This window comes from Melozone crissalis, unplaced genomic scaffold (genome assembly GCF_028551555.1).
Source record: "Melozone crissalis strain CALT ecotype California unplaced genomic scaffold, PUWL_Pcris_2 ptg000354l_1, whole genome shotgun sequence".
Taxonomy (NCBI): Eukaryota; Metazoa; Chordata; class Aves; order Passeriformes; family Passerellidae; genus Melozone; species Melozone crissalis.
This window is the reverse complement of record NW_026536100.1, coordinates 25,591-97,679: the sequence shown is the minus strand read 5'-3', so window position 1 is coordinate 97,679 and position 72,089 is coordinate 25,591. Positions and strand designations below refer to the sequence as shown.

The following is a 72,089-nucleotide window of genomic DNA, read 5'->3' as shown; positions in this document are numbered from 1 at the left end:
ATTGGACACTGGTGATGGTATTTGGATTCATTGACCAATTGGATCCACATGTGTATTGGACTGTCTGGCAAGGGCGATGGGTTTTTCGTAGTAGTAGTATAGTATAGTGTAGTAGTAATAAAGCATTTGATCAACCTTCTGCAATCGTGGAGTCAATGTTCATTATTCCCACATTGGGGACACTGCTACTATACTCTGTTATCTAGTTCTTGTGATCCTGGTATGCTATTTCTCAGCTTCCTCATTCTTATTTTAGTACAGTTTATGTCTTAGTAACCTTGATGAATTCCACAGTGCCCTGAGAAAATTCTGATAAGAACAGTTACAAGCAGTATGGCTGGTACACACTGAGGCCTAGGTTGTTTAGATACATTGCTGCATACTGACATGGCCGAACAGGCTCCAGAAGGATTATTGTGCTAATTTTAAAATATTTATGTGGGAATAATTTTCCTACTTGATTTTAAGAGTCTGCAAGACATACATTTTTAGGGGTGACTCACATTTTCCCCTCACCCCTTCAAATTAAAATCTCTGGCCGAATTAACAATAACCAGGTTTTCAGTTTTTTAATCACAAGCATTTTAAGAAATATGTTCTCCAGCAATATTTATACTCCCCTTATTTGATTAATTTAAACACAAGCATATTTTTCCATCTCCCACCCAAGGGTGGATCAAGACTTCAGATGGGCCATTGGGCAGGAGCCACAAAACCCTGAATTAGATAAGGCTTTAAGAAAATTCTGATATGATTCAAATCTCACAGAGAGAATGTAACTCTTCAGGGAGACTGCAAAAGGCTCTTCACAAAGATTCTTCCAGGATTCAAGATACTCTTTTGATGACCATTAATGGAGAATGCTATGCTGGCAGACCCAGAGAAATTTAGCAGCAACTGCACTATAAGGTGTGTCATTCCCACTGATGTTGATGAGAAAAGAAGACAGCTGATCATCTCCCTGTCAACTGTGAGTAGTTGAAAACACAGAGGTCTTACATGGACATTGAAAGGAGCACAATTGTAATAGCTGGTTGGATCTGGAACAGCACGTTATCTTCCAACTTTTTAAGTACTTGTATAACTCCTCCCTTTCTCCTCTTGGTACCCAGCATAGTTCAGTGCCAGTTCCCAACATTCTGGTTTAGAAATTAAGAGATTTTATATTTTGTATTTCTTTCCCAAATGACTTCCTGCATATGAGGAAGTTTTTTCCTTTTAATTTCTTTTAGTTTTGTTTGCTGGTAGTCTCCAAAGAAAGTAACATTGGTTTGAAAATTGTGGCCTAGGACTGTTCATCACTACTTCTGGCTTCTGAACAGAATCTTCTGGACTATCCCTCAAGAGAAGCTTCAAGTCTTTCTGTATCTATTGGGTTACCCCACCCTGCCCATAATGAGGTATCAGGGGTGCAATGGCCATGGCAACCAGCAATCTCCCTTTGAGCCAGTGAACTCTCAAGTTTGCTATATTTGGAGGACCACTGCTGAACGATGACAACAGATCCTGAGCTGATACCCCCCCCATTCCTTGTGGCTCAACCCTTTGCCCATTGAGAAGAATGCAAAGGCATCTGACTTAAGTACTTACTTCATTGAATTTGAGGAGAATTTTTCACAGGCACCTTGTACACACTTGTTTATGTCTGTGTGCAAGTGTGAATATGCTATAGTAAATGGACTATGAATGCTGCTCTCCTAGATTCTTAAGTACTTTACATTTATAAGTAATCTAGGCTGGTAAGCGATTTGTTGTTGAGGTATAGTAAACCCCATAGGAATCCTTTGTTAAATTGTTTAACTTAAGCTATTGATTAAGTGCCTGGTCATTGAAGGAGATAAGGATGTTCAGGCAGGATCTGCATTTCCTAAACCCATGGAATGGGCATGATCCCCTGGCTCTCCTATATGTGCTGTGTTGTAGCAGACACAGGGCCTGCAAGGCCTCCCTGGCATTCAGCAGACTAAGATAGGAAATGCCTAGTCATGATGACTGGACCTAAGAAGCCCCTTTTTCCACCTTTGGACCCTTGCTTATCTCTCTGTGAGACTATAGGTCACTTTCCTTTTGACCCTTACTATTGGACAATTTATAAAACTCCTGTACCCTATATAAAGAGCTACTTGTGCCTAGTTTGGTAGAAGAGCTGTCCCTGAGACCTTAGCAGAAGTTTCAATAAAGACATCCCTGTGGAACGTCACACAGCGCTTCTCCTCTCTCTCCCCGTGTCTGCCTAAGGCACTTAGCAAGCTAAAGAGCTGAAATCACAAAATTAGCTGATAATCACAAAAGAGCAGATATTACCTAAGCTTGCTAAGGTAGCCTGTGGCTGGGAACTGCCTGGGAGCCCAGACAAGCTGTGCTGAACAAGGCTGCACTATCCAGAGCAGCGACGGCCAGCTGAGGATACCCCGAAACCTGGCCGAGGCCACATTACTGTGTGATTGCACTCAAGATGATTTGCTCCATGGCCTTCCCAGGTACTGAGGTCAGGCTGACAGGCCTGTAGTTCCCCAGATCCTCCTTCTGGCTCTTCTTGTGGATGGGCATCACATTGGCCAACCTCCTGTCATTTGGGACCTCCCCAATTAGCCAGGATTCATGATAAGTGATGGACAGTGGCTTGGCTAGTTCTTCCACCAGCTCCCTCAGTACCCTTAGATGAATCTCATCTGACTCCATAGACTCGTGAATGTCTAAGTGGCTCAGCAGATCACTAACTACTTCCTCCTGGGTTGCAGGGGGTCTATTCTGCTCCCTTATCCCTGTCTACCAGCTCAGAGGTCCAGGGTCCCTGAGGATAACCGGTCTTACTGTTAAAGACTGAGGCAAAAAAGGCATTCAGTACTTCAGCCTTTGCCTCATCTTTGGTGACAATTCCCCCCCCCCCCCCCCGCCCCTTCCAAACAAGGACGGATATTTTTGTTTTGCCTTCCTTCTGTTTGTTGTCAATGTATTTATAAAAACACTTTTTATTATCTTTCACAGCAGTGGCCAGACTGAGTTCTAGTTGAGCTTTTGCCTTTCTAACTTTCTCTCTACATGACCTACTGATATCCATGTACTCTTTCTGAAATGCCTTCCCCTTCTTCCAAAGGTCATAAACTCTCTTTTTTTCCCCTGAGTTTCTGAGAGAGCTCCATGTTTATCCAGGCCGGTCTTCTTCCCTGCTGGCTCTTCTTTCGGCTCATAGGGATGCCCTGCTCCTGTGCCTTTAAGATTTCCTTCTTAAAGTATGTCCAGCCTTCCTGGATGCCTTTGTTATTAAGGACTGTTTCCAAGGGGACTTTTTAAAACAGTGTCCTAAACAGGACACAACAATAACCTATGCACCCGTTGTTTACACACTCTTCACTCACCTTGCATAAGACCCTTGGTCCAATGGTGATTTTTGGTCTGGAGTCATCTTGTTCCTTACTTCATTCTTTCTTTGTAGCTGTTTTTATCTGGATGAATTGCAACTTCTGCAATTCTCATTTACCTCTAGTGAAACGAATATTAGTTCAATGACAAGAGGGAAAAGTTCAGAAGAATGAGAGCCTCCCCCAGCTAGTGGGTTTAATATCTGAAGGAACAAGAAGTGTCAAGAAAGGGCCATCATGGCAGCCAAAAATACACTGATAGCCAGAACCAGAAAAAAAAAGTATCTCTGGCCTAAAAATTGCTAATAAGCACCAATGTCTTTTTCTCTTGCAATATCTTGCAAAGTGCATCTCCGAGATAGTAGTTTTGTGCAGCATCTGGAACACAGATCCAATAACTCTTCTTATTTTTAAGACAAGTTAAATATTTGTTTCTTTGAAGTTCCTCTTTTCCTTTCCATTTCGTGATACTAGCCTAGTTACATAAATTGACATGCTGTAGGACCATCTGCCCTCAGTGCAAGTATATAGATCAAAAGCTTGCATCTGGACATGTCATTCACAGTGATCTTGACTTCTGATTTAGGGGATGCTCAGTGTTCTTATAAAGTATTGTGCTTCATCTAAGGGAAAGCTTCTGCTGAAGAGACATGTTATTCCAACTTGGTAGAACATCATCAAAACACTATTTTGCACATTAACTGCTAATTCTCCTTGCAGCATGCATAGAGAAACAGAAAACCCAGAAAGAACAATTAGGGATCCATGGAAACTTAATGATACACTCAGTCAGGATTGCACTTAGTGAGCAAGTTAATTCATGGTCATTCAGAGACACTACTCAGTGTGAATAAAAAGCTTACACTTGCAAAAAAGTTTTCAAATGCACTCTGACATATATTGCTAATTCCCTTCTTTATTATCTCAGCTCATTAAAAAAGAAAAACAGCCCTTGAGCAATATCAGTTACACAAAGCCATTGCTGATCATTCTGGCATTATGAGAAGGGCATGAAGCTCCCTCAGCATGTCCCACTACCAAGGCTTCCTGTGGAAGAAAAGGGGAGAAACCAAAGCACCATCTAAGATGCTTCCCCCTTTTCTACCAAGAAATGTCATGGACTCTAATGTCAGTACCTTCCTGCAAGATGCTGCGCAGAATTAGGAAGATTAGTTGCACTGAGCTGCAGTCCTAGCAGATTTTTCATTTTTTAATGCTTTGATAAATCATGTATTAGAACAGCCTTTTTACATAACCTCTGGGGGCAAAAAAAGGAAGAAAAATAACATTCCACCATAAAATAGATTTATCACAAAATCCTGTCCTACCACCTAACTCCAGGCCAGAACATATATTTCTCTAATTAATAATTAACTGATGCACAGAAACAGCTTCAAGATTTTTAATGTTTCCCTTTCTCTTTTGCCTTTCAAGAGTGCAGATGACAATGCAGGTGGTAGTGTTCAAGACACAGATAACTTCTTGAGCAACTGTCTTAGTTTGGAAAGACAGGTGTCGGCTAAGGAAGGCAGGAGCCTCCCTTGAACTGGAAAAATGTAAACGCCCTCCCTACAAATTGTTATAAATTTGAAATTAAGGGAGGGTCTCAGGCAAAGATATGGGAGCAGGAAATAACAGTTCTATATTAGGGAAGAAAATAAAAAGATAAAATAAACAATGCAGTAAACTAAAACAACACTGACAGAGTCAGAACACAGACTGACACCCTGCTGGTCAGGGTGTTGGTAGTAGTCCAATTGAAATGGTGGTTGCAGTCCTCCTGGAATGGCAGGTGTGGTTCTGTTGAAGCAGTGATCCTGTAGAAGGGTGTAGTCTTCCTCTGGGAATCCAGTGGAAAAGTCAGCTGCTCTTCTTAGAATCCAGTGGAAAGGCTGTCCTGATGTCCCAAAATCTCAGATTATATTCAGTTAGGAATGCTTGGCTCCTCCCTCTGGGCAGAGCATCTCACCATGGGATGCTGTAATTTTTATCAGTCATGAAGTGACACTCAGTGGCCCATCAGCAGAAGATATCTCCTGGAGGGAGGATTGGTTTGTGAAAGAGATAAAGAAAATTGCCCAATTAACAGAAGATAACTGCCACACCTCTAACAGATGGCAAATAGAATACACACATTACCTTGCAATCTAGGAAAGCTTGTTAGCCTAAGGGATTGTGATCTCACCTAGCAGCTCCTGGAAGTGAGTGCTGCAAACTCTGGTGGTACATGGGACATCTCACTAGCTGAGGGGAGCTGGGTTTGTCAAATTGGATGAAAAACACCATTCAAATTGGACCCATGCTGTCTTCTATCACCCTGTCTGCCAGAGGCCCTTGCAAATAGAACAAGGCAGGGCACTTTGCATTTTTTAGTGTAACCCAAAGGGTGAGTTGTCGCAATGCAGCTGATCTGAAGTGGCCCCCTAAACTCAACCAACCTAGAAGTAAACAAGTCCCTGGATAAGGCGGGGATAGGTTTGATTCAAACCCAAGCAAAGACCTCAGCCACCCCTGTTCTAGCTTAGATGCAGATACACCAATGGCCAGAGAGCTAGGCGGGGAAAAGTGTCATCCAATCAGCTGTCTGAGTCTGAGAAATCCAAAGCCCCTATAAAAATGGCAGACATAATAAACTCAGTGCTGTTTGCTGATGACTCACGGTGTTGTGTGTCTGTCTCCAACCCACAACTCCACCTTACAAACACCATTCAAGGAGATTTATTGGATGGCTAATTGCTTTTATTATCTCTACAATAATAATAACAGCTATGACTGCTGTAGCAATGATGGCGCTAAAAAAAGCTGTGCAAACTGCTCATGCTGTTGCTAATGGGCTAGGCAACTCTAAGGCAGAAATGGCCATGCAAATGAATATTGATAAACAAGTATTAGCGAGATTAGATGCATTAGAAACAGCACTAGTGTGGTTAGGAGATCGACAAGAAGCTGTCAACACTTGCCTGAAACATCACTGCAATTGGGAACACCAGTAACAGGGGTTGTGTGCTACTCCCCTTCTCTGGAATCAAACCACTACTCACTGGGAACACGTTGAAGCCCATTTACAGGGTGCCTTTGCTACTAACATTAATGGCAAAGCGCAAGATTTGGCCCAATCCCTAAAACAGCAAATGGCAAGCGTGCAAAAGCTGGTAGAACAAAATGTATGGGATGAGTTGTCTAATAGTATACCATGGGTTAATCCCAAGCACTGTTTTGAGGTAGTTAATTTACGCATTTGGGTTTTTATGGCAGTGATAAGTTTTTGAATCTTTTGTGTGCTTATAGTTCTGTGACTCATCTGGAAACATTGACTGCCTCTGAGGAGACAATGCCCAGGTGCTTGCTACGATCACCATGAACCCTTCACACAAAAAACAAAAAAGAGAGAGATGTGGGAATGGTGCCAAACACCTGGCATCCTAACCAAGATTAGAATAAGAGAATGTTAGCCCTAAAGGCCCTGCTAATTTTTGTGTTTGCTGAAGGATGCAGTGGAATCTCATTTCTTGGTGGCAAACCACAGTATGAGCATGTGACATTGTGATTGAAAACAATCACGAGCATGGAATGCTTGAGACAAGTTTTGCATGTTACAAAATTAGTAATAGGCCCTAGGTGTTGCCTTTTCAGCCCCTAAAATCAAGAGCCAGACAAAGTTAGGTGATAAAATGCAGTTACCTTTAATGAAGGATCCCTCCAGGTGCCCAATATGCCGAAATACACACTGAAAATGCGCCAAAGATGCACACATGACATAGGGCAAGTAGTTTTATAAGTTGTCTTGGGAATGGTTTATTATCCCATCCCATCCCATGTTTGGGGTCTTTGATTTTTTTTGTTTAGTGCCCAGGAGTGGTGGCTGTCCCCACTCCACCCACTCATCCTCCCTGGCTCCAGGGCTGTCATGATGATAGGAAACTGAGCTGTGGTTTCTAGGGGGAGTTCAGGGTGGGGCAAGAGGCAGTCCCTCTCTCTTCTGGTGGGTGGTTTGGCTAGACACATGCAGCCAGTATCTCTGACCAGGTATCCTGCTGTTTCTGTGGGTTTTGCCTGCTTTTTTTTTGTTTTGTTTTTGCTTTGGTACTGTGACTGAGTTTGCTGGCTGGGCTTCTTTTGCTGCTCTGTTGTCAGGAAGCCCAGAGCCAGTATGTGCCCCACCAGGAGACAGGACCACCCTTGTTTCCCACCAGGGGGCTGCTCCCACCCTCCTCACAGCCCAGATCCGAAGGACCAGCCAGCGCCAGTGAGAAAAGCCTGAGGACCCTTTTCCCATACTGCATTCAGGAACCAGATTGCTAGTGCTCAACCCTCATCATACCTCCACCATTTCTCCGGGTTTGTGCTACACTGTAGCCTTTCACCCTCTGCCTGCCGAGAGTTCCTGCCATTTCATCTTGCTTCTCCTGAAGTTTCCTGCTACAGCTCCTTTTGCTGTCTAGAGAGGGCACCAGGATGGGCTGCCCCTGGAGGTTTGTAAAGGAAACCCCTCCTCCATCCCATCCCGCCAGCTGCGCCTGCCATTTCCACATTGTCCCCAAACTCTCACCGGAGTGCCCCCTGCAGCTGTGGGGGAATCATTGCACCCACCCTACCCACCGGGAGCCTGCCAGTGCCCCTGCCAGCTGTGACCATAACTATAAGAAAGGAGAAAGTGCCTGCAGCTGAGAAGGCTGTTACTGGGTTTCTGGTTCTGTTTGTTGTTGCTGCCATTGTTGTTTGTTTGCCTTGTTATACATACTAGTACAGAACTGTCATTCTTTTTCCCATACCTTTTCCTGAAAGCCCCTTTATTTTAAAATTATAATAATTTGGAGGGAAAGGGGTTATATTTTTCATTCCACGGGAGGCTTCTGCCTTCCTTAGCAGACACCTGTCTTTCAAATCAAGACATAATTTTAGCAAATTAACATAATTGACAAGAATCCCCAATAACAAACGCAGGTGATTAAGTAATTCCACCTCTTGGTTCAACCCCTTTCTGAAGTCCCCTTCCTTGCTAGTTGTTTATGGGAAATTGTCTTGGTAAGGTGTCTTGTCCTTGATTCCCATAAGAAGCGAGATCACAAATTTATCTAATAGGAAAAGTACTGAAATACTGAAGTTAGGAAACTGTATATAATAACTGTCTACAGAGCTACGAATATATATGAAGAATATATAAAAGCAAAAATCATTTTGGCATCATAGGGACCAATGAGAAGGTGTAGGGAGCTTACATGAGAAAAAGAGAGACAAGGAGAAAGATAACACCTGCCAAGCCCAAAGCTATTACACTGCATCAGTGTATTATTTTCATGGTCAATATATATATATATATTTAGATTTAGATTTAGATTTTCCTTTGCATTTACACCCATCACCAACAGTGTTCCATCCCTCTAATCATCTCTGTGGCCTCCTCTGGACCCACTCTAACAGGGTGATGCCCTGCCTGTGCTGGAGATCCCAGAGCTGGATACAGTACTCCATGTGGGATCTCATGAGGGCAGAGTAGAAGAGGAGAATCACCTCCCTCAACCTGCTAGGCGTACCTCTTTTGATGCAGCCCAGGATATATTTGGCCTTCTGGGATGCAAGTGCACGCTGTTGGCTCATGTCCAGTTTTTTGTCCACCAGAACCCTCAGGTCCTTCTCCACAGGGCTGCTCTCAATGAGTTCTCCCAGTCTGTACTCATGTTTGGGGTTGCACCCAACTGAGGTGCAGCACCTTACACTTGGCCTTGTTGAACTTCACAAGGTCCTTGGGCCTACTTCTCAAGCTTGTCCAGGTCCCCCTGGATGACATCCTTTCCTTCTGTTGTGTAGACTGCACCACTCAGCTTCATGCCATCTGCAAATTTGCTGTGGGTGCACTCAATCTCACTTTCTGTGTTAAATATATTAAAGAGCACCAGTCCCAAGACAGAGCCCTGAGGGACAACACTCATCACTGGCCTCTACCTGGACATAGACTATTGACCGCAACTCTCTGGCTGTGTCCATCTAGCCAGTTCCTTATCCACTGAAAAGTCCACCCTTCAAATTTATGTCTTTTCAATTTGGAGGTAAGGATGTCTTGTGGGACTGTTTCAAAGGCCTTACAGAAGTCCAAGTAGATTATATCAGTTGGTCTTCCCTTGTTGACTGTTGCAGTCACTCCATCATAGAAGTCCACCAGACTGGTCATGCATGATTTCCCTTGGTGAAGTTGTGCTGTCTGTCACGGATCACCTCCTTGTCTTGTATGTGCCTTAACATTGGTTCCAGGAGGATCTGCTCCATAATCTTCCCAGGTACAGAGGTGAGGCTCACTGGTCTTTAGTTCCCTGTGTCTTCCTTTCTCCCCTTTTTAAAAATAGGAGTGATTCTTTCTTTTTCCAGTCACTGGAGACTTGACCTGACTGCCGTGACTTTTCAAATATGATGGAGAGTGACTTGGCAACAACATCAGCCAGTTCCCTCAGGACCCTGGATACATGTCACTGGGCCCCATAGACTTGTGTACATTCAGTTTCATCAAGCAGTATTGAACCTGCTCTTCACTGAGTGGGAGGGACTTGTCTCTCCCAACCCTCACCTAGAAGTTCAGGGACTTGAGCGATGTGGGAAGCTTGACTGACAGTGAAGAATGAGGTGAAGAACTCATTGAACAGGTCAGCCTTCTCCATATTCATTGTCATAACTTTTCTCATTTATGAGGAGAGTACACTCTACACTCTCTTTGACCTTTCTTTTCTGACTTATGTACTTACAGAATCCCTTTTTGTTACTCTTCACATCCCTTGCCAAGTCCCATTCCATCTGTGCCTTTGTGTTCATGATCCCATCCCTACACATCTGAATCATATCCCTGTACTCTTACCAGCACCTGACCCTGCTTCCACTGGTTGTGCATTTCTTTCTTACTCCTCAGTTTGAAAAACAGGTCCTTGCTCAGCCATGCCAGTTTCTGGCCTGCCTTGCTTGATTTTTTTACACATGCAGATGAAGAGCTCTTGTGCTGATGCCAAATTGATTTTTGCCTTTTTGCTTTTATATATTCTCTATATTCTTTACATATATATTATTCATAGATAGCATTTTATCTACTCTATTAGACAGAAAGACAAAATAAATTCCCCAGCAGCTCCAAGCCCTGGGGGTCCAAGGTTAGGATCTCTGGCAAACCAAGTTTAAAACCAGCTCTCTGAGACACATTTTCATAAACAACGCTTAGTTCCTATCTGTGGGGGGGAGATTGAGAAAAGGCTAGAACCAGGGGGAAATTACCTCATCACATATGTCTCTAATTGGGGATTCCTGTTAGTTATGCTAATTTGGGAATCATAAAAATTGTATCCAGTTTATTTTATGTGTGTATCTTCATTGTTTTCCATCCAGCAAGTTGTGCACCATAGGGATCCTTATAAAGGTAGCCCCTTTTTATCACCTAACTATGTCTGGCTCATGAGTTTAGGACCAGTGAAAAGGCATCAGTGCTCTAAGAAAAGTGGCCTTAAAGAGTTGCCAGCTCTGCTCAGCTCCTTTGTCCCTAAAGACAGTTTCCCAACTAATCTCATTCATTAATTCTGTAAACAGATGAAAGCTTGTTTTTCTAAATTTCAGGGTTCTGACTTTGCTTGTTGTCAGGCCCATGTTCCTTGAGATCATGAACTCAACCAGGGCATGGTCACTACATCCCAGGCTGCCACCAATCTTGACCTCCTCTATGAGCTCATCCGCCTTGGTGAGCACCAGGTCTAGTAATGTTTCTCTATTGATTGATTTGTCTAATATGTGGACCAAGAAGTTGTCCTCAATGCATTCCAAGAGTCTCCTGGATTGCTTACAGCCAGCTGTGTTGCTTTCCCAGCAGGCATCCAGGTAGTTGAAATCCCACAACAGAATGAGAGCTTGTGAGTGTGATGCCTCATGGACCTGACACAAGAGGAGTTTAGTGATGAAAAACGATCTGTATAGGTAAATATATTTTTCTTTAATTCACTGTAAGCAATGGTATAACCACAGTTTAATAAAAATACAGTTTTCATATATATATTTTAAATGGTCACTTTCTAACCACTATTTAATTTCTATATGCATAAGAAATTAAGAAGACAAATTACCTTTTTTCCATTTGAATTCATCCTCTTAAACACTTGATAAAACACATGACTTTTGGGAAATCAGATCAAACCAAGATTTACTACATATCTACTATAAATAATAAAAGTGGACTTTATGTTGAAAGTTTCTTCCACATCCTCAAAAATTTATTTCCTAAGATCTGATATGTATGACTTTATAAGAGCTCAATTCACAGAAAGTCGTTTCATTTTTGTACTCTGTTTTCATTGTATCTAATAGATGATTCAATGTGCCTCTCAGCTGTGTAAGTTTGTGTTTGTATCTCTTGAAAAAGCAATTGAGTGGTCAAGAAGGCTTGTTCACAGAGTTTGGTAACTAAGTACTGCATAATATATCTGCAAAGCATACCTAACTGTTCATTCGGAACAAGGTAATACTTACACTACCTCGCTGTTCTCTTAAGAACCTATACAGTACTGCAATTAGGTCTAGGGACTCCTATAAGATTTTGCAATGACAAAACAAGAGGCTTTAATTTTACTAACAGAAAATTCTAGTAGTTTAGGACTAGTTTTCATAGGAAATAATATGAAAATGTGTTTTTTGAAAGGCTGCATGTTTTCTCAATACCCTGGTGTACTGATATACTGGGTCTGGCTGGGATGGAGTTAACTTTCTTCATAGCAGCCCATATGGTGCTGGTTTTGATTGGGGGCTAAGACTGTTGATAACACAACAATGTTTTGGCTATTGCTAATCAGTGCTTTCACAGCATCAAGGCCTTCTGTGTTTCTCACTTTGTTGTCCCCTCAGCAAGTAGGTTGGGGTAGGCAAGAGATTGGGAGGGGAAAGCCGATATGAATTGGCCAAAGGCCTATTCTGTGCCACATAGCGTCATGCTCAGTGATAAAATCTGAGTGTAGAGGGTTGGGTTTTTTGTCTTCCAAGGTGGCTGTTGCTCAGAGACTGTCTGGGCATCAATCTGCTTGTGGAAGATGGTGATTGCCTTTGCATCACTTGATCTTTTTCCTTCACTTATTAATCTCTTTCAACCCATGATTTTTCTCCCTTTTGTTCTTCCTGTTCTCTCCCCCATCCTGCTGCTGTGTTGGGGAAAATCAGCAAGGGACTGTGTGAGTACTTAGCTACTGGCCAGGGTCAACCCACTAAAACTCAAAAATAGACCATACAATTTAAACATTTGGTCTGTTACAGAGATATATACAGTTCTGCAGAATAGGAGCGAATTATAACAATAACCATGACCAAAACTATGCTTGTCCTTATAGAGTGAAATCATCAGTAATCATTTTTTATTTGAAGAATTATTGCTATGCAATCCTAATCAAATCAGTGAGGAGCCAAATTATCAACTGGAGGAACTGAGCATTTACAGGTTTTATTTCTGCTGTTTAATCTTCATGTTTTCTTCTCTCTGATTTGGATTTTCCCATTAATTATACCATGTCAAAAATATGTAAAGTTCTTCACATGTTTAAGTAGACACCTACTACAGATAGTTTATTTCATTAGAAACACTCTGCATAACAGAAAATAAGAAGTGACTGCGCAGGATCCTGAGACCCCTCAGTGTTAGATATTAGGAAAGTTAGTATCACAATCTTATGCATTAGTTAAGATTTTTTTTAACAATGACATAAAAAGACAAAAAACCAAAAGTGGATGTTTGCCACACAAAATGGAAGAAAATAAAATCCACATAAAGCATATTGAATTGAATTAGAAATTTACTAAATATATCGTTTACCAGGAGAATTTGAAAAGTATGATATATCTGATATAAATTTGTTAGCAGCAGATAGCAACAAAAATGAGAGCTACGATTCAGTAGTTCCTCTATTTTTAATGTGGAAGTGCAGCCTGCAGAATATCTATATCCCAGCCAAGAGACTCCATGAGGGTTAGGTGTCTTGATCTAGACAGAAGGTTATGGACAAGGGCTTGCAATATCCACAGACCACACTTTTTGTCACAGATGAACAAAGTACCAGAACCCTTTCAGCAGATGTCAGCATTCATCTCTAACAAGAACACAGAATGGTGAAAATTTAGTGAAAAGAAAAATCAGAGTTTTTTTAATTGCTGTCTAGAAACATGACATTCAAACTGTTGTCCCAATATAGGGTTCTTTCATCTGGTGTGCACAAGGCCAATCCCCACACAGAGTAAAAGTTTTTGATTTATTTACAGACCTGTGCAGAAAAGGGGGCTGGGTGGCAAATGCACAAAGCCACCACGATGACTTTCAAAACTTTTCACTATTTATGCATTTTAGCAAATAAAGGCATTAATGTTCATTGGCTGCAAATTACATAGTTCTCTTATTAATTAGTATCCTGTCTTCTACTGGTTAAATGATTCTCTTACTTCTCATGCTAACTAGTCTGCATGCTCAGTCTTTCTCTTCTTTTGGATTGGTGGGTTTCTTGGGTCGGTGGTCTATGAGTCAGTGGTCACACTCTCCCTGCCAGAATTACCTTTTACCCAGTTGGAGCTGATTTCAGCACAGTGGCTGAATTTGCTTTATTAGTTTCTTCCTTATCTTGGGAGCTCTGCCAGATGTCCTTGTGGCCTGTAAATTCTGCATTTTCTGTGTCCACTATCAACAATGCATCCTTATTCTAAAGATTTGTTTATCTACGCCTAGGACTGAGACCTTTGAAACATGTCAAGCCCTAAATCTTAACAAGGCATTTCTACCAACCAGTAGAATAATGGAATGTCCTGAGTTGGGAGGGCCCCTCAAGGATCATCAAGTCCAACTCCTGGCCCTGCACAGGACATCCCAACAATCCCACCATGTGTCTGAGAGTATTGTCTCAATGCTCCTTGAGTTCTGGAAGCCTTGGGGCTGTAACCACTCCCCTGGGGAGCCTTTTCCAGTGCCCAACCATCCTCTAGGGGAAGAACCTTTCCTAATAGCCAACCTAAATCTCCCCTGCTGCAGCTTTATCCCATCATCTATTTGTATAGATGATTTTTCTTTCTTTCCTTTTTGTTACCCTACACACATAGCATTATTTTCCGTGTATCTTTCTAACTTGTTGTTTTGGGTTGACAAGGAAGTGAGTTTTTTGGGAAGTTGTAGCCAAACCAATCAGTAGTCAGATTTGAATATTGGCACTTGGTGTGGCTACCAGAGACATGGATACACTTCTGAGAACACAGGGAGTTAAAAAGCAGAGAACTTTCAGGAGAACTCTCTCTTAGTTCTGGTCGGTGAAAGAGGTCAGACCTCTCCCTGCCCAGCTGCAGGCTGGGGGAGGGGAAGCTATGTGGATTAGGTTGAGGTAAGCCGAAGCCCCTGTAGGACTAGAGGGGTGGAGGAACACTGAGAAGCATTGAGCAGTGAGAGAGAGAGAGAGAGAGCGCCCGTGCCTGTGCCACCATATGATTTGATATCATATGCCGGCAGCAGAGCCGAAAAAGAGAGGTGGGGGGGTGTGGCGAGAAGGTGCCCGGCCGCCGTGAGAGTCTTAAGCAAGCAGAGCCCAAAATTTAAACCCTTTTCTTAGACAATGAAAACTTTGCAGAACAGTAATCCTCCTTGATTTGAATGAGAAGTGAGACAGACATAAAGTAGAAAGAGATGAGCAAGTGTGGTAAAGGTCTGAGCCAGGGAAGGATGTCAGAAGAAAATGAGGAAGAATCCTAAGTGGGAAGAGATGATGGAGTAGCCTTCAAATGAACTTTTCTTGTATAGCCATAGACCGAACCAATTTTTCCTATAACACAAAGACTGCATTTAGGGGGAGGCAATAGCTTAAACCAAGAGAGTGGCCTGCTGCAGTGACTGCCAAGTACAAGAGTAAAGTGAACAGAGAAAGATGAAGAGAGCGTGGTGGTGCTCTCTGTCTTCAAGAATGAAGAAGATCTCTGTTCTCAAGACCCTCATCCCCAGGGGAGTGAAAATAAAAGTAAGAAACTGTTGCTTTTTTAGTACTTAGCAAAGCATCCTTAAAAAAGAACCCTATAAGCAATTTTAGTCCATGAACAGTAATGAGAGCACTGTGCATAAAAAGAAAATGTCACGATGGAAAATTCTTCTCCGAACAGTGCCATGTGTGACATGGAAACCCAGGAAGTTTCAACTGTGCTTCCTAGAGAAGACTATGGTACAAAAAAAGCTCCTCTCTCCCTTGATGAACTGAGAAATGATTATTTGAAGGGTAGAGATGAAATGAAAATTAATTATCTGAAGAGTAGTAACTTACCTAAAAATCCAAAGTTTTGGCTCACTGTATTTTAGTAAAAATTGAGTGGGAAGAAGAAGAATGTTTTAGAAAGTTTTCATTCTAAATTCTGTGTGTTTCTTTTATTATAGTTGCAAGTTAATAAAGTTTTTTTCTTATTTCTAAGCTTAAGCCTACTCTATTCCTAGTCACATCTCACAACAATTGTTTACAGAAAGTGTATTTTCATAAATACACTAACATTGCGCCAGCGTCAAACCATAACACTTGTGGACATCAGAAGTTCCTATAAACTGTTGCCAGATGTATTCTGTTTTTTTCTAATTAATTCCTAGTTTAGATTTGATTTACAATTTACACTGTTTGTTAAGGAAGAGTTATACAAATTCCTCAACAAAGCCTGAAATATAGTGTCATCAGCAAAGTAGAAGCTGGAGCATTCTATTATTTGAAACTCAAGTAATTTTATTTTTCAGGACAAAAAGAATCCTTATAAGAAACTTTCTTCACCTTGTAATACCTCTTTGAGAAGTGTAAATCAATATGTCCTATATGTTTAAAGACCAAATTTAAGGGCTCTTTTGTGGAAAATATCCACTTGCAAAATATTGTAGTGCATCTGTTGTCTGTATGTTTGTCAAAACCCACAAAAAAAGGTCAACTTTTTATGAATTGCCATGCATGCATTTGGAAAGCACTTATTTCTGGTGAGGAGGGAAAGAAGATTTGATAACTTGTGGAGACCCTGGGGAGCATCCCCTAGGTAAGGGAGACACAAGAAGCTTCCCTCAAAAAGCTGTTAAGACCCCATTGGCTCCTTCCCCTGTTCCTATGTCCCTGAGCCTCTCCCTCCCTATTTCCTGATTGGCCCTCATCTTTGTTCTGCCCTGAGACCAGGTTCACCCCTGGGGTCACTTGGGAGAGAGAAAACCTGGACCCTCCACAAATGTGTGCCTGGTACCTGAACATCTGACCGCGTGGCTGAATAAAACATCTGTGGATACCATGCAAAGGCCCTTTTTGTTTCTTTACCCTGGACTTTACTAGCAGCAATTCAGGCTGAAACAATAACTAGTGCTTTATAATATTTATCTGAATTACTTGAAACATTTGAAAACTATTGTCAACTTTGTTCACATTGCGCAAGATATTCTTTGTAAAGAGTTACTTTTTATTTTGCTGCTGGCATTATAACCTCAGTGACCTATGCATACTTTGTAAATTCTTGAGGGTTTTGCATAAGAAACCTTGTCACCATTGCTGTAAATATTGTAAATTCCTGTTTTAAAGCAAGAGGTGGATTGATTGTATGATATACTACAATAGAACTTGTTCTTTCCTCAAAACTTGCTCTTCACACACAGTTAAAGCCTTGTTAAATACACTTAGTGGTTTCATAATTTATTTCAAACAACAAATATATAAGCCATTTACAGAAACATTAACTCGAATGTAATCCAGTTTGGTGCCTTAAAGAACCTAGAAATGAAACAACACACTTGTGAGATAATATTAGTATAGGAGGTAATAGAAAGGCTGGTCTTTATTCAAGGCCTCCAAGGGGCAGATATGGAAAATTCCCACCCCCACATGGGGTGAATGCAGTTTAATAAGTTTGACAAATTAGCATAACTGACAAGAATCACCAGTTAGAAGGGTAAGTGATGGAGTAATTCCCCCATTTTGGTTCCACATCTTCTGTAGCCGTCCTTTAGATAAGAACTAAACTTTATTTATGAAAATGTGTCTCAAAGAGCTGGTTTCAACCTTGGGTCCCAGGAAGAATCAAGATAGGATAAGGGCCTTGGACCCCCAGAGTTTGGAGCCTTTGGAATGTGTTTTGTCTTTCAACCTATTGGGGAGGGAAAAGTACTGGAGCTAACTAGGAACTATACAGCAATAGAACTATGAATATATATGAAAAAATATAAAAGCAAAAAGGCAAAAATCAATTCAGCACCAAGTTCATATCCTTTTTGAGAGCTGGGGTAAGATTTTAGTGGATGATAGGCAGCTGCAGTTTAGCACATTTCATTACTCAGTACAATGTTTACAGTAGTGTATGCCTTCAAGCTGCAGCTGCCTATGTAAAGCCTGAGTAATATGCTGTGCAGTTGTCTTGGTTTGAAAAACAAGTGTCTGTCAAGGAAAGCGAGAACCTCCCTTGGAATGGAGAATATAGCTCCCTTCCTTCTGAATTATTATAGCTTTGAGATTATGGGGCTTTCAGGCAAAGATATGGGGAAAATGAATAACAGTTCTTTACTAGTATATAAATGTATAACAAGACAAACAAACAACAAAAATGGCAGCAACAACAGACAAAACCAGAAACCCCAAGAAGAGTCTTCTCTCAGCTGTCAGGCACTTTCCCCTTTGGTATAGTTACGGTCACAGCTGGCCGGGGAGCTGTTGGCTCCTGGTGAGGTAGGGCACATGCGATGATTTCCCTGCGGCTGCCGGAGGCACTGTGGTGCCAGCTCAGCCGTCTCTCATGTGGGTAATGGTGGGTGGGTGCAGCGGTGCGGCGGTGGTGTTAGTGTCAATCGCCCAGGCTAGCCGGCCAACAACCGCTAGCAGCACGGGGGGACACTTGTCCCGATAGCTGGGCTTTGGGAGAGCGCCTCAAGCAGTCACCTTGCACTATGGCTGTAGGTGCTGCCAGGTGCAGACAAGACCCGGAATCGCTGCGATGAACAGGAATAAAGAGCGCTCTCCATTTTGGGGCAAAGCCTGGCTTTAATGGTATCCAGGGAAGCCAGCAAAACGAAGAGAGTTTGACAGTTGATACATGTGGTTATAAAGGGAGTGGGTGGTAGGGGTGGAACCAATACAGAGACCAATGGGAATCCAGGGGGGAAAGGGGTACAAGGGATTGACATACACAGGACACCAATGGGTGCAGCTAGAAAGGGGGGGGGGGCCCAGTCCCTGACCCAATCACTTCAAACCCTGGAGAGAAGCTTCTGGAGAAAAGGGAGTGAGCAGGGAATGACTGGCAGGGCCCTGGGGAGGAGTAGGGGAAAGGATACATTGAGTTTTCAGGGTAACCGGGAAGGAGTACAGCTGGATACATTGGGTGCTATGGGGACCAGAGAGATTGACACTGAACTGGGAGAGGAGGGAGAAACTGGGGAGAACCATTACAACATGGGGGGAAACAGAGCATTCCAACTTCAGGCAAAGGGAGAACAAATCAAGCAAAGGGAGAGTAAAACAAACACACTGTCATGAACAAAAATTCAGTTAATATTTTTTTGTGAGAAAAAGTTACAAAAAGGCAGCCAGATCACTGTAGCTGCCGAAGTTCTTCGTGTTTTGTTATTGTAATCACGGGTCGTTGAGGCTAATCGCTCCTTTTGTATTAGCAGAGCCTTGCCCGAGGCTAAGGCATACTTTTCCCAGAGGGGTGAAGAGACCTGAGAAGGTGGGGGGGTTTATGCAAAGTGACTCCAAGGACCAGAATGCTTTGTGGGACCCCCGACTCCAAACCCACAAAAAGACCCCAAAAACAACGAGCCAAATAGGAGTTGAGAGACTGGAGTGATGTCTGGACGTGAGGAGCCGAGTGCTGGGCCTGCAGAGATGCGGAACACCTTCGGAGCCTCTCGCCCTGACCATGGGAGTAGCCCCCAGGGATGAGGGCCTGCTAAGACAGCCGGCAGAGGTAGAAACACCTGGCGGGGACACCACGCCCAATAAGGCTCCCACGAGGACTGGATTCCCCCAGCTCTGCCCCTAGTGGACAGTGCTGTGCATATCCTCCTCCTCTGAGTCGCCTTGGGAGAGACTACGGATGCTGCAGACCCATCGAGCCACCCAATCCTGAGCTGATCACTTTTAATAAAGGCATTAAAAAGGAGAAGAAGTCTCCTGGCCCTGTTTATTTCAGCTGGGGGCTCGTCCGGGATAGCCACGCCGCAAGAGGACTCAGGACTGGCCATCTTGGATCTTCAGAGGACAGCTGGCTACCAGGACCAAGAGGGATCGGCTCAGGACAGCGACGCAGAGGAGCACCGGAGCACCGGACTGGTGAAAAACCCGGTGGCGGGAGTGGGAGACCTGCGCAAGTGTGTGAGTGAGACGAGGGCCGGCAGCCGGACCTTCGAAGCGAGTGAGACCCCTCAGTACCACGTTTCCTGACTCCTGCGAAGGGGCAGGCCGGAAACAGGGGAAAGCGAGTGGACTTAGTGTGAGTGAAGTCGTCTCCCAAGGGGGAATAAAGGGCCCCCCCACTCCGGGCGTGCGGAGTGAATTACTGTGTATGAGTGGCACGCACCCCAAAGTCCTGACAAAGGGAGGTCAGGCACTTTTGTAAGTCTCGAGAAGGATTCGCGTAAGATTTGTCAGTCCCGAGAAGGATTCGGGTGGTTCACAAGCCCTGCAGGTAAAGTAAGTCCTGACAAAGGGAGTCAGGCACAAACCCCAGCAAAGGAGGCTGTGGTTTGCTTTTAAGTCCTGATGCGGTGAAGCCTAAAAATTGGCGAGTTAGGCAAACTAAAAATCAGGCAGTTGTTTTTCCTGACTGAGGGAGTCAGGCACGACCCGGATTCTTAGGCCGAGGCTTCGTGTGTTCAAGTCCCGATAGATATAAGACCTGACGAAAGTTGGGCAATCAAGAGATTGGGCAGTTGTTTCAGTATAAAGTCCTGAGCATCAGGCAGAAATTTGAAGTTCAGTGGAGGAGGCTGAAGCTCCTCAAACAAGGTTTTTTTGAAACTACCTGTCAGTTGAGGCACCTTTGAGACTTTTTTATTGAGACCTGAAAAATGGGATGTTGTAGTAGTAAAAAGACCGGCAAGAGACTGAGGTATGTACATCCCAATAGTCCCTTAGGAGAACTGTTAGAAAAATGGGATTCTATGGAGGCCACGGAGGGATTAGATAAAGTGAAAATGATCCATTATTGTATGGAAGTCTGGCCAGAATTAGAGGTGCAAGGAGGATGGCCTTGGTGTGGGACAAAGGATAAGTGGATGTGCCAACAATTAAATAATTATCTGACAGCTCGAGGCGATACTGATCCTGAGCAATTACTGTATGTATCGTGCTGGTTACAGAGCGCTGTTGGGGATGAAGGGGTGCGAATTTGTAAGGTACAGAGGAAGAAAGAGGGGAATGAAGGAGGGGATGATAGAACTATTAAAGGATGGGACCTCCTGGATTATTTGCCTCCTTCTGCCCCTCCACCTTATAATCCTCTTCTTAAAGCACCTCAAAGGGCAGGTCCGGTTCTTCCCCTGGCTGCCATCTCATTACCACCTGCTCAAACTCCTCCTTCTACCTCTTCAGCTTCCGCTATGATAAACCCAGTATCTCCTCCAGTTCCTTCTGCATCACCACAAGCGCCTATTCCACCTGCTGCATTCTCCACCCCTTCTCCAGCTCCGCTTAATATTCACTCAGGCTCTTCTCCCCCTCCTATTGCTGCCCCTTTACCTCCCCCTAGTTAGGGCACAAATGTCTCCTCATCCAGTAAACAGCTATCAGCAAATACACTTGCTGATGGGCAGGAAGTTCATGGTAACCCAGAAATCCCTCGAAGTAGTTTGGCATTTGAAGATGGGCCGTACTGTAGCACCAGATCCAAGACCTCCAAGGCAGAGAGACTCTTTCCCCTCAGAGAGGTTCCTATGGGAGGAATAGCGGGAGGTGTTGGCTTTGTGAATGCTCCCCTAACTGCTTCTGAGGTGAGAGGATTCAAGAAAGAGTTGGGGCATTTAGTGGAGGACCCAGTGGGCATAGCCAACCAAGTGGATCAATTTCTAGGTCCAAATATCTACACTTGGGGAGAGATGAATTCCATCCTGAGTATATTATTTTCCCCAGAAGAGGTCCAGATGATTAGGGCGGCTGGCATAAGAATTTGGGAGAAAGATAACAGTCCAGGACCCCAGGTGCCAACAGGTGAACAGAAATTGCCACTAACAGAGCCCAGCTGGAACCCTAACCAGGAGGAGGGGAGGAAGGCCATGAGGGAATATAGGTCTTTGATAATACGGGGGATCAAAGAGTCAGTTCCCAAAGGAACTAACACCCAATTGGCATTTGAGAGTACACAAGAGAAGGATGAAGCTCCTGCTGCTTGGCTAAATCGCCTAAGGCGGAACTTCCAGTTGTACTCTAAAATAGACACAGACGCCCCAGAAGGTCAAATGCTACTAAAAGTCCAATTTGTTACCAAATCTTGGCCTGATATAAGGAGAAAACTGGAAAAGATGGAAGATTGGCAAGAGAAGGACATTAATGAGTTATTAAGAGAAGCATTGAAGGTGTATTTAAGGAGGGAAGAAGAAAAAGCAAAGGCCAAGGCTAAGGTAATGGTTGCTGTAGCTAGAGAAAGTGCAGGGTGGGCGGGTCCACCACCAGGAGGAGGCAAGGATAGGTCAGTGCTGTCAGGTGCAAGAAGGATGGAGACACCTCAAGGCCCTTTGAGAGAGCGACATTGCTATTACTGTGGAGAGCCAGGACACGTCAGGAGGTTTTGTAGAAAGCTTAGTCTCGATGTGGCAATAGCCAGGGAACAAGATAATTTAGAGAAGATCCTTAGAGGTGACGATTAGAGGGTCAGGGGCTTTACACTTTAGGGGACCCGATGCAACATCTAGAAGAGCCCTTAGTAAACATTGAAGTGGGACCCCTAAATGAAGAATTTGAATTTTTGAGTAGATGCAGGAGCAGATAAGTCCTGTCTCAACAAAGTACTAAGAAGTATAGTATAGTGAAAAAACATCTGAAGTTAGACAAAAACCAGCTAGGTAGAAAGGATATCCAATAGCACCAAAACTGGCCAGTAATACTTAACTTGTAATAAGTGATGTGAAAGCAAAAGGTACCTTATTGTTGTCTTGTGTGTGTGAGAGTGAGTCACGAAGTCAGCCTCAACTTCCCGGGCAGGTGGGAAGGAGGCAGTGCAAGTGTGTGTATGTGTGACCTGCAAACCAGGCTTGTGTCCCCTGGGCGGGTGGGGGCTGTGGCCAAAGAGTGTGTGTGACCTGCAAACCAGACTAGTGCTCCCCAGGTGTGTGAGGGAGCCCTAGCTGTAAGAGCGTGAGTGACACATAGACAGCCTCACAGGTGAATGTGCACCAGAGGCAACCAGAGTCAGGGCCCTTCCAAGAGGCCCAGGGATACTGAGACCTGTGGGCCAACCCCAAGGTGAGGGGGGGCTACAGGGACCTGTGATTTTCTAGCAATAATGATCCAGTTTGTGTCTTGAGGGTGTGAAGGAGTGGGTTATAGGGAATGAAAAATAAGAGTGTGAATATAGACAAGGTGTAAGGGGTTGAAAGAAGTATTTAAGCTCTAAGTGAAAGTAAGAAACAGAAGCAAGAGATAAATAAGATCTTGAAAAATAGAACAGAAAACCAGTGAATTAAATACACAGAAAAATAGGGGAATAAAAATACTTTGGGAGTTAAGTTAGCTGAGAAATACAACTCCTTGCAAAATACGGAGTATGCAGAAGTTGATGAGAGAAACATGCAAGCTATGGAAAAAGAGAAATTAACCAATAACATTAAACAGAGAAACTGAGTTTTGATAAAATCATTAAATAGTAGACCATTAATGCCTGTGTTTGAAAGCCCATTTCAGGTACTCTTAATTACTAATTCGACTGTGCAGACCAAAAGAAAGAGGTTGGACTCACAACACTCTCACCCCCTGGCATTGGACCAGGATTCAACATCAGTTTTTTTTTCCTCTGGCATTCTGGCATTGGACCGGACTGCACCCCATTCTCCTTCTGGCATTGGGCCAGACTCCCAGTTTTTCCCTCTGGCATTGGGCCAGAGTCCACACCACTTGCCCCCCGGAGCTGGACAAGATTCATCTGCATCACAAGTTAATTCACCTGAGTATACTGTGGTAAAAGGACCAAAGGATTTAAAGTTGACTCTCAGAAGGAAGAGTCAAATAGACTGAACTGTGTGGGAAGAAAAAAAAAAAAAAAATTGGCATCAAGAGTTCTAATATTGCTTAAAAGGTTTCAAAACTGTTCTGTGTAAACTATGTTGGTAAAAAGTTTAAGACTGTAAATAAGAAATTCTGGTTAAATTCCTTAACTTAATTCTAAAGACTCCAGGTTAATCCTCTACAGAGCACTCCCCTGGGAGGGGAAACCAAAATTGGTAGGGAACAGACCAAGAGAGGTTTAACCAGAGAAGCGGGTAGAAGGGACTCTAAAGAGCTTGGAAGCTTTTCCTCAGTAAAATTCCCCAAGAGGCAAGGCCAGGTGGGCAGGCTCTGCAAGATGACCCATACCGGACTCTTGGGAAGGGTAGTACTGATGGCTCTGATGGCTGGTGGAGCTCTGGGAAGCCCAGCTGAGGGGCACAGTGAATGCTACCAATCCCTCTATGAGGAGGAAGTGAGCTCCTTGTCTAGAGTCCACATCAGTTCTGACCCTGATCGTGTTAACCCCTCCCAATTGGTCCTTTATCAGAAAAATAAGAGAGTGTATTGGATAGCATACAATACTGCCACTTTTAGGCAGCCACTCCTAAGAGAGTGTACTATAGGGGAAGCCTGGTTGTGCTTTGAATGTGATGCTGCTGAAACAAGCTCAGCAGATCTAGTAAAAAGCAAAGAAATGGTGAAGATGGTAAGAAAAATTGTTTGTTACAAGTATTTATATGAGTGTACCAGAAAAGAGATAAACCCCTTTTGGAACACATTTCAGGGGAACTCTAAACCCCTAAGTTTGATCTCGTCTAGCAGCTGCATTGCTAGAATGATAAAACCAATCTTCTTATTACCCAAAGAAACTGGATCAAGTTTGGGAGTTCCTATATATAATGATTTGAGAGAAAATAAACAGAACCGGGAAAGTGAAATAGAAATTGAGAAAATCCAAAATTGTAAAAGCCAAATTCGAATCCCAATTTCTATGTTAAATAAAGTAATCCGCCTCCAGGCAGTATTAAGAATAAAGAATTCAATTATTAGGAACATTTCAAACGAAATAAAAAGATTAACATGTGTAAATAATCGAGATCAAACTCCTACACTTGATCCCAGTGGGTGGGAGAACCTGGAGATTTTCAAAAAAGATGTTGGGAAAAGGTAGTTTTTCTCACTGTGTGTGTACTTGGAGGATTGCTTTTTTTACTAAGTTTATTTATCTGTTTTAGTAGAATAGTACTTGCCGTGCAGACCAACCTGAAGAAACCAAGGAAAGTAACAAGGTTAAGTAACCATGATTACCAAAGTGCACAAGAGATTTATAGTAGATTCAAAACAAAAAAATTGTGAGTTGATGCGAGCTTAGAACTTAAGCTCGATCAAAGAAAAAGAGGGGGGACTGTCATGAACAAAAATTCGGGTAATATTTTTTTTGTGAGAAAAAGTTACAAAAAGGCAGCCAGATCACTGTAGCTGCCGAAGTTCTTCGTGTTGTGTTATGGTAATTACGGGTCGTTGTCGTTAATGGTTGTTTTTGTATTAGTAAAAGCCCTGGCTGAGGCGAGGTAATGGCCCTTCTCTGACACAGTGAAGGGTGGGAACCTTCCTGAACAGTAGAAGAGACCTGAGAAGGTGGGGGGGGGCTATGCAAAGTGACTCCAAGACCACAATGCAGCATGGGTACCCCGGTGTACAGAGAAGACCCCAAAACGACGAGCCACCTAAGAGTTGAGAGACTGGAGTGATGTCTGGACGTGAGGAGCCGAATGCTGAGCCTGCAGAGATGCGGAACACCTTCAGAGCCTCTCGCCCTGACCAAGAGAGACGACCCCGGCGGTGAGACCAGGCCGACTGAGTGCGAGCAGCAACATCTGATGGGGACACCACGCCCTAAAGGCTCCCACGAGGACAGGATCCCCCAGCTCTGCCCCTTGTGGACAGAGCTGCGCATATCCTCCTCCTCTGAGTCACCTTGGGAGATGACAGGACGCTGCAATCCCGTCGAGCTGCCCAATCCTGAGCTGATCACTTTTAATAAAGGCATTAAAAAGGAGAAGAAGTCTCCTGGCCCTGTTTATTTCAATGAATCACATCTGTTGCTTTTTTCTTTTTGGGTTCCCTTCAAGGAGGGCCCGTTCTGCTAAACCTTTTCCGGACTCCAGTTCAGCATTGAATAAACTCCTAACAACCATGTGTTAAGACACTTCCCTGCCCTTCATGCAGAAACTGCATTCACACTCTTGTTCTCCTCCAGCACCAAGACATCATCACTCCATGAAATAAACAGGGCAGGAGACTTTTTTTCCTTTTAATGCCTTTATTTAAAGTCATCAGGTCAAGGTTGGGAAGCTTGACGGGTCCGCGGTTTTGCCGTCGCCTCTCCCAGGGTGACTCAGAGGAGGAGGATATGCGCAGAGCTGGGGGTCCTGTCCTCACAAGAGCAGTGGGGCTATACCCCGTGTTTCAATTTTCGAGTTTTCCAGGGTCACGGTCTTGGTTCCAGCTGAGGTCTTTACTCAAGGTGAGGGGCAACAAAGGTTTTCAGCATCTCTGCAGGCTCGGTACTTTGTTCCTCACGTCCGGACATCACTCTGATCTCTTAATTCTGTATTGGCTCGTTGTTTTTGGGGTCTTTTTGGTAAGTTTGGTGGGGTTGCTTCCCATGGCATGCTGGTCTCGAGGTTATTTTGCATTTTTTCTGATGCCCCCCCCATGTCCCCTTCTCTCACTGTTTGGAGAGAAGGGCCATCAACCTAGCCCCAGGCAGGGCCTTACCTATACAAAAGGAGCAATTAGGGCAAACTACTGGTGATAACAATAACAAACAGGTAGAACTTCACCTTGGCAGCAACTGGCTTATCTGGTTCTGCAACATTTTTTTTCCCAAAAATATTGGCAGATTTTTTACTTGTAACATTCCACATTCCAGCATTTCAGAGTCTGCTAACCACCTCTCCCCCTTCTTCAACTTCTGTCTTTCTTCCCTCCTTACTTTCTTTTCTTTTCCCTATTTTTTTCTCTTTTCTTTGATTCAACACACCTCAGAATGTATGAGGTGTACACACAACTAGTTTACTTTCAAAAGTAAACTTACAACTTTCTTTTACTAGGATTGCAGTAGCTGTTATAGCTTGAATACATACTGGCCAGCTGGGGCTTACTGGGTCTAATATATTTGATAAATAAGCTACTAGCCTCTTTACTCCTCCCCACTCCCGAATTAAAAGTTTATGAGCTACTCCATTTTCTACATTTATGTACAAATGAAAAGGGTTTTGCTAACAAGGGTAAGCTTAAAGCTGGTACTTAGGCTAGTTTTAACTTCAACTCTTCTAATTTAACATCATTTTCCTTTGTTAATTTTCCACATAAAAATTTTATTGCTTGTGTGTACCCGTCTTTCTATAATCTGCAATATCCCAATGATCAGAGTCGTTTTCTGATTTCCCTCTTTGATACACTTAATTCTTTTTTTTTTCCCCAAGAAAAGTCAAAAGTTATATAATAGCCTTTTTAACCTCAACTTTAGCTTCCCTGGGTAATAAAAGATAGTTTCTATTGGCCTTCTTTACAGGGAAAATAAGGGTATTATGAGAAGACAAAAAGTTCTAATGTCTCATTTTTTATAAGTCCTTTTATTACTGGCTTCAAACTTTCCCATCCTTCTAAAGATATGGGGTACTGACGTACACATATGGGACAATTCTCTCTCTCACTTGTAACCCTTATGGGGTCAATGTTCATTCCTCCCCTATTTCCTTCCCCAGCCCAAACTTCTTTGTTAATTTTTTCCTCATCCTCTTGACCTAATTTTAAAACTCTAGCTGTCATTTTCCCATCTTCTGATATAACCTCTATTCCTAATTTCACTTGTAAGTCTTATCCCAATAAGTTGCTACCTGAAATAAACAGGGCAGGAGACTTTTCCCCCTTTTGATGCCTTGATTTAAAGTGATCAGCTCAAGATTGGGCAGCTTGACTTGTCTGCAGTCTCCGTCGTCTCTCCCAGGGCGACGAGGAGGAGGAGGATATGCGCAGCTTTGTCCACTGGGGCAGAGCTGGGGGTTCAATCCTCGTGGAAGCCTTTTTGGGCATGACCCCTGGTCTTCGACTCCGCAGCCTCGCCCCCCTCCAGCTCCCAGCTTCGGGACCACTCCCGTGCTCAGCGTGAGAGGCCACGAAGGTCTCCAGCATCTCCGCAGGCTCAGCACTCTGTTCCTCACATTTAGACATCACTCCAATTTCTCAACTCTATACTGGCTCGTTGTTTTGGGGGTCTTTTCAGTGTGTTTGGAATAGCAGCTTCTCATGGCATGCTGGTCCCGAAGTTATTTTGCATGTCTCCCCCTACGTCTCTTCTCCTCACTGTCTGGGGAGGTCCCCGCCCTTCACTGTCCGAGAGAAGAGCCATTAACTCAGCCCCAGCCAGGGCTTTCACTGATACAAAAGCAACTATTAACGACAACGACTTGTAATTATCATAACAAACAAGTAACACTTTAGCAGCACAGCAACAGTGGTCTGACTAGTTTTTGTAACCTTTTTCTTCACAAAAAATATTGGCAGATTTTTTGTTTATAACACTACCTACCCCAGAGACTAATAATACATTGTCTATCTAAATTCTAGTTTCTCCCTTAATTACTACATCTTTAATGACAGGAACTGTGAATCTCTCTTCTTTCGCTCCTGTCACTTTTACAGTGTCTTTGCTTACACTATAACATTTTGGAATATTTAACAGGAAGGTTCTTTCTGCCCCTTTGTCTACCACAATGTCTAATTTTTCTTCTTCTAGGGGACTAACTTTTTAAGTTATCACTGAGTCTAGATGGTATCCATCTTTTAAAATATAGAGCTTATGACTTCTCTATTCCTCTTCTGTGCCCATCTCTCTGAAGATTTTTAGATCTTTTACCTGATTAGTGCAATTTCTCCTATAATGTCTAAGTCTGTCTAACTATTCAACTATTTAAATGGAGTTTCTTCTTTCTCTCTTAAAAGCTGTCCCTTAATGTTATAAACAAAATTCTGCCAATTTTTTTTGTAGAAAAAAGGTTACAAAACCTGTCAAACCAGTGTTGCTGCTACAGTGCTACCTGTTTGTTATGATAATCACAAGTCGTTGTAGTTAATAGTTCTTTTTGTATCAGTAAAGACCCTGGCTAGGGCTAAATTAATGGCTCTTCTTTCCAGACAGTGAGGGGAGGGGACCTCCCCGGACAGTGAGGGGAGGGGATGAGACGTGAGAGGGGGGCATCAGAAGATGCAAAATAACTTCGGGACCAGCATGCCATGGGAAGTGTCAAACTTACTGAAAAAGACCCCAAAAGCAACGAGCCAATACAGAATTAAGAGATCAGAGTGATGTCTGGACGTGAGGAACAAAGTACCGAGCCTGCAGAGAGGCTGAAAACCTTTGTTGCCCCTCACCCTGACTAAAGACTTCAGCTGGAACCAAGAGCCGGGGCTAGAAGGCAGAAGAAAGTCGAGATCGGGGTCACGCCTAAGGCTCCCACGAGGACCGGACCCCCAGCTCTGCCCCTAGTGGACAAAGCTGCGTATATTCTCCTCCTCTTCTGAGTCACCCTGGGAGAGACGACGGAGACTGCAGACCCGTCGGGCTTCCCAATTTTGAGCTGATCACTTTTAATAAAGGCATTAAAGGAGAAAAAGTCTCCTGCCCTGTTAATTTCACTTAAAAGTCCTTTTTATTTCATTTATCTTCAATATTCTGCCTCATTTATTCCCTTGATTATTATATTACGATAGTTATTAATGTGTTTCCTCCCCTCCTCATCATTCTTATCCCAATCAGTAGGTGCCATTGGCATTTTCTAATCTCCTGGAGGGACCTGCTGGTTTTCCCTTAGTGTCGGAGGAAGGGGGGGTGAGGGGAGGGATCCGTGCCGAGCCTTAGTCCTCCAAGGAGCCGGCGGGGTCTGTTGCCGGAACCACTAGAGGGGGATCTTCCGGTGGAGACCGAGTCGAAGCGTGGGTAGGCCCCACATGTCTTATGGCGGCTGATCCGGCAGCTTCCGGGCTCCCAGAAGAGACAAAGCAGACGGGCGACCCCGGCAGCAGCAGCGGCGCCCAGCGCAGATGGCACAGGCAGGGCAGCCGTGGATGGGACGGGCGGGACAGAGGGGACCCCCCCTCCTCTCAGTGCGGTCGGCGCGGTGACCACAGACCACGTGGCAGGACAGATCTGACCCCACCCCCTTCCAACCTCGGCATGGCCGGCAGAGCGGTTGCAGGCCAGGTGGCTGGGACCAGAGCAGACGATCACACCGGCAGGGCCAGAGCCGCCACAGGGGCTGGATTGAGTGGTGTAGCCTCGAGCAGCGAGACCAGAGCCGGGGACGGGGGCTGGGGGGGAGTGCAGCCGCGAACGGGTGGGGGGAACAAGCGGGAAAGGAGGAGGTAATCTCTTATTCCCAGTCCTTTTCTTTCAGCCTTTTTTCTTTTATTGCTTTGTCTTGGGGGTTTTTGGTATTTTAAAAATGTTATTTTCTTACAATCTCCCCCCTAGCATGCGGCATATTCTTTTTCTTCTGGATTATACGGCTTTTTACAAATAAATCCAGAGCCTAACAAATCCAAACTTCTGCTTGGATACTTTGAAATGGTCGACGAGCTAACTCACAACCTTCTCATGTTTTCTTATCACCCTTTCATTTATCCTTTGGCAAATTATACATCTTTCAGTTATTTGTTTAGCTAATCTAAAAGTCCAAATAACCATAGTTCCTTAAAAAAATGATCACACAAAGCCTGAGTACCCCAAAGGGTTTTCTGATGCATGTCTTCTAATATTTCCCTAGTCAGCATTTTATTAAGAAATTGCCTTCCATCAGGAAGTTTCCATTTCCCTGATTCATCTTGTTCACCTCCTATCTAGTTTAATTATTTTTTCTCTGCTTCACTAAACTTTGGAATTTCCAATTTTTCCTCATTTGGAGTTAGTAGTAACATAACTCTTTTGGCCCTGTTTTCTGCTGCATCCATAGCTTCCTGACCTGCCAAATTATTTCCTCTTGTTTCTGGGTTCTTTCCCTTTTGGTGTCCCTTAATATGTACTATAGCTATCTCTTTTAGGTAATTTTAATGCCTCTAAAACCTCTAAAATAATCCCTCATGTACTAATCCCTCTCCTCTTGAATTAAGGAATCTTTTTCCTTTACAAATTTTTTAAAGGTATGTACTACTCCAAAGGCATACTTTGAGTCAGTATATATAGTTCCTTTCTTGTGTGCTAAATATTCCAGTGTTCGTTTTAGAGCATAAAATTCACAAGTTTGATCTTAGCAGTTTAAGGTTAATTCCCCTTTTTCAATAGTTTGCATGTATTTCCCATTAACTACTGCATACCCTGTATTTTCTCCTTTTGCAGGGAGTTGTATCTCTGTTAGCTACCATAACTCCCAAAGAGCTATTTTGGGGTATCTCCGCTAGTACGCTTTTATTCCCCCTTTTTTCTTTCCTGTATCCAACTTCCTCGTTTTCTGTCCCATTTTTCAAGGTCTTATCTATTATTCATCCCCTGCCTCTGTTTCTCACTTTCACTAGCAACCTGAATACCACTTTCTTTCGACTAAACACACAAAAAATAAAAAAACCCCTTTTTCTCACACTACTTTTCAATGCAATAGACCTCCCTCCAAGGAGATATAGTTAAGCTTAAAATACACAATCTACTTTACATATATTATTATTCATCTACATTCACCCACTTTTATTTCTCATTCACTTCCACAGATTCTTTCACACCCTCAGGACACGAAGTGGATCCCTGTTGCCAGAGAATCACGGGTCCCTATGGCCCCCCCCCCTTGCCTTGGGGTTGGCCTCTGGGTTTCAGAATCGCCGAGCCTCCGGGAAGGGCCCTGACTCTGGTTGCCTCTGGTGCCAGTTCACCTGTGAGGCTGTCTGCATGTCACTCACACTCTTTAGCCATGGTCCTCTCCACACATCCGGGAGAACAATGGCCTGTTTGCAGGTCACCTACACCTTATGCCACAGATCCCCCCTTCCCACCTGCCTGGGAAGTTGAGGCTGATTTTGTGTTTGACTCACTCTCACACACACAAGACAACAATAAGGTACCTTTTACTTTCAAATCATCTATTACAATTTTAGGTGTTACTGGCCAGTCCCGATGCTCTTGGATATCCCTCAACCCAGCTGTGTTGTCCAACCCCGGATGCTCTTGGGCATATCCTCAATCTGGCAGGATTTTGCTCAACCCTGGATGCTCTTGGACTGTGAATCCCTCAACCCAGCAGGTTTTGATTCTGGATGCTCTTGGGCACTCTTATCCCTCAATCCAGCAGAATTTTTAGGGGCCCCTTCCTTTTGTCCTGTTTCCTAGTGGATTGGGCTAGGAAACTCCTGTGCTCCCTTCCTCTGAGGGGTTCAACCCCTCCCTGAGAGCCAGTTGCAGTTACCCCAGGGGATTCTCTCACTCCTTTTCTCTCTCGCTTCATCACTTTACTGACCACTTTTCTCACGAAAAGAAGGAAACGCAGCATGGGAGACTCCTCACGCAGGTAGCAGGTCTGAGATAACCAGCCCACCTCTCAGCCACACACATATTCACCCCCCCCTCCATACCTGTTCCCCCACCGAAAAGTACTTCGCAATTCTTTTTTCCTTTCTGGGTTCTTCGCACCCACTACTAGTCTTAGGAGGCCAATTATCACATTTTTAGGGAGCCTTGTCCCCTTTTCTTTGTTTTATTGCCTCCTTTTGTCCATAGATCTTAACCTGCATCTGTCAGTCACACTAGGGGAAACAGAGCACAGCTGTCTAATCGGGCAGGGCGTGCCTTCCTCACTCTGACTCTTCTTAAGGACCAGCAGCGAGGTGTTAGGAACCATCCTCTGCTACCATAATTGTGAAAAATGCCAATCACTTGTTTTTAGAATTTTAAAAGTTTAATAGTAATAAAATGGTTATAAAAATAGTAATATAATTAGAGTAATAAAAATTTGAACAATTGGGATTAGGACAATACGAGACAATAAAAACAAAGTGTTACGGACAGTCCGGGTACCTCTTTCTGGGCAAAATAAGCCCGAAAAAGGACACACATTAACAGAGGATTAACCCTTAAAAGCAATAGCCTGTTGCATATTCATACATCTTATACATGATGCATGAATTCCATTCAAACAAAGGATTCTGTCTGGTCAGTGTCACTTCTTCCTCTGAATCCTAACAGCATCTTCAGAGCTGAGCGAGGCGGGAAGAAGTTAGTTTTTTCTGATAAGAGAGCAATAAATTCTTTTTCTCTGAAAGATTTAGGTGTCCTCTGCCTGCTATCTCGATGTGTGTCCCCTCTTAAAAAAAGTATCTTACATAGCATAGTTTCTATTTTAACACTATATTATAACCTAAAACTATATTTAACACACTATTAAAGAAAATTAATACAGCATAACTTTCTAACATAACACATATAATATTCATTTTAATATTTGCAAAAAGCTAATAATAAAATACGCATTTTTCACTGTTGGTTATAACATTTCCCTCCTCTGTGCACCCAGCCGTAATAACCTTTGCTCTATGGTCCTTATCTCCTATTGTCCTTTATTAAACTTTTAAAATTTTCACAGGAGCGTGAACGTGTTTTTCACAGTCCCTTATCTGTGTCCCTGGGAGACAGCAGACTTCTCTGTGAGTTGTGTTTGGTCTGCATATTGGGCTCTCTGTTCCCCTTAGAAGGGAGTCTCCTATTACAACTACTCTTCTTCTTAACAGAGGAGGTCTTGATGCAGGGTAAAGGTAGTGTTGTTTTAGGAGGCCCCACTATCCCAGAAGGACCTTTGCCAACATCAGTAGTTCCAGAGCCTCATACCTGTTGCAGAAGGTACCAGTCCTACTTGTCATAATCTGAGAAGGAGGAGGAATCTTCTTTCTGGTATGTGCAGTGGCCTGCTTCCAGCCTTCATCTTTAACTGACCCTTGACTAACAGTTCCCTAATTGCCCTGCAGCATGCTGAGTTCACCTGCTTCTTCACTCCAATGGAGGTTTGAGACTCCCAAGAGACTTGAGACTGTAGCATCTCTTAAAATAATCAATCTCCTGCCTATTCGCTTGAATACTACGTAGCCTGTTCACTTCTTCCTGTAGCTCCTTCACCTGGTGTCTTGAGAATGGTTTTTATCCCATATCCATTTTTTTGTTTTTTGTTTGATATTGGAATATGAATCCAAATATTACCAGTGAGATGGTGCCTGGGCCAGTCTGACCCTCGCTGCTGGGCCAAAGGCGGCAACTGTGGTGTATCACCCCAGAGATACCTTGGCTTGCTGGAGGTTGCAGCTGGGCAGTGAACAAGTCCAGGCTTGTTAGGAACTCCGTTTACCTCAGGAGGAAGGCTTCAGGTGATGGTGAGGAGGAAGGAGACGGATTCTGCCGGAGGGCTAATATCCAGAGCTTTATTCCATGGTCACAGAGGTCTGAATCGTAGTAACAGCTTCAACAGAATCCCGACCGCATGGCTTGATTGGGCTTTTAAGCTCTGGGACAGGGGGGGGGGAAGGGACAGGTGAGCCACCAACCAGGTGGGAGGGACAGGGTCTCAGGGGAGGATGACACCTAGACAGGCCAATGACCTCTGGGCATAGGGGCATTTTTTGAACTTGACCAACCACACGATGACCTTCCTGGAATGTTCAGCCTGATTGACAGGACTCACTCAGCAAGGGGGCGAGGGGGAAGGGAGAGAGGTATAGGCACACTTGGGAAGGGACCCGGAAGTTTAAAACAGGATATTACAACACACCGCAACAGTTTGGTGTCCAGAAATGGTCACTGCCCCTCCCTTGTCCCCCGCTCCCACCAGGGCCACTCAATCTGCGCAGCCCAACCCCCAGGACCAGTCATCCCCGGTGAGCTATCCAGGGGAGCAATTTCCTGCCCAGCCCCGATGTTCTCTGCCACTGCTTCAGGGCTTCTTGCTACACTTTAACCCAACATCCGGACACCCTGCAGTTTCTGGCACGGCCATGGAGTTTCTGCTACATTTTGTTTGCCACTGTGAAAAACACACTCTCCTGTGAAAATTTAAACAGTTTATTAAAGGATAATAGGAGACAAGGACCATAGAGCAAAGGTTATTATGGCTGGGTGCGTCTCGGCACTTAGCCAAGAGCACACTGTTATCTTCAGGGATACCCCTTACATACCTTTTCCATTACATCAGCCTGTTGCATATCCATAGACCCTTATGCGTATCCATAAACTAGTTTACATATCCCAGGAACTATTTTACATGGTCCCTGCTTGGGATCCACCTTTTTAGAGCATGCGTGTTTCTTGGCTGTGGTTTTGGCTCCTTCCCTTTATCACTTCCAGTTTTTGGGCCTTGGTCCACACTTTCTTCAGACGATGAGTGCTGATAGTTGGCATATCTGTAGCAGGTGTCCTCATCCTATGTTCATTGGATGTTATCCCATCCAAGCAGGCATTTTAACACAAGCATACTTATATCAGCTATTTCATTACTATGTCTAAGCTTAATTAACAGCAGAAATAAAAACTATATAGCAAAGTTACTTTAACATCACACATATAAAATCCATTTTAATATTTGCAAAAAGCCAATATTATAATATGTTGCGGTGTGTTGTAATGTCCTGTTTTAAACTTCCGGGTCCCTTCCCAAGTGTGCCTATACCTCTCTCCCTTCCCCCTCGCCCCCTTGCTGAGTGAGTCCTGTCAATCAGGCTTAACATTCCAGGAAGGTCATCGTGTGGTTGGTCAAGTTCAAAAGATGCCCCTATGCCCAGAGGTCATTGGCCTGTCTAGGTGTCATCCTCCCCTGAGACCCTGTCCCTCCCACCTGGTTGGTGGCTCACCTGTCCTTTCCCTCCCCCTCACCCGGGAGCTTAAAAGGTCAATCAGGCCATGTGCTTGGGATTCTGTTGGAGCTGTTACTACGATTCAGACCTCTGTGACCATGGAATAAAGCTCTGGATATAACCCTCCGGCAGAATCCATCTCCTTTTCCTCCTCACCATTCGCCTGAAGCTTTCCTCCTGAGGTAAACGGAGTTCCTAACAAGCCTGGACTTGTTCAGCTGCCCAGTTGCAACCACCAGCAAGCTAAAGGTATCTCTGGGGTGATACACCACAGTTGCCGCCTTTGGCCTAGCAGCAAGGGTCAGACTGGCCCAGGCACAATCTACCTGGTAATATTGGGATTCCTATTCCAATAATAATATGTATCTATAACACCACCCCCATGTGTGCCTGCTGCTGCTGTTCCAGCCTGCTACTCTGAGGTTCCTGCTGCAGCCCATTTTGCCATCCAGAGGGGCACTGAGACTGGCTGCCCCTGTAGGTTTGTAAAGGAAGCTCCTTTTTTATCTCTCCCACCAGCTCACCTGCCATTACTGTGCAGAGATGCGGTTGAGCTGGTGCCACAGCGCCGTCTGCAGCCGCGGGAGAATCATTGCCCCTGCCCTGCCCAGCCTGGAGCCAACAGCTCCCCTGCTGGCTGTGACCATAACTACACCAAAGGGGAAAGTGCTTGACAGCTGAAAGAAGGCTGTTATTGGGTATCTGTTTTTTTTGTTGTTGCTGCTGTCATTGTTGTTTGTCTTGTTATTATATAGATTCTAGTAAAGAACTGTTATTCCTTTTCCCATATCTTTGCCTGAAAGCCCCATAATTTCAAAGGTATAATAATTTGGAGGGAAGGAGGTCATATTTTCTATTCCAAGGGAGGTTCCTGCCTTCCTTGGCTGACATCTGTCCTTTAAACCAAGACATCTGTCAACAAAGCTCCTCAACCACAGCACACCTTCTGCAAAAAGACAGTTTGTCAGCCCCAGCCTCGCAAAGAGGCATCAGGCAATCCTGACAGTCTGTGACCTGAAGAGCTGCATCTACCATTAGCAGGTCCGGGTGGCTGGAAGACTGACATGGCTGGTTCAGTGACTCCTGTAGCTACATGGGATTGAGCTTTACTGCATGGCAACACCATAACTGAGGAAGCTTGAACTAGTACGCTAACAAGACTGGAGCTAAAAGGATCTCTTTGCTCTTCCTTATCACCTGCTGAGTCTGTTTGCTGCCTCTATTGGCTGCTCAGAGATGGTCAGAGAGGAGCTCTACCTGCTCACCCTTCTGCGTGAACTGCCATGCCCTCATAGACGTGCTGAGAAATCTCCCTTGGTTGCTCCTGGCACCGCCCCCTCCTCACCTGGTTGGCTGCCGAGGGCTTCCAGGTCCTGACAAGGCTGGGGGCTGCTGCTTGGATGTGCCTGATGTCAAAAACCCCCCTGTACAGCTCAGTTTCAGCCCTCAGACTTTCCTTCGGACTTTCCTTCAGTCATGGCCACTTGTTTGTTTCTCAGGTCTAGATGTTTTGCTTATTGCCTCACCTATTTCCTTATCCCATTTTGACAAAGTTCTTGATCAGATAATCTTACTGAAATAAGTGTTCACACCTTCCTCATACTCTTATCAATTAGGTTAATTGACTAGGTTTTGTTCTTGCTATTACCTCACTTATTGTCTGTTTGTCAGGTTTGTATCTTCTATGTGTTGCTCCTTGCTTCCTTCCTTTCTTTTTATCCCCTTTTGTATTACAAAGATCCTTGACTGGATACCCTTAAGGAAGCTGTGGTGGATTGACCTTGTCTGGATACCAGGTGCCCACTAAGCCAGTCTATCACTCCCCTTCATCAAATGGGCAGGGGCAGAAAAAAAAAATATTACAAAAGACTTGTGGGTTAAGAGAAGGACAGGAAGATCACTCAGCAATTACCATAAGAGGCAAAACAGACTCAATTTGGGGAAATTAATTTAAGTTTATTGCCAATCAAAGGTCAGAGTAGGATAATAAGAAATGATAATAAAAAAAAAATCCTAAAACACCTTCCCCCCTCCCCCCCTTTTCTTCCTGAGCTCAGTTTGTTTCCTGAATTCTCTACCTCCTCCCTCCAAGCAGTATACAGGGACAGGGAATGGGGGAGCCTGGAGCACCTCCTCCCCCTCTTTCTTCACTGACCTTGGTATCTGCAGAGTTGTTTGTCTCACATATTCTCACTCCTCTCTTCTGGCTGCTGTTGCACAGAACCTTTTTCCCCTTCTTAAATGTTATCACAGGGGTGCTACCACCAGGGCTGATTGGCTCAGCTTTGGCCAGTGGCAAGTCTGTCTTGCAGCTGGCTACAACTGACTGTCAGACATGGGGGTGTGGATGTGACAGCCTGGTCAGAGAGTGAGAAAACTAGATTAGTTTTCCCAGGATCAGCTTGTGAGACTTTAGGGAGTTGCAGAGAAACAATGATAGCTTGTTATTATAAACAACCTGCAGGTGGTGTTTTCCTACTCTCTGCTTTCCTGTCTTTCTCAAAGACTGTTTTTAAGAAAGGTGTTTTTGTTAATTAGCCAATCAGGTGAAATGTATTGATTAATTGACCAATCTGGTCTATCTGTATTGGAACAATGTATAAAGGAGAGATTTTCGAAGTAAAGCAAGATGCTGTGCAAACCAGCCTTCTGGTGAGTCTGTGTCGTTTCTTACTCAACAGCGACATGGGGGAAGTTTCTGATATCTTAAAGAAGCTATCCCTGTAGCTCTCCCCACTACCAAAACCTTGCCATGCAAAATCAGTACATGAGCAGATACTCTCCTCTTCTACATAGCCTTACAGATACTACTCCCAGCTCAATGTCGATACATACAGCACATTCACCAGAGCATGTTTTGAAAGGTTACTGTGAAACACTGAATATGTTTCATATGCAAAAGATAAGCAAAGGGACTCTGCTGTTTTTCCAAGCTGCTCACCACATGGAACAGTGGTCAGCACTGAGAAGCTTTTACTCAGGGTACTGTATTCCAGTACATCCTGGGCACTTGGGTGACTGGTGCTGGAGCCTGGTCCCTATTACCCGTGACCAGAAAGCTGCAGAAAAAGACTGGAAGAGGTAATGCTGGGCAAGTTTCTGTTGGATACAGAATATCAGAAAACTGATATTTGTTACTTCTGATTTTAGGTTCAGCTTGCTGCAGTCTAAGGCCAGAGGTGGTACCTTGTGGAGAAATAGCTACGTGACAAGAACCCAGCTAATCTGAGTTTCTGCACCTGCAAAAAACACTGTGTCCTTGAGCATGGCTGTAGTACGATAACAAGTAGTGAGAGAGACGTGAGAAAAAGAAATGTAAGTTTTAAAGAATGAGGAAGAGCTGATATTGTAGTATAACCAATAGGCTGCTTAGCTTACAGAATATGCATGAGCTTATTACTTGTTGTAAATAAATGTCTGGTGCTCTCTTCAATAAAGGAAGCTTGCTGATTCTCACACTGAGGGTCTTGAGCCTCCTTGTGCCGCAACAGTACCTGAGGAAAACACTTGAAAGTGACCTGGTGAATGCTCTACCAGAGCTAAGAAAGTCTGAAGGTTTGGGATGACATAGTAAATAAGTTTGTCTGCAAACCAGTCCTGGACAGAGAAGAGACATCTCCCATACAGAGATGCCAATGAGTTCCAGATGACAGGTCAAGTGGCAGACTTCAGAGACTGAAGCCTCTTGCAGCTGCTTGCTCTAGTTAACTTTTGAACATGGTGTTGAATGCTGAAAAAGTAATGAGCATGTTGCAAGCACCTGCCCTTCAGACTGAGAGATTTTTGTACTCTGGATAGGCATTCAAGACAAGTGCTTCTGTGAATAAAACTCAGGTGCTCAGAAGTCTGCATAAATATAGCCATAAGTGTACATACAAGCCAGAGTTATGTATTTGTGCCTTTTGCATGATTCAGGTAATACTTTCCTTATCATCAGCCAAGAAAGAAAGGTTCAAAGCCAAGGTAAAGGTTGCTGAGAAGACAAAGGGAAAAGGAAGCAGTCCCTACAAAGTGGTTGTCCTACTAAAGCTGCACTAAGACTATTTTCTGTTAGTGTGACCAGGCATCTAGAGAGACGTTGGGTATCAGGCAGTGTTTTATTAAACAAGGTATTTAAATAGAGATATACAGAGGTGCCTTTCTGTCAAAATGGCAGCCATATTTTTTATCGTTAACAGACATCAGCCACAAGATCACTTCCTGCCAAACTGAGGTAATGGTGGTGGTACTTTAATGTCTTGACCTCTTTCCAGTTTCTTCTCACAGTCAACTAGATAGTTGACTCCATCAATGACAATCTGAACTAGTTCTACCTACAACAAGAAAAACAATAAGAAGAAAAGATTTAGGCAACACTGTTAATAGAGGAAGGAAAAAATTGGTTTGTATGGCAAAGACTGCAAGTAAAGCCAGACCCAAGGAGAATCATGACCTGGACACAGAGATCACACATGCTGTGACACAGGAAATATAGGTCATGCATCGGTCGAGTGGAAGCCCATAGTAATTCCCTTCTCCCTACCCCTTCTCCTGTTCATGCTGAGCTTGGCCTTCTAACAGTAGAAATTTTCAAATAGTCCCCTAATTTCCACCAAATTCTGCTCCTACAGATATGCCTATATAAATAGACAAACAGAAATGCTTATATAAAAGGTTTAGGCTTGAGTTTAGACACCTATTTCAAATATTACCACTCTGAGAATACAAGATGCTGAGAACTACAGTATGCCAAAGCCATGGATTCCCATTTGCTGTGTTCTCACAATTTACATATTAGGACAAAGAAAGTGAAAAGGCAGTGCCATGGATGTTTAGAGTCACTGGGCAGTTCTCTCTGAAGCAACAAATGCCAGTGTAAATAAAGAGGTTCTGGTGTTTTGCCAACAGCATCTTGTGAGGTTTGGATTAATACCTTTATCCAAATGTGTTTGGGCTTAAAAGCTATGGAACGTTGGTCTGACATTTGGTAAATGACTGTGAAGACTACTGGCACTTTTTCTTCTGTACAAAGTAGGATAGTTGTATTTTCTTGATGGATAGTAATGAGACATATGAGTAATACTGAAATGACTCAGAATCATGCAGAGCTCTCCCTTACTGTTTAGCATGCTTAAAGCATCTGTACATATGTGCTTACTTCTTGATGTTTTAGACTGTTGTTTACCTATATTCTGTGAGATACAACAGCTTTATTCAATACACAGTCAGTACTGTAGAAGAAAGAATGCACTGCATCCAAATGGACACTAGTGAATTGCAGAGGATAATCTATACATCATCAACCATAGAAACGAAAACTTACTCTGTGATATTAAGATACTGGTATAGTTTTGTGCTATTTAATTTTAAAGCCATATAGTTCTTTGAGGGACTGAAAAAGCAAAAATTATGTTCTCCTATGAGAAAACAGTCAACTGAAAACTAATTGGAATGGAAGTGCAAGGAGGGGAAGAGACACACTCATTTCCCCAGTCCAGTAGTAGCATGAGCCTTGAAAGCTTCTGGAGACTAACTTGCTGTGGTAAGTTGACCTTGGCTGGATATCAGTTGCCCACCAAGCCACTCTATCACTCCGTTCCTCAGATGGAGGGGGGGAGAGGGAGGGAGGGCAAGAATATAACATAGGAAAACACCCTCATGAGTCAAGATAAAGGCAGTTTACTAAAGAAAAAGCAAAGGTGGCACACATGCAAGCAATGGGGAAAAACCCCAAAGATTTTATTCTCTACTTCCTGTTAGCAAGTGATCTATGACCTCTTCCCAGGAAGCAGGGCTTCAACATGTGTAGTGGTTGCTCTGGAAGGCAAACACTGTAAATAATTAATGCCCCCCCCCCCCCCCCCCCTTTTCTTAGCTTTTATATCTGAACAGATGTGATATAGTATGGAATATCCCTTTGGTCAGTTTGGGTTAGCTGTCCTGGTTATGCCCCCTCTCAAGATCTTGCCCACCCTCAGCCCACTGGTAAGGGGGTCATAATGTTGGAGACAGCACTGATGCTGCACCAGCGCTGCTCAACAGTAGCCAAAACACTGGTGTGTTATCAACACCTTTCTGGCTACCAATGCAAAGCACAGTACTAGGGGGGGTGCACAGGGGAAAATTAATGCCATCCCAGTCAAACAATACAGTGAAAGTGCATGACTGAATCCTAAAAGGAAAACGGCATGTTAATCCACTCTTAATGTCAGTGCTTGATTCCCTGTGTGGGTTAGTCCTAAAATCCTGCTTCTTTCCTCAGCATTTTGCACTGGACACAGCAGATACCTGTCCAATGTACAGTATGCAGCTCTGTTCCCAGTGTACAACTACAGTGAACCTCATTCAGAAAAATGGAGAGGGACTTTTTACAAGGGTGTGTAGTGATAGGACAAGGGGGAATGGGTTTAAATTGAAAGAGAGTAGGTGTAGATTAAATATTAGGAAGAAGAAATTCTTTACTGCAAGGATGGTTAGGCACTGGCACAGGTTGCCCAGAGAAGTTGTGGATGCCCCATCCTTGGAAGTGTTCAAGGCCAAGCTTGATGGGGCCCTGGGCAACCTGATCTAGTTGGTGACATCCCATCTAATGGCAGAGGGGTTGGAACCAGATGATGTTTAAAGTCCCTTCCAACCCAAACCATTCTATGATCCTATGATTCTTAGATACATAGCTCATGCCCAGCACTGGAGAGACAACCTGTACACCTATCTCATAGCTGTGTAGTCCAGGAGGTATTCGGGTATAAAAGTTCATGCTGTGATGCTGAGAAACATTGTCCCAAGGGAATTCTGTTACCACAACCAAATCTTTCTAGTACCTGCATGCTTTCAACAAAATGCTTCAGCACATGATGTAAACCAGTCACATTTATGGAACTCGCTCAGGAACTTGTCATATTTGGCAAACATTGCATGCACTGTAGTAATTTTTTGTTGTGTAAGCCATTTCATTGGATTAAATTCACAAGGAGAAAAAACTGCCATAACTCCAAAAAATGACTGAATTCTTAGTGAACTCAGATGGAGGGAAACAGTCTTAGTGCAGATCTGAGTTTAAAAGCAAGGAATAAAACAAACAAGTTACCTCTGATCGACCCATGCGGTCCAGGTTGGAGATATCATACACGTCTGCTACAGCTGCTGTGTCCACTCCACCAGTGCCACGCTTCTGTAGCCTCAAGTTATCCAGGATTTTTGGAAACCTGGGATCCTAACAGAAGAAATAGGTTTGTGCATATTGTCTTTTGCCTTGCTTATTGTTATTATCCATGATCTAATACCATCTCCAGAATGACAGGCAGAGACAATTTCCTCTGTCTTTGGATTATGGCCTGTGTTTGTCTGCTGAGTAGATTAATTTCCATAACAAATATAATAATTTTCATAATACAAGTATGCTCAGTCATGCATTATGCCTGGGACCTAGCTGCTGCACATCTTGCAAACATCCAATTGCTGTAAACTGTCATTTTTTTATTTGTTTATTTATAGATCACATGAAGACCTGATTTATATCACTGGCCTTTTAAACAATTTATGTACCTTGCTAAGCTTTGGCAGCTTTACATGGACTCCAGCACGTAAACCAGTTCCTAGGTTCGAAGGACAAGTCAGAACATATCCAAGACGTTCATTCCACATGAACTCCCAGCCTCGTTCTTTAATTAGTCTTTCAACCTATGAAGGCAAAAACAAAAGAGGAAAAAGAAAGAAATGCATACATCTATCTCATCTTCCAAGTTATTTATAGATAAAATTCTTTTCACTTTGTATCTGTGTTGATGATTAACTTCACAATTTACCGATGGAGGTGCATATAGATATACTCAAGTAAAGTCTGGTTTGGCTCTAGTATGAGCCTTTGTATTCATCAGGCATCAAGTTTACCAGTGAATATTACAAAAATTTCTTCATCATTTTCTAACCGCCCTTGACTTGAAAGCTCTTTAGCACTTTATCACATGGCCTTAGCCCATGAAACTATATGGTCACATAATAATTTTTTACCTATAGTATAAATGATTTTCTGGCCTAGGTGTTTTTAGAGCAAGGTTGCAAAGCACAAGTCCAAACATCTCAAATACTGTGGAACAAACAAAAGGAGCCAAAGCCTAGTTTTATATAATTTTCATGGTGATTACATGATGCTAGGTGAAGGACACTTGATTTTTCAATGCCTAAAATTCATAGCCCTGCTTCCACTATGAAAAGACTACATAGGTCCTCTATAATGATTTTCATTAGTAATTCTAAAACCCAGTTACAAAGGAGACTGAAATCATTATCCTCAGAAATATCATAAAGGTCTATTGACCTTTGAATAAGCCACTATTCTGTCCACTCAAATACACTTCTGAGACTTAATTCTGTGACCCAAATACAATTTCAGTTCAGTAAAACCACTGTCAGAAGATAATCAGATACCTATGCCAGTTCAAGTTCACAAGTCCTCTGCAATATAGGCAAATATTTCCATTCTGCAGAAGAATACAAAATAATGGACTCTCCTGACATTTAAATATTGTGTGAGGATGCAGAAATTGCTTGTAAGAAACTAGATCTGATTTCCTGCCTCATACACTTGCTCTGGTCACAGTTTCCAAAGCTATCTGACCATATGTCAATGTCCAGAGGTCCACTTCTTTTGAACAAGAGATAAGCACAGTAGCAGAGGAAAACATGGAAACAACATCCACAAGCTGTCACTTAGACCCCAATCCTGTACATCATTCAGTCTCATGGATATGTCTAAAAAGCATACCAGATCCTAGTGAACCACCCAGATGCCAATGATGCATGCGCTAGGCACTTTTGTTTTTCCATGTTTCCAAACTCACCACATACTCAAAATTTCTTAGAGATGCTCTGAACTTACCTTCAGGGACCATTTTCTCAATCAGATAATCATAGAACCATATAATGGCTTGGGTTGGAAAGGACCTTAAAGATCATCTAGTTCCAACCCCCTGCCATGGGCAGGGACACCTTTCACTAGACCAGGTTGCTCAGAGGCCCATCCAACTTGGCCTTGAACACTTTCAAGGATGGGGCATCCACAACTTCTCTGGGAAACCTGTGCCAGTGCCTTACCACCCTCACAGTAAAGAATTTCTTCTTAATATCTAATCTAAACCTACTCTCTTTCAATTTAAACCCATTCCCCCTTGTCCTATCACTACATGCTCTTGTAAACAGTCTCTCTCAATTTTTCTCGTAGGCTCCCTTTAGGTACCGGAAGGCCATAATTAGGTAAACCCCAAAGCTGCCTCTTTTCCAGGTTGAACAAACCAAATTCTTTCAGCCTTTTCTCATAGCAGAGGTGTTCCATGTCTCTAATAATCTTGGTGGCCTCCTCTGAATTCACTCCAACAGGTCAATGTCCTTCCTGTGCTGAGGACCCCAGAGCTGGATGCAGCACTCCAGGTGGAGTTTCACATTAGCATAGTAGAAGGGCAGCATCACCTCCCTTGACCTGCTGGCCACATTTCTTTTGATGCAGCTCAGGATACAATTGGCTTTCTGGACTGCAAGCACACATTGCCAGCTCATGTCCAGCCTCTCATCCACCAGCACCTCCATGGCCTTCTCAGCAGAGCTGCTTTTGATGTGTTCATCCCCCAGCCTGTATTGATACCAGAGGCTGCCCCTACTCAGGTACAGAACCTTGCACTTGGTTTTATTAAACCTCATGAAATTCCCATGGTCCTACTTCTTGAGCTTGTCCAGGTCCCTCTGGATGGCATCCTGTCCTTCAGGCATGTCAGCTGCACCACTCAGCTTGGTGTCATCTGCAAACTTGCTGAGGGTGCATTCAATCCCTTTGTCTATGTTCTTGATGAAGACATTGAATAACACTGGCCCCAATACAGACTCCTGAGGGACACCACTCACCACTGATGTCCATTGGGACTCTGAGTCACTGACCACTACCCTCTGAATGTGACTGTCCAATAATTTCTTATATATCTAACAGTCCACTCATCAAATTCATCTCTCTCCAGTTCAGAGAGAAGGATGTTGGGCGGGACCATGTCAAAGGCTTTACAGAAGCCCAGATAAATGATATCTGTAGCTCTTTCTTAGTCCACTGATGTAGTCACTCCATCATAGAAGGCCACTAGGTGGGTCAGGCAGGATGTGCCCTTGGTACAGTAGTACTGGCTCCCTTGAACCACCTCTCTGTCCTCCGTGTGCCCTAACATAGCTTCTAGGAGGATCTGTTCTATGATATTCCCAAGCACAGAGGTGAGGCTGACAGGTCAGTAGTTCCCAGGGTCCTGCTTTCTACCCTTTTTAAAGATGGGGACAATGTTTTCCATTTTCCAGTCACCTGGGACTTCACCTGACTGCCAAGACTTTTCAAATATCGTGCAGAGTGGCTTGGCAACTACATCAGGCAATTCCTCCAGGACACTGGGTTGCATCTCATTGGGTCCCATAGACTTTTATACATTCAGGTTCCTCAGGTAGTCATGAACCTGATCTTTACTTACAGTGGGAAGCACTTTGCTCCCCAGTCCCCATCCTGCCGTATAGCCACAGAAGAAGTGTGGGAAGAGAGGTTGCCATTGAAGACTGAGGAAAAAAATTGTTGAGTACCTCAGCCTTCTCATCCATTGTTACCAGTTAACCAGCACTGTTTATCAGGAGGGGTACACCTTCTTTGACTTTCCTTTTCTGGCTAATATACATGTAGAAACATTATAGTTCCCTGCTTTCCCTACTTTGCCATGTGGTATTTGTTTGGGGTTTTTTTCAGGTGAAGGCCTGTGCTGGTGGCTTTGAAGCAATGTGGGAATGTACAATTGTATAAGCTATACAGCAGTTGGGGATTTCCTGAGAAAGGGGAGTCTGGAAATCCAGAGAAGCTGGAGTGAAAGCTGCTTTTCCAGAGTGAGACAAATAAAACAATTGTTCCAAGGAAAAAGAAAAAACATTTCTTTAGTCATTCAGTGCTGAAGATTGTAATACAAAAGCTAAAATGACATTTTACCTATTTTTTCTACAACTCAGCTAACAATTTATTTCCTTCTTTAACTGCTATTAATGTGGGTTGCTACTTGAACTAGTGTTACTTTATTTTGTTGCTTCTGGAGATGTCAGTTCAGTGTTAATCATGCTAAGTAATGCTGACAACAGCCCAACAATAAACAAACAGGTATACTAAATTCATTGAGCTACTACCTCTTTTAAACCGTGACAAAATCTTTCAAACACCCGCTTCATGTTGCCACCCTTTTCCATGGAGATCACCCTGGTGTGGTCCTCTTCATTAATCCAGACAAGAAATGTCTTGTCATTGTTATGCCTGATTGAGAGAAAAAAAACAGCTTTAAACACAAGATAGGCCCTGAAAAATAACTCTCAGTATCCTTAGTTTCATTACAGTCTTTCAGGACTGTGAAGAGGTTAAGCACTACAAAATAACATTTCTCTGCACAGTTAAGGATGCAGTTAAGCTACTTTCACATCTTAATTCCCCCATGCCAATGGAATTATGCAGGTTTCTCAAGTCACAGTGAGAAGAGCAGTTTTCTCTGATTACATCATGCTGCCCTGAAGCTGAGCTATGAAGAACATGTCTTCAAACATTAACACAGTTGGGATGTACAGCTGCTAAGGGAACAGGTAAAGGGAGAAGCCAAATTCTGCATCTTCAGTCCCTGGGGATGGTTTTTACTGTTGTTAGAAAATTGTGCAGTTAGAAAAAAACCTGAGGGCACAGCCACATGACCATACCTAATTGTATTGTCTTCTAAATCAAATCTCAGTGCCTTTCATATCACTTTATAACAATGAATTGCCACATCAGTCAAATTATATGTCTGAGGAAAACAGCTACATGTTGCTTCTGGACACTGCATTAAAGATGCTGGCTTGTCAATTAAGATAATGCCTACTGAGAAGTTATCTATTCTTGTTCCAGACAGATTAGTCATGACTAGGTTTATAAAGTGCTAGATCAAACCTGAGGTCAATTTTCCTTGCTTTTCTCATTTTTTTCTATCTTTTGCAACAATTTTTCAACAGAATGTAGAAAGTGATTGATAAGATTTGTACATAGAAACAGTAGAATATGACCAAGCTTGAAACATGTGAAATTTGCAACTTCACTGAGAGCCTAACTTGCCACCTGCCTTTTACTGCAGCTTGCTTTTCACACTTTGACAATGCAAAACTGAATAGGTACAAGCATCCTGTGGCCTGACATTATAATTACACGTTATAATTACAGAGAGGTCCAGTTATTTAATTTTCAGTCATGTACAAATATTCAGGGTAGGATTTTCCAGAGACTGATGTTTTCCTGACTCAGCTTCTTTAATTAAATGAATCTTCCCATTGCATTAAGGAATGCTGAGTGATACCACAACACAGAAAAAAAAATCTGTTCTATGGCAATACTGCATCATGTTCAGAAGCCTATCCAGTATTATTCTGATAAGTTAAACTGACTATGTCAGGGAGCATGCACTGTAAAACCTGACAAAAGCCTGTGGAAATAATTTCATGGTGATTCACAGACTCTTTCTAAAATCAATTTTTTATGTTGAAATAGAAAAAACATATTAAAAAACCCATAGAAGAACCCATGTTTATGGTGCTACATTGTGTTGCTGTTATTAATGATAGTTTATGTAGAATCATAGAATAATGGGATTATTTAGGTTAGAAAAGACACTTAAGATCATCAAGTCCAACCATTAACCTAATACTGTCACGTCCACCACTAAACAATGTCCTTAAGTGCCACATCTACGTCTTTTAAATACCTCCAGGGATGGTGCCTCTATCACTTCCTTGGGCAGTCTGTTCCAATGCTTCACAATCCTTTTGGTTAAGAAATTTCTCCTAATATCAAATCTAAACCTCCCCTGGTGCAACTTGAGGCCATTTCTTCTTATCCTATTGCTTCTTACCCAGGAGAAGATGCTGACCCCCCACCTCAGGTAGTTGTAGAAAGTGAGAAGGTCTCCCCTCAGTCTCCTTTTCTCCAGATTGAACAAGTCTGGTTCCCTCAGCCACTTCTCATCTGACTTGTGGTCTAGGCCTTTCACCAGCTTTGTTGCCCTTCTCTGGACACACTCCAGAACCAATACATCTTTCTTGTAGTGAGGGGCCCAAAAGTGAACACAGTATTTGAGGTGTGGCCCTACCAGTGCCAAGTACAGGACAATCACTTCCCTCGCCCTGCTGGCCACACTATTTCTGATACAAGCCAGCGTGCCATTGGTCTTCTTGGCCACCTGGGCACACTTCAGGCTCATTCATATAGCTATTGACCAACACCCCCAAGTCCTTTTCTACTGAGCAGCTTTCTAGACACTCTTCTCCAAGCCTGTGGCATTGCATGGGGTAGTTGTGACCCAAGTGCAGGACCTGGCATTTACCCTGGTTGAACCTCATGCAATTGGCCTCAGCCCATCTATCTAGTCTGTCCAGATCTCTCTACAGAGCCTTCCTGCCCTCAAGCAGATAAACACTCCTACCTAACTTGGTGTCATCTGCAAATATATTGATGGTTCACTCGATGCCCTCATCCAAATCATCAATAAAGGTATTAAACAGAATTGAACCCAATAGTGAGCCCTGAGAAACATCACTTGTTAGTTTTAACTCCATTCACCACACCTCTTTGGACCCAGCCATCCAGTCAGTTTTTTACCCAGTAGAGAGTGAGAGTACACCCTTTCAAGCCATGAGAAGCTAGTTTCTCCAGGAGAATGCTGTGTGAAACTGTGTCAAAGGCTTTACCGAAGCCCAGCTAAACAACACCTGCAGCCTTTCCCTCATCTACTAAGTGGATGACCTTGTCTTAGAAGGAGACCAGGTTAGTCAAGCAGGACCTGCCTTTCCTAAGCCCATGCTGGCTGGGTCTGATCCTCTGCTTGTCCTGTACATGCCATTTGATGGCACTCATGATGATCTGCTCCATAATCTTCCTGCACACCAAGGTCATGCTGACAGGCCTGTAGTTCCTCAGATCATCCTTCTGGCCCTTCTTGTAGATGGACTTCACATTTGGTAACTTCCAGTCAACTGAGACCTCCTCAGTTAGACAGGACTGCTGGTAAATAATTGAAAGCAGTTTGGTGAGTGTCCACTCCCTCAGTACTCTTGGAAGAATCCCTTTGGGCCCCATTGAGTTTTGTATTTCTAAGTAGTGTTACAGGTCACTGACCATTTCCCCTTGGATAATGGGGCTTCATTCTGCTCCCTGACTGTCTTCCAGCTCAGAGGGCTGGGTGCACTGAGAACAATCGATTTTACTATTAAAGATTGAGGTAATGAAGAAATTAAGTACCTCAGCCTTTCCTCATCCTTTGTCACCATGTTTCCCCCTCCCATCCAATAACGGATGGAGAGTCTCCTTAGTCCTCCTTGTGTTGTTAATGTATTTATACAACTATTTTTATTGCCTTTTATGGAAGTTGCCATATTAACTTCTAGCGGTGCTTCCTGGACTCTTTTGCCCTTCAGGACTGCCTCACAAGGCACTCTCTCAACCAGGCCCTTAAACAGGCCAAAGTCTGCCTTCCAGAAGTCCAAGGTAGCAGTTCTGGTAACCATATTTCTTACTTCTCCAAGAATTGAAAACCCTTATCATTTCATGATCGGTGTGCTCAAAATGGCCCCCAAACATCGTATCATCCACAGTTCTTTCTCTTTTCACAAACAAAAAGTCCAGCAAGCATGTCTTCCCTAATTGGCTCATTCTCCAGCTGTGTCAGGAAGTTTTCTTCTGCACATTCCAGTACCTTCTAGACTGTTTCCTCTCTGCTGTATTGTATTTCCAGCAGACAAGTGGTAAGCTGAAGTCTCCAAGAGAAAAAGGGCTAGTGAGACTACTCCCAGATGCTCATAGGATAGTTCATCTGCCTTTTTATCCTGGTTAAATGAAGACCACAAGGATATCTGCCTTGTAAGCCTTTTCACTGGTTCTTGCTTATAAACATGCAACCCTTTCATCACCATTGGCAAGCTCTAAACAGTCAAAACACTCCCTAACATACATGGCTACCCCATGGCCTCTCCTTCCTTGCGTATCCCTTCTGAAGAGTTTATAGCCATCCATTGAAGCACTCCAGTTCTGAGTCATCCCACCATGTTTTCATGACTGCAATTATATCATAGCTTTTCATCTGTGCAATGACTTCCAGCTCCTCCTGTTTGCTGCCCATGCTGCAGGAATTGGTGCAGATGCATTTCAGCTGGGGTATTGATCCTTCCACCTTTATTGTGGGAGAAGCCCTAATTCCTTTGTGACTGTTATCAAGCTCTTCTATGGTTTTTAACACTTCAACAATCCTTGCATCATTTCTGTGTCTTTGCCTATAAAAATATAAAGGTTTTTTTTCTTCAATTAATCATTTAAAACACTACAAAAATATTTAAAAACAAACTGAACATGCTATGAGTACCAGTGCAGAGTGACTGTGGGGTTAGGAGAAGCAAGGAGACTTGTAATACATTTTTTAAAACATGACACAAGCTTCTACATATCACACAACATACCAGATTCCTCTGGCATCTGGCCAGTCACGTGCCATCCCAGCACATGTTAGCAAAGGAGACACTGGCTTATCAAAGAGAAAATGATCCTGGACACAAAAACAGGACCAGGAAGAGAAATAAAAACAGAGAAAGAGAAAATACAAAATAAATTGAAGTTTATTAAGGGAAGCAGTATAACCCTGTCTTATCCATTTAATATTAAGGTAGTCAATACAATTAAATGAAATAGCATGGCTTGTGAACCTGATTCTTTCCTGACTTAAAGTATGAGAATAATGTTGATAACACACTCATGTTTTGGTTGTTGCTCAGCAGTGCTTACTCTAATTCAAGGACTTCTCAGTTTCCCATGGTCTGCCAATGAGGAGGTGCACAAAAAGCTAGGGAGGAGCATGACCCAGACAGCTGACCTGAACTAGCCAAAGGGATATTCCATACCATAGAATATCATGCTCATTATATAAACTGAGGGGAATTGGAGCAGCTGAGGAGTGGCTGCATGGTACTTACTTGCCAGCTGGGGTTAAACCACGACAGACTTGTCTGGGTCAAAGTTGACCTCTAGATAAACCTTTCAACCAAATATTATATGTATCCACCCATTAAAATAGTATTATTAGCAATATGATATATGCTAATTTGGCAAAACATGTATTCACGTGTCCATATTGAGAAACTAGACAAGACCATATCTGGCCTTGTCTGCGGGTGTAGGAACAAAGACAACTCCCTTGGTTCCTCCTTGAGGCCTGGCCAGGCTTTGGGAGAAACCCAATAGGAGAATGAAACCAGATATTTCCATACTAGAAATAATAGTAGCTTGTTTATTCAACAACATAAAAGCTGGGCTACTCTCACAGTGAAGTTGGAAGCCTCTTTGCCTGTAGGTGGGTGCACCTGTAGGATTTCCCAGTTACCAGGAATGGTCCTCCAGTCCTTTGCTGTGACAGTGTCTTCCCCCAGATTTTGTGCGGATCTGGATGAAGTGGTAAAGTATTGTGGTAACTGGTGATGTATCTTTCTTAATCACTATAGGCATTCTTTTGTAGCAATGATTAGATGGATTGCTTAGCTTACCCTTTTGTAATTCTTTGCAGTTTTGTATTATAGTAAATTACACTAATCCTTAAGTTGGTGTCTGTCTTTGGTACTGACCCTGCCCACCATCAAAACAGCTATCTACTGGGAATTATCAATAATTACATCTTTCATTTTCTCTCCCGGAGAGCCAACCTATGGGGGAGATTTCCTTCCCTCCTTCCTCTGATTACAGTAGCATTTGAGAACTTTAAAGATTTTGAATACCCTTTGCACAGCCTTGAAATCAACCTGATTTTTGTGCTAGGAGCCAGCATGTTGCTGAATATGGTTCAGGTCTTGTTTAAGGTTAAACAGTTATTTAAGAACATCACCCAGGCATCTATCTCAAGGATGGATAGTTATTAATGGCAGGGTGTGGGAAAATATGGGCAAGTACCCAGGACAGTGACCACCTTCAACATTTTGGAACCCCTGAAAATGTGTAGAATCCTGAAAAACTAGTAAATATTAGGAAGAAGTATGCTGTCACCCTGGCAATTCCAGAGAGACACAAATCACTGCAACCTGTTGGGGCCTGGCTAATGCCTACAGAACCCTGTTCTACACTACTCAGTACCCTCAGGGGGAAGAGGTCTCTGGATCCGATGACAAAATGACAGGCACTGAGGCTTCTACAACCCAAATGATAGACATTGTGGCTACTTGAGCCCCGGTGACAGGTCCTGCACTTACTCCAACCCCTGTGACAGACACTGCCACTGAACCAGAGAACCAACCTGTGCTGGTTGGTTCAGTTACCCCTATACACAAGAAGAAATAGACATGAAAGACATCTCATTTAGTAAAGGAGGACACGTGCAAAAGCCAGACATGTAACATGGAGTTATACTTACATCAATAAGCTGCTGCTGATCCTTCTCAGACATATTTGTCAAGCTATAGTACTTTCCAGAAAGGTCTCCTTTCAGCCCAGCTAGAGCAGTGACTACAACATTTTCCACTTCTCTTCTCTCTGCCCTGGTACAAGCTGGAGGAAGGCTGAGACCCCGAATGCTACGACCAGTACGTACTCGTGATGAGAGGACATATCTCTCATCAAATTGACCATGGGTGATCTGAAGTAAAAATGTTTTTTAATTTACATACAGTCACTCATTTTGTACAGCACCATTTAAAAATCCCATCATAAAAAATGGGTCACCTTTCTGCCCAGGAATCATGACCTCTTCTAGATATCACAGAACATTAGGAACCCTTCTGTTTCAAATAATAAGGGTTTTTTAAGAAACTTCAAAGTTCTTTTGCTGACTGAATGTGACAAAGTAATCAGCTGATTTTTCTTAGCTCCAGCATGGAATATGAAAAGATCTGAATGGCTTTTGGAAACATGGATATGAACATGAAAATGCAGACAGATGTGGAAGTTCTCTTGAAAGAAGAAAGTCTAAGATGACACTAATCAATGCCATTATTGAACTATGAAGGAAATACTAAGCAATGGCTAAGACTTGACTCTGTGTGTGCAGGAGAAGGGGAATGTTTTCACTCTGATCCTTAAATACATGGTTAACTTTAGCTCATGAACAGGCTCACAGTGCCATTAGGCAAAGCCCCAAATGTTTTGTACCAGCTGGGATCAATACCTCTGTTAAGAACAAGGAAGGAATGCAACTAGTTTGCTGTTAGGTCCATGAGTGCACCAAGGATCTCTTCAAACCTCTTTCACCCTCTCTCCACTGGGTTTTATCCAGCTCTGATATTGCACAGTTGTGTAACCATGGATCCAACAACTTTGAAACTAGCTGTCTGAAAAAGATTTCTGAGGAGTTTCATCTGCAGTCTTTACACCTTGATTTGAGCTGCATTTAATTTAAGGCACCTTTCAGTCCTTGTCTGAGCTACTTTGTAAGTATGCCTGTGCCTGGTCTTGTACCTTGTTTATCCTGACCCTGTCTCGCTGACCTGTCCTCAGACTTGCCTTGTCACTAAGGGGTTTTCTGTCAATCAATGGCCTGTTGGCTGAACCTGATGCCTTAAGTTTTAGCTTTCATATTTTTCAGATTCTATACTGCCTTAGTGTGTTACTCTGAACTTCATATTAAATGTTAGTAAGGTCTCTCCATGGGATAGTTAAACAAAACAATCCTTTTCCAGCTTGAGAACCAAGGACAGCCTTGGGTGCAAAAGCATAAACAATGGCAAATTGAAGAAAGCAACCAGGAGGATGGGACTTCGTAACCTGAAGCTGTAATTGGACAATTAACCCCAATATGTAAATGGACCAAAACTTAGAAAAGTGTGAAAACTCATGACTGTCGTCCATCTTGGGTGTAGCCCTGGCCAGGCTCTTGTACTGCCCAAGGTGTATCCTTTAAGGCCTTTTAATAAATACCTACTTTATTCTTTTAACTCTGTCTAGTCTCTGTTCTAGGTCAGCCTCTCTAGGCATCAAACCTGTTTACTCTAACTAGTCCTGTTCACCTGTTCTCTACTTGCTTGGGTACTGTGGAAATGTGCCTTTGGTGGATCCACTGTTTTGCCTGTCTTGCTATCACTCTTGGCTCCTAGCTTGCTCCTTTTGCACAGTCTTGTACCTCAGACACTTCTGCATAATGTCAGGGTGTAATTGAATGCAGCAGTCAGGTAAAAGTAGTCCAGTAAAGAGAGGAAATTAGAAGAAAATAATAAGGAAGAGAAAGAAAGGCCATGTAGATGCTAGCTTGTCAGATGCTGAAAACCCCAGGAAATCTAAGCTGTAAACTAACATGCTTGCAATAAGAAAGGACAGAAACGGAGCTCACTTCATTCAGACATACTCCCTTTGGGATGTGCCATTTCAGTAATTTGTGTCATTCCAGCTTCTTTAGCCAGTTTCCTCAATTTCACTGGAGTTTGACTGGGGGAAAAATGTACTATTACATACAATATCATCATTGTAAGCAGCAGCATTGAATTTTGATTTCCTCATTATTTTATTTAAATCCTACCTTGGATGCATCCAGGTCTGTGTGATGCTTCATTGTGCATGGATCATAGCCATTATGTCTCACTTTAATGACAGGGTCAAAAATCTCAGCAAATACCTATGGAGTCAAGAGAATCTACAAAAAGTCTTCACTATCATAGAAACACTTTATTGCACTAACTTCAGTCCCAAGGGAAATCCCTGGTACAGGCTCCTGGCTGATAGCCATGGATGTCAGCAAGTGCTGACTGGGGTAAATATAAAGGGAAGGGTCATATGTGGGTTGTATCTTTGAAAACGCATCCAAAAAAATTACCTCTCAAAATCTATTTTCAATAGATCTATTGTTTATGTAGCAGATGGTAACTGCCAGTAGTTTGCCATGAGATTTGCAATTGCTCTGAGTTTCTCCTGTACATTACAGAAGCAGAACATGAAATTTCACCCTCTGTCTCCTAACAATAAACTGGGAGATTATTGGTGGTGGATTTCAGTCATTTTGACCTAAACAGTGTTCTATAGTGGTTGCTCACCTTCACAACAAAAATTGCACCTTACTTTAGTTGCAAGCTTATTCTAGTTACCCCAGATAGGTACCATATGTGATGGCAACCAGATTAAATTTCAGGATTTATTAGCAACTAAAATACATGTTCAGTATCCAGGCAGCTTCTGCCCTGTTCTTAGGTCATATGAGAATACCTGTCTTCACTGCCATTGACTACTGGTGCTACTTAGAACCATTTAGCACATGTATGTCAACACATCACAATCACACCTTCATTCTGTTGTGCAGCAATAACTCTAGCAGAGCTTTTCAAGGCAGCCACTATGTCTAAATAAGTAAAACAAATCACAGAAGCTGGTAGTCCCAGAATACCAGATGTCTTCTTCCATGTTGAGCAGCCTAGCATTTGGGATACTCTTAAGAGATTATATAATAATATACTATTGTATGGTAGACTGAAGGAAGCAGATCACATAGGTCAATAAAAACAAGAATTTTCTTCTTTTTTATATACTAATACTGTCTTTGGCTTTTGTCAGGGTCCACTAGTTACGGCTTAAAGATGCCCAGCACTTCACAGAAGCCATTTTCTTTTCAGTTCTGACACAGTTTTTTTTACAGTGTAATTTATATATTACCTTTATTTTGATGTCTCCTGCTGTTTTTCCATAAACTATGTTTAGTATTAGGAAAGAGAGCAGTTGTTGGAGGCAAATAGAGGATTGCTCCCAAACAACCATATTTTATTGACTTTGACTGCAGTATAGAGGGCTCCTTTAGCAATGCCTCATATTCACTGCTTTTCCTAATGTAGAATAGCATTCAAATCCTCATTAAGAGTAGGGAAAATGTACATGATCTACCCCATATATATTCCCTGGGTCACAATTTTTCTTAGAAGTCCATATTCGACTATGTGTTCATATAATGAGGTCTTGTGAAATATACCATACAAACTGAAAAAAATGTAATAGCATTGTGAAAATACTTTACCTCATAGGATTCTTCATCACCTGCAACCATACCCACAGTTTTAATGAAAGGATGGCCAGGATTGTCAACCCCGGTTTGGATACACTGGTCTAGGGTGTAGCCATTGGGAGTCATCTTGTCCCTTAGCCTGGCATAAATTGCTGGTGTGAGGCATTCAGCCATGCAGTTGTTATGTTTGCGGAGATCAGGATAGTCTGCACTGAAGAGAAAAAAACATAATAAGCACTTAATATGATATCTTTAAACAGTAATCCTTGCTAGTTTAAGAAACTACTTAAGGGATCAGGAAATATGGAATACACAGCATAGCTGAAAAATATAATTAGTTCTTGGTTTATACCTATATTCAGTTTATGTGGCAAGATTTTTCTAGTGGAGGGGCTGCAGGAATGGCTTCTATGAAAAGAAATCAAGAGCTGCCTCCATGCTCAGAGACAGTTTCAGTGGGCTCCAAAATGGACCCCACCACTGGCCAAGGCTGTGCCAATCGGTGAAGCTGGTGGCGTTTCTGTGATAATATATTTAAGAAAGGGTAAAAGACACTGCATAGTAGTTGTGAGAGAGAAAAGTAAGAAAAAATGTGAGAAAAAACAACCCTGCAGACATCAAGGTCAGTGAAGAAGGAGGGAGAGGAGGTGCTTCAGGTGCCAGAGCAGAGATTCCCCTGCAGCCTGTGGTGAAGACCATGGTGAGGCAAGCTAAACCCCTGCAGCCTATGAAGGATCCCATGCCAGAAGAGAATGATATGCCATGAGGGAAGGTGCAGCCCATGGTGAGCCAATGATACAGCAGGCTCCTAGCAGGAACTGTGGCCCATGGAGTGTAGACCATGCAGGAGCAGGTTTTCTAGCAGGAACTGTGGTCTGTGGAGGACCCATGCAGGAACAGTTCTTGAAGAACTGCAGTTTGTTCTTCGGAGGGATTCGCACTGAAGTTCACTGTTGTGGTTTGACACTGGCCAAATGCCAGGCACCTAAGAAAGGCACTCACTCAGCCTCCCCTGCCACAGCTGGGCAGAGGAGAGAAAAAAAAATTAAATGAAGGGTTCATGAGTTGAGATAAGAACTGAGAGAAAAGACCCCAAGGGCAAAACAAGCTCGGCTTGGAGGCGCAAAGTGAATTTATTACTAACAAAATCAGAGGAGAATACTGAGAAGTAAAATAAGCCCTTAAGAACACCTTTTCTTCCCCCAACCCCCCTTCCTACTGACAGTGCAAGGAGACAAGGAGTATGGGGTTGGGTCAGTTCATCACCCAAGGTTTTCTTCCACTCCTCAGGGAATGGAGTCCTTCCCCTGCTATGCTGTGGGGTCTCTCCCATGGGAGACAGTTCTCCATAAACTTCAACATGAGTCCACTCTCACAAGCAGCAGTTCTACTGCACCTGCTGCAACGTGAGTCCCTGCAAGGACAAACAGTCCTCCCAAAACTGTGTCAGCATGGATCACTCTTCCACGGGGTGCAGTCCTTCAAAGACAGGCTGCTCCAACTTGGAAGCAGGGGCTCCCCCTCTCACTCCACTGGGTCTCCCACTGGATCACAGCCTCCTCTAGGCATCCTCCCGCTCTGGCCTGGGCACCTCTCCCCCAGTCTCTGAGTGGATCTCTGCATCCCCAGAATCCCCATGGGCTGCAGGGGGACAGCTTGCTTCACCATGGTCATCACCATGGCCTACAGAGGAATCTCGGCTCCGGTGCCTGGAGCACCTTTTCCCTCTCCTTCTCCACTGACCTTGGTGTCGCCATGTTGGTTTCCCCTCACATGTTCTCACCTCCTCATGTTCTCTGGCTAGGAAAAAGACTGTGCCCCCACTTTGTTTGGAATTTCTTCTTAAATATGTCATAACAGAGGCATTACCAACCTCTCTCATTGGCCCAGGTTTGGCCAGCGGCACGTCCATCTTCAGAGCAATCAGGGATTGACTCTGCTGGACATGGTGGAAGCTTCTAGCAGCTTCGCACAGAAACTGCCTCTGTGGCCCCCCTGCTACCAAAAACAGGCCATGCAAAACCAACACATTCATGAAGGACTCTATCCCGTGGGAGGAAACCCACTCTGGATCAGGGGAACAGTGTGAGGAGGAAGGTGTGGCAGAGACAAAGTGTTATGGGCTGATCAGAACCCCCATTCCCCATCCCTGCCTATGCCGCTTCGGGAGGAAGAGGTAGAAGAGTTAGGAGTGAAGTCAAGCCTGGGAAGAAGAGGAGTGTGGGGGACAGGTGATTTTAGTTTTGTTTTTATTTCGCAATATCATACTCTGTTACAACTGATTGGCAATTTTAAAAATTATTCTTCCCCGAGTCAAGTCTGTTTGGCCTATGATGATAATTGGCCTCCAATCTCTTTGTCTTTATCTCCACCCACAAGGTTTTTAACCTTATTTTCTCCTCCTGTCTTGCTAACAAGGGGAAGTAAGAGAGTGGCTGTGTGGGTGTAAGGCAGCCATACAAAGATGACCCATCACAATACATTGCACTGAAATTTAGGAAGGGAGGTATATTGAAGTCACACAAAGTACTCCACACTGCACTGCTGGGCAACTCCACTAACAGACAATAGCAGTTTTCTGTTACTTGGAGCAACCAGACAAATGAATCCTTGAAAGTGTATTAAAGCCTATTAAATCTCTGCTAAGATACTTACTGAGAATTAAAAGTGCTCTAACATTGTTTTGTTCAAGTAGGAAATTAATTATGCTTAACTGACTAAGAGCTCTCATTCTGAACTGAAATATTCTTGCAGCTTTGTGGACATCAGTGTAACTGTCTGATCTATATCAGCTAGGAATCTATTAAACAATATTTGAGGTTGTTTTAATGGTTTTATTTACCAAAAGCTGTACAATATAATAAAGCAGACAAAATGAAGACTATATGCTTTCAGAAAGCATTTTTGTGAGTCAGATCACGTTTACCTTGTTTTGACAGCACTTTGCTTTATGCACAATCCCATTACTTTTATGAGAGTTTGTTTGAACTAAGATGCTATTTGCCATGGGGAAAAAAAAAAAAGTCTGTCAAAGCCTGGTCCTTTTTTGGGGTGTTTTGTCTTTTCACAAATATGGCCAGCAAAGTCAGCATGCATATTTGTAGTTCGTTTCTAATTATTAACCAACTAGGTTTTAAACAGAATTAGGAATATTTCAAGTACAGTAGTTATAGAAGATATTTCTTCACTACTTGTATAATTGAAATAATTTTATGCTTCCTAATATTAGAATCTATGCAACCAGACAGTCCAATAGACACTGAAAGCATTCAAGAGCTGACAAGATAAAATAAGGACTGATTTTGTGCTTTGCCTAAAAATTGAACCATTTTTCAGGCTTGTTATTGTTTGGCAATGATTTTGTAAGTATATTGATATGATTGAACATCCCTGTTTTCTGTCCTTGAAGGCCATTGTCAGTGCTATCTAAAACTGGAGTTATTAATAAAGGATGCTGGGTTTTAGGTTGACAGTTAACAATCCATATGCAGACAAATAGATGGTATGTTTGAGTGAGGGAATAGGTGCTCTGCAGCTTTAATGGAGATCTTCCTCCCCCAAAGAGTTAAACATCATGCCTAGCTCAGTTAGCTGGGCCCTATGCTCAGGTGACTAGTAAACCCAAAGAGCTTACCTTGGAGGGAAGAGTTTTCGTTTTTCTTGAACAGTAGCTTTAACATTTTGCTTATTGAAGAGGTACCCAGCAGTTAGGATCCCTGTGCCTGCTGCTGCAAAGGATGCAGCAGTTGCATGGCCAGCCAGGAGACGACAGAATGCGCTAGCCATTTGTCTTGGAAGGATACAATTTCTAAAAGAGAAGGCAACCTGAAATCAACACAGAAGATCTCATGCAATGCAAGTGAAAAACAAACCCTCACTTTTAACTGTAGTGCAATAAATGAAGCAATAATTTTAATTATTGGTTTGCATTGAAATAGTGCATTAAGAAAAATGGTTAGAATTTACTGTATTTCTATATATATACCTCTGGTAGACTTGGAAATCAACTGATTTTTAGTGCTATATTGAGCACACAATTCTAAACCCAACACTCAGAGTATTTTAATTGTGTTAATGATTTAGGGCCATAATTGAATGCTTTAGTTTGCTTCATAGCAAAAATGCATTACACAGAGGTGGCTTTCCACTGACCAAAAAGGTGCAATACTGGAGGAAAAATGGCAGACAAAAGTATATAACACAGAAGGACTATTTTGGGGAAAGGGGTAAGAGCAAAGAAGGTTGAAATCATATGGGGGTTATGAATATTTCATTGTATAATCAATTTTATAATGCTGATTGTAGATTGCATAAATTTGTGGCATGGAGTGGGGTAAGGCATCCTGCAAAGTCAGAAGTATAAATTCTATATTTTTGTTGAAAATGTTTCCAGGTGACTAAGTGGCTGTCCAGTCAAAAAGGTCAGATGTGGCAGGATATGGCATTAGGTAGGTGCTAAGTTTCAGTGCTATCACATACAGAAACTCATGTGCCTTTTCATACTAGCCTGACCTGTTAAACACTTTGTGCTTTTTTTCCATATGAACAAAGTTGAAATAGGCCAGAACTCATCAACCTGAAAAAGAGACATTTTGGAGGAGGAATAGGGTAAGGACCTAAGAATCCTGAGTGGCATGAGAAACATGGATAGAGATCAACTCTTCATTACCTTTTCCAATATAAGAATAAAGTCCAATAAAGGCAATTAGTGGGACAAACATTCAAAACAAAGGTAGGTGACTCTTTATGCAATCTCACAGAATCACAGAATATGCTGAGTTGGAAGGGACCCGCAAGGGTCATCGAGTCCAACTCCTGGTGGTGCACAGGATCATCCCCAAGAGTCACACACCATGTGCTTGAGAGCATTGTCCAAATGCTTCTTGAACTCTGTCAGGCTTGATGCTGTGACCACCTCCCTGGGGTGCCTGTTCCAGTGCCCAACCATACTCTGGGTGAAGAACATTTTTCTGATAGCCAACCTAAACCTCTCCTGATGCAACTTCAGGCCATTTCCTTGGGTCCTGTCACTGAGCACCACAGAGAAGAGATCAGTGTCTGCCCCTCCTCTTCTCCTCATGAGGAAGTTGTAGAGTGAAATCAGGTCTCCCCTCAGTCTCTTCTTCTCCAGGGTGAACAGACCAAGCAGCCTCAGCTACTCCTCCTAAGGCTTCCCCTCAAGACTCTTCACCATCTTTGTTGTCCTCCATTGGACACTCTCCTCTTCTCAAAGGATACCGTATATGCAAGACATTTCCATGGGTTCAACAGGAGACTGATCAAGTACATGGAAGAAATGCATTGTAGGCTTTAAACAGACACGTGAAAACAGGAAGCATACAATCATCTTTCAGAACAACAAATATGACTAAAGAAAGCAAAGTAAGATGACATCTTCAAGCCACAAGGTGTCACTTAGCAGAGGCACATTATAAGCAGCATTTTCTGGATCAGTGTGGAAAGATGGCTGGGTGTAAAATTAGAGGAAACTGAGAAGCTATATTCACATCCTAACAGAAGTTATAACAGCACAGAAATTATAGGGTAATATACAGTTGCTGCTCCCTTGGTGGAATGTGGTTGGCATGCTCAAGACCCATTCCACAATAACTCCCCATATCCACAATCTGCAACCATAGCACCTGCTAAGGGTGATGGAACAGAGGCTGGAGTGAAAACACTGCAGCCAGGCTCTATTGAAATCGTTGCAGTGAGGGGAACTCAATTGTACTTTGCAGCTGATAAACCACATAGCACCTGTCAACCAAGGGAGATAGAAGATGTCTTGCTACCAAGCCAAAAACTGTTGTTGTTATATTTCTAGAGTCCCAGCTCTCAGGCTGCCACAGCTCTCGGCTATCCTATCTTCTATCATGTCTTGTTGTTGTTATATTTCTAGAGTCCCATACCTTCTTTCAGTGTTGTCTTACAAGCAGATCTTCACAGCTCTGTTGCTCCTGCTTCTTTATCAGAGCTCCACCAAGGCTCTCCCCGACCAGCCAGCCCACCCCCTTTTATCCCAGTTATCTTCATTAGCCACAGCTGCCACCCAATTAAGGACATCACAGCTGCAGCCCATTTAGAACAACTAGGATTGGGGCAAGGCCACTTATGCAATACATGTATTTTACTAGGACTCCTACTATAAACAACTGTGGTGAAATCGTTCTCCTCAGATGAACTTGGTCCATTATAGCCTAATTATAATGTTAGAGCGCACCTCCATCACAAAGTTACCCCCCTCCAAGGTACAACCACTCCTCACTGGAAATGTGCTCTATATTTTTTTGACTGTATCTTTAAAAGTGAAGTGAGAGAATTTTGCACCAATCAGTAACAAAGGTATGCATGACCAGAGTCAGTCAAGCTCCACCTAAACACAAAGAAATAGCATAAAAGTAAGTCAATAATGGGGGGAAAGTTAGGGAAGACTCCATCATAACTGCTGGGCTCAGTTGATGGGCTGAACCTGTCTTTTCTCCCATAGGGATGCCTGTTGAGTAAGAACCATATTCTGTGCGCACTGAATACTTTTAGTGGGGATTAGAGCTTGTCTGTATGTTGCTTTGAATATGTTTTTGCAGTCAGAAACTATCACTGGCAATCCTTGAACATTAACCTGTCACAATTTTAAATTAATAAAGAGTGTTATTCTGTGAACTGTTAGTGTGAGTCCTTCATGGGCGCTGGCAATCACCGGCAGCAGGGAATATACTTGAATACAATGGAAGGCCCACTGAAGGGTCATAAATTGGGAAGACACACTGAGCAGTCTCCCTTATCCTGTTGGCATATTTCCCTGAATAAATCAGTTGAACTGCCCTCCAATCCAGCAGGACTGCTCAGTGAAGGGTCCCCATAAGGGGATGCTGACAGACTGGTCAGGCACAAGGGTCTTGGCTTTTCTGGGACACTGACAGATGTCACATTCACATTTTCTGAAAAATCCCTTCACCCAAGATTTTTCTCCTGGGAAGCTGAGAAGCCTCAAAGAAAAAGGAAAACAATTTTATCTCATTTGCTTCTCCTCTGTTTTGCTCATGTGGAATGTGTTTGGAGATTGTTTACCACAGGTGATTTTTTCATTGGGTTTCTGGTGTGAGTGTTTTGACTCAATGGCCAATCAGTGCCAAGCTGTGTCGGGACTCTGGAGAGAGTCATGAGTTTTCATTATCTTTTTAGCATTCTGGAAGTATCCTTTCTGTATTCTTTAGTATAGTTTAGTATAGCATTCTTTTATATAATTTAGTATCATAAAATAATAAATTAGCCTTCTTAGAACATGGAGTCAGATTCATCATTCCTTCCTCCCTGCCACGGGGGTCCCAGCAAATACAATAGACAGACATTAAATATTAATGAACAAGTAAATCTCCCCACACTAACGGTTGAGGAAATCTCCCTTTTTCATGTGACAATCAGTCTTGAAGTACCAAACTAGGATTATGTTTGTCTCTCAAGAAATGGTGATTTTTCATTCTTCAAGACAAAAAGAGAATCTCTTTTGTATTTATACTGCATGTACTATGTACTGCACAAAACTTTAAAATAAGAATGAACATAAAGGATTTCAAATTTAGAAGCCTTGCTGTTATTCAATAATGTTCTTAGTTTGAGGAGTAGGGTGGTGGAGTGAGGGCTCTTTTAAAGATGAAAATGTGTAGAGCTTGCCTCATGACATGTTCCTATAAAATTCCTGTAGCATGTATTTTCAGTGAGCTAGGGAAGAAAAGAGATAGCTGTTTAGAGAGAGGAAGTCATGGTGGGCAATATTGCTCTGGGAAGATAATCCAGGAAGACACTCATCAGGAATTTGCGTGGTCTGTTAATTATTCCCAGAAGTATGTTCCCAGTGCAGCTATGGTTTTGGGATCATGTCTAGAGTACAGGAGATCTTGGCATCTAACAGAGAAAATGGCCTATTCTATAAAAGACTGAAGAAAAGAATGCATATTTTTTTCTTCCTCAAAAGAGAATGCATTTTTTTCTTCCTCAGAATTTGACTTGCAAAGCAATATCTACTTTGTACTTCAGTGACATATGGCAGATGAGAAACATAGGAGATGTGTTTCAGATTTCATAGAATTGTATAATACTAGGTATGTCAAGGATCTTCCGGTCCAACATTTCTTGGAAAAAGCAAGGTCTAGACCAGATGGCCCAGCATCCTGTCCAGCTAAATTGTAAAAGTGTCCAGTGTTGGAGAATCCACCACTTCCCTGGGGAAATTATTCCAAGAGCTGATTGTTCTTACTGTGAACAAATTTCTTCTTGTGTCCAATCGGAATCTCTCTAGGAGTAACTTGTATCCATTACCCCTTGTCTTTTACATGTGACTCTTTGTAAAAAGAGTCTCCATCTTCTTTGTAGCCACCCTTTAAATACTGGAACATGGTGATAAGGTGTCCCCTAAGCCTTCTCAGGGCTGAACCAACCCAGTTCTCTCAGCCTTTCCTCATATGACAGATTTCCCACTCATTTGATCATCTTTTTGTCCCTTTTGTGGACTCTCTCAGTCTTGTCCACATCTTTTGTGTAGCAGGGACCAAAACTGGACACAGTATTCCTGGCATGGTACTGAGAAGACTGGGATAATGACTTTGTCATCTCTACTGGTTGATTCAAGCCAGAATTCTGTTGACTTTCTTTGCCACAGCAGCACACTGTTCACTCATATTGAGCTTTTTGTCCACCAGGATCCTTAGGTCCCTTTCCATAGAGCTGCTCTCCAGCCAGGTAGATCTCAGCCTGTGCTGCACTCCTGGATTATGTTTTCCCATGTGCAAGACCTTACACTTGTCCTTGTTGAACTTCATAAGGTTCTTGTCAGTCCACTCTTTCAGCCTATGCAGGTCTTCCTACAGGGTGGCTCTCCCTTATGAGGTGCCTACTTCCCCACTCAGTTTGGTATCATTGGCAAACACTTGATCCCATCATCATCCAAATCACTTATGAAGATATTAAACAGCATTGGGCCCAATATCCATTCCTGAGGGACCCCACTTGTGACAGGTTGCCAATTTGAAAAGGAACTATTTGCCACAATCCTCTGGGTGTGGTCTGTCAGCCAGTCCCCCACCCACCATACAGACAACTTGTCTAGACCATAATGAATCAATTTCTCTGAAAAGAGTCTGTGTGAAACTGTATCAAAAGCCTCGGAGAAATCCAGGTAGGTGGCATCCATTGCTCATCCCATATCAACCAAGCAGGTTACTTTGTCGTAGAAGATGATCAGGTTTGTAAAACACTATTTGCCCTTGGTGAATCTGGGCTGGTTTTCCCAATCACATACTTCATCTGACTTGTGATAGCCCCCAGGAGGATTTGTGCCAGGGACTGAAGTAAGACTGATGGGCCTATAATTTCCTGGATCCTCCTTTAAGCCCTTCTTGTAGATGAGGGTGACATTAGCTGTAGCAGCCACAGGGCCTGCAAGGTTTCCCTGGCGGTCAGTTGCCTAAGATAAGAAATGCCTAGTCATGATGACTGGACCAAAGAAGCCCCTCTTCCACCTTCGGACCCTCGTCATCTCTCTGTAAGGCCATAGGTCATATTCACCTCAACCCTTACTATTGGACTGTTTCCCAAAACCCCTATACCCTATATAAACTCCTACTTCTGTGCTGTTCAGCAGAAGAGCTGTCATTGTCACCCTTTGCAGAAGCTGCCAATAAAGACACCTCTGTGGAACCTCATACAGCCTTCTCCTCTCTCTCCCTGCGTCTGCTGAGGCATTTAGCAAGCAGAGCTGAAATCACTAAAGAGCTGAATTCACCAAAGAGCTGATCTAACTTAAGAACCGAGCTGCTTGCTAAGATTGCCTGCGGCTGGGAGCCTGCCTGAGGAACCTGGACAGGTTATGCTTAGCAGGACTTCCCTATCTGGACACCTGCGGCAGCTGGGGTCAGACCCTGAAAACCCCCAAGCCATAAAAATTAGCCTTCTTCCAGTTTTCTGGAACATCCCCTGATCTCCACGAGTTCTCAAACATCATGAAGAGTGAGCTCACAATGGCATCAGACAACTTTAACACCCTTGGGTGGATATTTTCAGAGCTCACTGATTTGCAGGGGCCAAGCTCTTGTAATAGTTCACACACCAACTCTTCCTTCACTGATGGTGGGTCTGTGTTTGCATCAGCCTGGAGTTTTGTTACCAGGTCCTGGGGCTGCATAGTGCTGGTAAAGACAGAGATGAAGAAAGTTTTGAGAACCTCTGCCTTTTCAGAATTGTTGGTGATTAATTCACATCTCCTGTTTAACAGTGGACCAATATTTTCCATCTGTTTCTGCTTGTTGGTTATGTACCTGAAGAACCCTTTCTTCTGTGTTTTGACATATCTGGCTGATTTCAATTCTAACTGCATCTCTACTCACCCTGGCAATGCTCTTGTAATTCTCAATGTGTGTCTGCTTTTCCATCTCTGGTATCCTTCACTTTTGGTTTTGAGCAGACTCAGAAGCTTACAGTTAAGCTAAGAGAGTCTCTTGTTCCACCTACTTCTCTTACCCTTAAAGGGGATGAACTGTTTGTGCTTCCAGGAGAACGTTCCTGAAAATCTCTGAGCACTCTCTGGCTCCTTTATCCTCCATGGAAGCTTCCCACAGAATCCCTCCCAAATGAGCTCTGAGTGAGCTGAAGATTGCTCTTCTAAAATCTAAAACCTTTGTCTTAGTACTAACTTTCAGCATGCTCAGCTGGATCCCAAACTCCATAATACTGTGATCACTACAGCCAAGGCTGTCACCTCATTCCTGGTTGGCACATCTAACATTTCTATGAGGAAGCAGTTCTTTATGCATTCCAGGAATTTGATGGATGGCTGTAGGAATGTGCCCCCTTTTGACGGAGTGACAAAATTATCCTTTGTCTCCTTAAAAAGGGAAAAAGCCCAGAAGTTTCTCTCCTCATTTAGGCAAAAAGATACCTCATAGGACCTTGGGGACTTCAAACTTAAGGATAGCTAATTGGACAGAAGCCAAAGCCTAAGCAATTTACTAGAAAAAGAAGACAACAAAGGAACTGATTGCTTTTGTGAGGTGTTTTACCAGGAGCAAAAGTGTCTTGCCCCTGGCTCAGTTTTTCTCTGTAAAGAGCTTTGTTATTTTGCCTTTTATTAAAACTTTTCTGTTTCCAACACTACCACAGAAGCCATCCTGCTGATTTTATGCCATCTGAGGTGGCTGAGCTATCTCGGGTGTGACATAGATCTCCAAGAGCTTATAAGACCTGGCTCAAGGAGACCCATACATCAGATGGCATGTGAGTTGCTGTATTGTTCTTCCAACAAATGTCAGGATAGCTAAAGTCATCCATAAAAACCAGGTTCTGTTGGGCCAAAGCTTGCTGAAGTGACCCAAATATTGCTTTGTTGGTCTTACAATCTTGGTTTGGAGGTCAGTAGTAGATGTCTACTGTAAGATCCCCCTACAGAAACAACTCTTCTCATCTTGACTCAGAGGCATTCCATAAGGCTTCCACAGATGATGTAGTTTACTTTTATACATTCAAGGTTCTCCCTGATATCGAGCACAACTCCTCCTCTTCCTCCCTGCCTGTTTTATGAAACAGCCTATAGCCATCCATTGTGAACCTCCAGTCATGTGAGTTGTTCCACCACGTTTCAATTATTCTTATGGTATTATAACTTTCTAACTGGATGCAGAGCTCCAGTTCCTCCTGTTTGTTCCCCAGGCTAAGGGCATTGGTATACATACATTTGAGGTGGTTGGTCTTCTGGTTCTCATCTTGGGAGGCAGCTTGACAGGTGGATCCCATTCCTCCCTGATAGGCTATAGTCATTGAAGAATGTCCCATCATAAAAGTCAAAACCTTCATAACAGTGTTAAAAATGACCATATAATATTGGCTTTTGCATTCATGTATTAGATTTTGCACATTGTTATTGATCATAAGTATTTAGATATGGTACAATTTACAATTCCTTTTAGCTGCTTGTTAATATAACATAATCTATCAGTTTAAGTATGAACTGTATAGCTCATAGAAAAAATAGTGTAATGAATATAATATCTACGTATAGCTTATAGAACTAGTAGCATGATAAATGTATTATACTGTGGACCTTAGCAAAACATAAGATGTTAAAAGGCTTTTGTGTAACTAAGAGAACAGTATAAAGCAATCCACTGACTGACCTCTCCAAGGGATAGTGGTGACACAAACCAGAGCACCAGAGAAGACTTAGAGAAGAGGTTGTTAACTCCTCTTATCAGAGAAGGAATAAAATATATTGACTTGATCTACAGGATGTCATGCAGATAAGTCAAAATGTAAAGCCAAAACAAAAATGAGTCCCTGCAACATCAAAAGCTCTCAAGAATATTTGGATAATGTATAATCTAATGAATATACATGCAACCCCAGCAATGTAACCGTATATAGAGAACATGATTTTAAGCTACCTCTGTGCTCTGTGGCCATTTGCCAAAAGCACCCCAGTGCTGGATTATTTATTTGTCCTTCTTTTATACTTTATTAAACTTTTAAAAATTCTAAAGAGTGAACTCTGTTTTTCACAATGCCACCAACCACAAGGCTAGAAGTTGATTTGACTTATACATCTATTTCTGGCTGTAATCCTAAAATGGAGGAAAAGATAACTTGGGCACCAATACTTTTTGCTTGCACCCCCAGGGCTCTGTAGTCTTCCCCCATTCTGCCCAGGTTCTGTCTTGCAGTGTTAAGCTATGTGTCTTGGTTTAAGATAATTTAAAGAGTTGGACACTAAAATGAGGTACCTCCCGTTAGTTTCAAGTTGAAACCAATCATTTTCCACTAATAAGGAAAAACAAAATGCAAGTAGGTATGAGTGAAAACATAACAGTTTACTAGCAAGCAAAACGGCAACAGGAAAATGGCATCAGCTGTCTCCCTCAAGATGGTGCGCTGCAGTCCACCGCACGGTCCGGGAGACAAAGGGAAAAAGATGGTGGACTAATGAAGCAACACCCTCCCGGGAAGATAGGACCTTACAGAGCAGTTCTGGTGGCAGATGAAGAATTGCCTGCACATGTGGAGTAAGCTGTGCCTCTCGCTGCTTCCTCCTGCCACCTGCTGGACTGCACCGGTGTTGGTGCTGCTGTCATACACGCTAGGGGTGTGTTGGGGGGAAAAGAACTGGTCTGACGGGACCGACACAGGGTGGCCTGGCCCCAGGGACTGGCTCAAGCTTTGCAGTGTCGATAGGGTTTGCAAAATTCACTCTGAAACAGTTTCTCATTGCGAAATGCAGTTTTTCTGAGTTGCTACTGTTGCAAGCCTAGAAACCCGCCCGAAACAATCCCCTCTGAGGCAGAACCTCTGGCTTCAAAAGCCACCAGGCAAAGGAGGAAGTCAGCACATTTTGGGTTACCTTGGACATTATGCTCATCTGATATTTAGGTCCTACATTACTGTTGTCTCAGTACTCCAAGCACCATCTCATGAAGACAGTCATTATAGATACATATTATAATATTAGCTTTTCACAAATTATGAAATGGATGCTATATGTATAATGTTAAAGTAACTTTGTTATAAAGGAATTGTTTTTATTTATGTTATTAAATAAACTTAGTAGTGAAATAGCTGATATAGTTATGCTTGTGGCAATTGAACTGCCTGCTTGGTTGGGATAATATCCAATTACCATATGATGAGGACTCCTGCTACTTATATGCCAACTATCAACACTTACCATCAGTAGAAAGTATGGACCAAAGCCCAAAACTGAAGGTGATGATAAGAATGGACTAAAACCACAGCCAAGAAATACACATGTTCTAAAAAGGCGGACCAAGGAGGAGCCATGCTAAACAGTTCTTGGAACATGTAAACTAGTTTGGGGAAAAGTTTAAATATGCATAATTGTTTATGAATATGCAACAGACTGATGCAATAGAAATTATATATAAAGGGTGTTTCCAAAATAGCAGGTGTGCTCTTGGCAGAATGCCAAGCACCCAACCGTTAAAAACTTTGCTTTATTGTCTTTGTCTTCTGTTGTCCTTTATTAAACTTTTAAATTTTACCAGTAGAGTGAACCTTGTTTTTCACAGTCAGCAATTACACCTTTACCCTTTTCTCCTCAGAGACATAACTTGAGGAGGTGCACTAGGAAGCTTAGCTGCCTACCGGGGTTAAACCCCAATCCATCTGTCTATCCCTCAAATTCATCTCTCTCCAATTCAGAGGCAAGAATGTGACAGGAGACTGTGTCAAAGGCCTTACAGATGTCCAGATATTTGATATCTGTAGCTCTTCCTTTGTCTGCTGGTGCAGTCACTCCATCATATGAGGGTACTAGATGAGTCAGTCATGGTGAAGCCATGTTGACTGTCTCTAATCACTTTCCTGACTTCCGTATAGCTTCAGCCTAACTTCCAGGAAGATCTGCTGCATTATCTTCCCAGGCACAGAGGTGAGGCTGACAGGTCTGTAGTTCCCAGTCCTCTTTTTTAACCTTTTTAAAAATGGGTGAAATGTTTCCCTTTTTCCAGTCACTTGGGACTTCACCTGACTGCCAGGACTTTTCAAATATCATGGAGAATGTCTTTGCAACTACATCTGCCAGTTCCCTCAGAACTCTGGGAAGCATCTTGTTGAGGGCCATGGACTTGTGTGTGTTCAAGTTTCTCAGGTGGTCTCAAACTTGATCTCTTACAATTGGAGGGACTTTCCCCCCAGTCTTTGCCTTGAGATGCATTCACTTGAGAGGTATGGAAAGAGAGATTACCATTGAAGGCTGAGGCAAAAATTTATTGAGTATGTCAGCCTTTTCCTTGTCCATTGCTACCAGATTGCAAGTCATGTTTGTCAGAGGAGGTATACTTTCTTTGGCCTACCTTTTCTAGCTGATATACCTGTAGAAGACCTTATTATTCTTTGTGTCCCTTGACAATTTCAGCAGCTCCTTGACCATCCTGACCCCATCCCTATACAACTGGGAAAAGCTCCTGTACTCTTCTGAGGATACCTGTCCCTGCTTCCACTGCCTGTGCATTTCTTTCTTGCTCTTTAGTTTGACCAGCTGTCAGAGACTGGAAAAGATGTCTTGATATTTTGTGATGCTTGGAATGCCTGTGTGTGTGCACAGTTTCACAGCAGGTCCTATTGACTAACTCTTTGAACAGTTGGAAGTTTGCTTTCCTGAAATTCAGGGTCTTGACTTTACTCTTTGCCTGACCCATATACCTCAGGACTGCGAACTCTAACAGCACATGATCACTGTAGCCCAGGCTGCCTCCAATCCTGATGTCACCAATGAGCTCACTTTTGTTGGTGACCATCAGGCCCAGTATTGCATCCCCTCTGGTAGGGCTGTCTATTACCTGGCTTATGAAGTGATCCTTGATATACTCCAGGAGTCTCCTGGATTGCCTTTGGCTTGGTGTGATACTTCTCTGACAGATGTTGGGGTGGTTGAAATCTCCCAGGAGGACAAGAGCCTGAAAACACAATGCTTCCTGTAGCTGGAGCAAGAAGGTTTCATTAATAGGCTACCCTTGATGGCGTGGTCTGTAGTAAACACCAACCATAGGGTTCCCTTTGTTGCTTTGGTCTCTAATTCTTACCCATAAGCTTTCAACTTGCCCATGGCTATTCTTCAAAGACGGCTTTTCACAGTCTATCAATTTTTTGACATAGAGGACAATGCCTCCACCCCTCCTTCCTTGCCTGTCCCTCCTGGA

The 72,089-nt window shown here is 43.0% G+C and overlaps 1 protein-coding gene across 1 annotated transcript; it reads right to left on the bottom strand.

Moving 5' to 3' along the window:
• Positions 1-39,594: 39,594 nt before the first annotated feature.
• LOC128949965 (creatine kinase S-type, mitochondrial) lies at positions 39,595-60,180 on the bottom strand. Its single transcript, XM_054294857.1, has 9 exons — positions 60,029-60,180; positions 56,407-56,605; positions 54,928-55,023; positions 52,834-53,055; positions 50,900-50,985; positions 46,568-46,691; positions 42,926-43,060; positions 42,468-42,593; positions 39,595-39,714 (listed from the first exon to the last, which is right to left on the bottom strand). Exons 1-9 carry the CDS (start codon positions 60,178-60,180, stop codon positions 39,595-39,597), a joined length of 1,260 nt encoding a protein of 419 aa, XP_054150832.1.
• Positions 60,181-72,089: the final 11,909 nt, after the last annotated feature.

Excerpts from the sequence above, each read along its gene's own strand:
- LOC128949965 (XM_054294857.1), bottom strand. The coding sequence starts at position 60,180 with ATGGCTAGCGCATTCTGTCGTCTCCTGGCTGGCCATGCAACTGCTGCA. Across the intron at positions 56,606-60,028 it reads CGAAAACTCTTCCCTCCAAG|TGCAGACTATCCTGATCTCC; the intron begins GTAAGCTCTTTG and ends TTTTCTCTTCAG. Across the intron at positions 55,024-56,406 it reads GTGATGAAGAATCCTATGAG|GTATTTGCTGAGATTTTTGA; the intron begins GTAAAGTATTTT and ends TTGACTCCATAG.